The 72,089-nt window shown below is 40.5% G+C and overlaps 1 protein-coding gene across 1 annotated transcript; it reads right to left on the bottom strand.

Annotated features, from left to right (window-relative positions):
• Positions 1 to 22,540: 22,540 nt before the first annotated feature.
• On the bottom strand, positions 22,541 to 66,544 carry DKK2 (dickkopf Wnt signaling pathway inhibitor 2). Its single transcript, XM_086747061.1, has 4 exons — positions 65,830 to 66,544; positions 24,302 to 24,452; positions 23,488 to 23,637; positions 22,541 to 22,960 (listed from the first exon to the last, which is right to left on the bottom strand). The coding sequence occupies exons 1-4, from the start codon at positions 66,085 to 66,087 to the stop codon at positions 22,710 to 22,712; spliced, it is 810 nt and encodes a 269-aa protein (XP_086603187.1). The 5' UTR covers positions 66,088 to 66,544; the 3' UTR covers positions 22,541 to 22,709.
• Between the last annotated feature and the right edge of the window lie 5,545 nt (positions 66,545 to 72,089).

Genomic DNA, 72,089 nt, shown 5'->3' with positions numbered 1-72,089 from the left:
GGGGGTGGGCTATAGTGGCAGCTGCTGTAAGAAGCTGCTAGAAGTTTCCCCTTTGTCCGGTGGACTCGGCCGGGCCTAGGGCAGACCCACTGCTGGCCAGGGCTGAGCCAGTTGGTCACAGAATGTTCCCTGTTCATGCCTCTGTGATAACGTATTTAAGAAGGGGAAAAACAAAAAAAAAAAAAAAAAGGAAAAGAAGATATGAAGAAGCTGAAGTGGGGGCAGAGAGGGGGAGGTGCGAGCCTTGTGGGCCTCACCCTCTGGCCTCCCACTGGGCGCCTGAGTGGGGCCGACTCAGCCTAGCCCGGCTGCAAGAAGTGGAGAGGAGATGAGAAGTGAATGAGATGTGAAGAGAGCCTGAGAGGCATCTGCCTGCCTGTTGTGAAGAACTTTTTGTGAGAGCAACAGCTGCAGAGGCCAAGGTCAGTGAAGAAGGAGGGGGAGGAGTAATGTCGCTCCTGGCTAAGATAACCCTGCAGCCTGTGGTGCAGCCCACGGTGGAGCAGGTTGTCCCCCTGCAGCCCATGGAGGTCCATGGAGGAGCAGAGATCCGCCTGCAGCCCATGGAGGACCCCACGCCACGGCAGGTGGATGCCTGAAGGAGGCTGTGACCCATGGAGGGCCCGTGCTGGGGCAGCCATTCCAGAGGGACTGCACCCTGTGGATAAACGACACACACTGGAGCAGTTTCACAAAGAACTGTAGCCCTTGGGAGGGACCCAATGCTGGAGTACAGGAGGAATGTGAGGAGTTCTTCCCCTGAGGAGAAAGGAGCAGTGTAAAGTAACGTGTGATGAACTGACCGTAACCCCCATTCCCTCTTCCCCACTGTGCTGCTCAAGGCAGGGGGAAGAAGGTAGAGATAATGTTAAGCCCAGGAAGAGGGAGGGGTGGGGGAAAGTTATCTTGTTCTCTTTCCTGCTTTGGTGTTTTTTAATAATAAATGAATAGTTTTCCCCAAGTCAAGTCAGTTTTGCCCATAACAGTAACTTTAAGGATCTCTCTGTCTTTATCTCAAACCTTTTTTTCTTATATTATGTCTCCCTATTCCCTTAGAGGGTGGGGGGAGTGAGAGAGAGACTGCGTAGTCTGGTCCTGAGAGAGGACAGATGATTGATTTTGATGTACTGAGGAAGCTTAGCACACATGGTGTATGCTGCACTCCTTGCATGTTGCAGGTTACCTGTGCAATGAGCAATGGTGCTGGTCTGTACATAAGCAGTAGTGATTTGTTTAGGGTTGAGTTTGACAGCCAAAACCCAGTCGATCACCAGTCCGCCTCCAGCTTCAAGCTTAATTTTTTGTCCATTTGGTAGTGCTACACAGTTATCAAACAACAAGTAATGAATGGGTCAGAAAAGCATTTCCAAGCTGCATGTGTAAGCAGATGAAGAAGAGAGTTTCTGGCTGACACCCATGATCAATTATACAATGCAAAGTATCTATGTTGAAAACCCAACAAATTGCAGATTGCTTCAGTGAAGTGAAGTAGATCTGTGACAATGACAGTGCAGGAGCAGAGAAAAATAAATTCTAGATTGATTTTATATTATGCAAGTTACTGGGAGAAAAAACTATACTTGAGCTGGATAGGGATCTTTCATCTGTTATGTTACTATATATAAGACTTTTTTTTTCCCTTTGCATACTGCAAATGTATTTTGTATCATGACATAATACATTTGTGTTGCTGTGGAAACACAATAATGTTATTTTCGTTGTCCTAGGAAACAGAAACAACACCTGATAGTGACTGTCATACCAGTATGGATGGATGATTGTTTTCTCTTCTGTCTGACAAAAGTCTTCCATTCTCTACCATAACTGAAATAGCAGAGGTTCTTGTGATTATTATCAATATCTTTAAGTATTCATTCACACAAAATGGGACAGGCACTCCATGCATGAAAATATTCAGTCTCTGCAGTAAGGGCTTTTCAGTCTATGGCACTGGTCCAGCAAGTCACTTTTGCCCTTGCCTAACATCAAACTTGTGAGAAGTCCCACTGAAATCAGCGGGACTGCTCATGTGCTTAACGTTAACTACATGCGTAAGTGCTTTGCTGGACCAATGCCGAACTAAATGTAAATGACTGGCCCGTGGTTCAGAGTGAGCATTTGAGAACTTGAGAAAGTTTGTGGCTATTGATTTTGGTTTTAAAATAGGAGAGGATGTATTATCCATCTGGGAGATTCCATGTTTACAGCAACTCAGTCGCGAAGGAAAGTTTTATTATTTGGGGGAATAAAAAGAGTTAAACTTGAGGGGCAGTTGTACACAGGGGAACTGAATGCCTTATATCCTACGAACGTGCGTGTGTTTGTGGGGTTGTTGTGGTTGTATTCTGGGTGTTTCAGCAAATATTCAGCTTTTATCTCTTCTGCTGCTCTTCTGTGAAAAGGGAAGCCATAGGTTAACATTATTATTACTACATTAATTATCAATGAATCTTGGTGTGTAATTTCTAGCTTTTTGACCACATGCACAGTTACAGACAGAGCTTTGATTTTTGTCTGATATCTCCATAAAATCTGTTTTCACAGAATCCTATGGCTGCATAATTATCTTTATTTTATAAAGAAAGCTATATTAATTTTATAATATTGCATGCAAATGTCAAATATGTAAATATAACTTCTCAGTAAAATCAGGTTCATGCTGTTACACAGTTACAAAAAAATGTCTTTTTTTAGACCATATAATGGTCTAAATGGACCATATGTCCATAGATACTTACTTATGTTCATTCTATTATGACCATATTTGAATGCTAGTGGCAAAAACAAAAGCCAAGTATTTCAGCATGTAAGAATACCTTTTGTTTATTTTTATGTGTGGACCAAAGTTCCTGGAAGAAAAAGTTGATAGGTTCAAGCATGAGTCCAGCATAATGATAGGTTTTGACTCCCTGTAGATTGTTCAGTGCTGGAAGAAAAAATACCCTGGAATCCTGCTGGCCTTTTTCCCAAAGGGCCTGACCCCAGTTACTCCTAGTTACTGGCTCCATATAGCACTGTCAGTAAGAATAACTGCACTTTATTCTGTGCAAAGCTTTGCAATTTAGCCAAAGAGCAGTGTGTGTGTGTGAGATAGAAGCAGGCAGGGAGGGAGAGGGAGCAAAGAGCGGCTGGACTTGTACTTCAAGAAATGATTTCTTTTTCTTTCTGGAAGTCACTTCTTCCCTTTCTAGCATTCCTTTCTCCAAACCATTGTCATTCCTTGCTCATTCTAAGACAAGCCATGTGTGAAACAGAAGACAGACCACGCAGTGGAACAAGTGTAATTATTGGAAAAAATATTAGGTGTCTCTGAGAATAAATATTTTTCATTAGAAGTTATGTTTAGTGGGGCCTTCGTTCAGGTAAACAGGCTGACAGGGAAGAAAGGAGAAAATGGAGAAAGCAGTAATTGTTACATGCTTTATCTGGTGGAGGAAGGGCATAGTTGTCTAATTCTTCAGAGATGGCTTGGGTGTGGTGGACATTTCTGGCTTTGTCCTCGGTGGACGTGGAGTTGGGTGTCAATAGCACGCAGAGCAGCACATCTGCATTTTCTGGCGTGGGATAGTTTATTTCATTATTACATCCGTTTGAGGGGAGTAGAGAGAGAGTGAATCTGCTCCTTAGGGGAGGAAATCCAATGAAACACTTGTGCCAGAGTTGTTCTGTGCTCAGTGCACAATCTACATAACACTCAAACCATATAATTGAGAGCTGACGGCAGTTCTCTTCCATCTTAAATTATTATATGTAGGTTTCTTCAATAATATGTTTTAATTTTATGGTGTGAGAGTGAGAAAGTAATCTTCAGAGGAAAAGCAAAGGCATTCAGTAAAACCTGAGGATCTGCACGATGCTCTGCTACCTCCCTGGCTGTGCAAACTCTGTTCCAAGGACGTGGTGGAGGGGCTCCTGAGCCTCCGTGCTGATGCTTCCTGCAGAGCCAGGGGACTTGCCAGGGGATGATTCAGACCACCTGAATTAAGGGTTTAGCTCCTCCCAGGACTGTCAGGAGCCCAGCTTCCTAATGTAAGCACTTGGTTTAGATGCTTTGTAGGAAACATGGATTCCTCTGATATTTCTGAGCTGAAGGTTTATGTCTGAAACTGGTGACTCTACACGTGCCGTAAATTAGCTCAGTATCAGGTTTGATTCTGGATGACATTTCCTAGTGTGGACTGAGTGGTTTACTACCAAGCCTAAATTTATTGTTGGGCTTATGATGCATAGATGTAAGCAGAAATCCTGGCAGCACTGAATCTAAGAGCAAAATTATTTGGCTTCAGTCTATGCTTCAGTTACACAGAGATTAATTTAATGTCCTGTTAACTTCAAAGGGCTTGAGGGCAAACATCCCTAGAGAGTATTTACTCACTCTTCCCTGCTGACCTTCCTCTGTAACTTCTTTCTGATTTCTTTTCTCCCTCTCATAGCTTACGTGTCTACAGTGCTGTCCCACAGGATTCCTAGCACTTTCAATTTTTCAAGCACTAAGGAGCTCTCTTTGTGTCATTGAAACCTCTCCTTGAAATAACTTTCTTCTGTACAAAACTTTCCCAGTAAAACTGTTTTCAGCTGTGATATTATGCTCCTACCTCTTCAGGTTTTTTTCATGTTTATCTGGTGAGTAAGATGTGACTGTAGTTTAGATTTTAGTGTCTCGAATCATGTCTTTGTGAAATAATAGCTATAGTTACATTTCTCTGTTCCTTTTATTTCTTGTTTCTTTGATTTTCCATAAAAGCAGCCCCAAGTGTTGAATCACGATGAAAATGAACACACAGTCTACAAAGAAATAGTATCCTAAGAAAGGATTGATTCCTATTGCAATCAAATGAAATCTTTACTGTGGTTTCAGCACGAATCAAGATCCAAAGATTTTTATGATCTATAATCTTCATAATAGTCATAGATGTTGTTAAAACCACTGTTTGATATGATAAGTCCTAATCCTATGCATGACAGCTCTTTTTCTGCATTGTGTTCTTTTTTTAGACACTTGATAGGGAAAAAAAATGTTGACTAACCAAAACAAGTTCAAGAACAAAGACCCAAAAAGCATGAGAGGAACGAAGAAGAAATTTAGTCCGTAATAATGAGGTGAGATTAAAATATATAAGGATTCAGGTATGATGAAAGAATGATATGCCTATAGCCTACAGATTTTGAGGTGATGTAGTACAGAAAAGTGTAGATAAGAACAAGGAAGCAAAGCTAAAAAAAAGAAACATATTGGGTAATCTGCCTTACAGGAAGAATCATTGACTATATTGTAGAAAAAGGTAAAAGTACCCTGCCCTATTTAAATGCATACCAAAGAATCTATAGAAATATGTGAGGGATTAGCTGACTTGGAAAACTCTATCACAAAATTTGATTGTCCTTACAGATGTTGCCTATTTCTTTGAATAAGCAATAATGTAATATTGTCTTTTTTTCCACTGTCAATCCTTCAAGTTTTTGTGCAACATAAGCTACTGGTTGGTCTTGTCATTGCAATGCATCAATAAGGTTTCTTTTCTTCCTTGATAAATTTGTTTCAGTAAACAGATTCTCCAAATATTATTAAAAATGAGGAAATCATTAATGACCATGGGATCACCATTTGATTACTTTATATAATTTCCATTTATGTGTAAAGTTTTCTTCTCTTAATCTTAGTGCTTCTTGAAAACAACATAACTGTCCCAACAGAACAATGTGTGTTCCTTTCAATGATCAATACTACTATTGTAATAATTTCAACCAAACACTATGTAAGATAGTGCATAAAAGTTCTGACCATTTATTTTGAAGTAATTTAGTACACTCTGGCTGTTCTCATCTGGCAAAACTCCTACTTGCTTTCAGTAGGGTTAGGATTTTATCCTCTGTAACATTTTGCTTTTGTTTTTCTTTTCAAGTGGATGACAAAGACAGTAACATTGAAAACAATGTAAGCATAAAGCTGAAAAAAAAAGTATCTTTTTTATGGATTATCAAAATGTGATACATAGTTTTGAGTTGCTGCTTGGGAGGTTTAGGTCAGAGAAGTTTGGCACTCATATTTTGTTCACTGAAATGTCTGTGCATCTATATCATACTTAAGTGCATGCTGATATTTTCTTTGGCTTCATGAAAAAGTGTGCTTCCTCTGTAGTTATGTATTTGTCCTTGAAGTAGTGAAAATGAACAATGCCTCTTGGGTAGCTGATTCTAACCAAACTATTATCTTAGTCCCTTGCAAGGTTTTTCCTCATTTCTGTTTCTTTCCACACTAACAAGCATTGTGGAACAAAATGGTGCTGAGGGTCTGATGGCCACATTTTAGGGTGTGGGGAGTTACTTTGAATAAGCTCTAATTTGCTTCTATAGAGTGACTGTCCATTAGCTGTTGGAGTACATCTTCCATCTTAGTTTCATCTTAAACGAGTCCAGGTTGTTCTCGAATGGGAGCTGAAGCACAGGTAACTGCTTCAAAAGCCCACCCCTGAGCCAGACCGTGTAATGCGCGTGTGTATGGAGACTATGCACACACACTCCTTTTTTCCTTAGAGAAGTACTTTCTGGTAGGATTTCTTTACTTCTGTCTTGTCTTTCTTTTCTCATAAAATTACTGTCATCTCACTGTCCCCATTGTTTTCTCTGCGCTGTCATACCTTCTCTTCCCTGCTTCTGCATAATTCCTTCACTGGTCTTCCCTCAAATAATGTGAGTTAGAGGCTTCTCCTTTATCATAAAGCAAAGAAGGAGGCATTTGTTTGTAACATATGGCAGAAGATACATGATATGTTACATCATTGTTGATCATGTAAACAAATATTTCTACTCTGTAAACTGGTCTTCGCAATTGCAGTTATTAGAAAAGCATCTGTTCCCATTTTCACATATTCACTGATTTTTTTTGTTATGATGAAGATCAAAATTAATGTGTACCAGAACTTGATTAGGTATCATACAGATGAAATACAACCAATTTACATGTACCAAAGTCTCACTGGCACTTGTTGAGGACCAGGTTTTATTATCATGATAAACAAGGTGGATGGGTTTGTTAGGTAAACAGATATGAATACAAGAGAGCCTAAAACTTTGCTACATATTTATTAAAATTAATGTAGTTTGAATAGTCTATGTTTTAACATACTTTATTAAACTATAGTATATTTTAGGTAATTTATATCATCTAAATGTGAGCACAATATGGAGCAAAAAGCAGATATGCAATAAAATTTAATGGTGGTAAGCAAAGGGACAAGTTAAAATGAAGGAAAGTGTCATGATTTGCACGTATGAAAGTGAAGTGATGTGATCAATGGTCAGAGTACATGAAGGACACCTTAGGGAAGAGCTTCTGCTGAAAGAAAATTTAAGCAAACCAATAGACCCCAGTGTCTCAAACCTGAGACTGTCAGGAGAGCTGCAGACTGTCTTCAAGTTTTCTCTGGCTGTCTCTGTCTTCTACAAGCTCTTTGGTGTCTTCTGTCCTTCCCACAAATTGGGAGCTAGTAAACAAAATATTATTTCACTCAAGGGAGAAGCAACCTGAGATATCTAAAAGGAAGAAGAGGGGAGCCTGAATGAATTAACAGTGATGAGCTGAAGGCACAATACTTGCAGATGAGTTTAACAGTGGGGCTACTTAACTGTGTAGATGTGTATTTATAGCAGTGCAGCTAGAGGCATGACCACCTGGGGATTTAATGGGTTTTACTCATACTTTGCACTGGCAATAGGTTGGTCTGGATCAAGTTCTTGTCTTGCAGGTAATACAGACTGTCATAGGTAACTCATTAGGGTGACAGTGACCAGGCTTGCTGATTGGGGAGAAAGTTCAGATTATGGTGAAGTGCACAAAGGCACAAATCTGCCAGCCTCCTACCTCAGGGTACCCATCTTCATGCTTTGTGGTACTTCGCTGTGCTCCACCTAATAGTCAGGAAGCAGCTAATAGCTTATCATTATAGCTAAAATTAATATAAGATGAGAATAAACAATACACTGTGGGACTCATTATTTGTCTTCCAGATGCAGGGGGTGAAGAAAATATGGGAGGTTACTGTTTGCCTTACAGTACTCTTATTCTGATGGCCACAGTCCAGGCTCTGACTAATGGTTTTGAAATGTTGAGGATAGAAGTTAAACAGGCATCTAGATCCCGGACCCCACTAGGGAACCCCTGATTAGCACGCGGAGGGTGAAAAGCAAGGGAAGCGCTGAAACTTGAAACCTAGCCAAGAGCATAAAACCCAAAGGGCTTGTGGCTGTTGCAGGTAGTAACAAAGGGACGGTGTCCATAGGAGGGTAGAAGAGACGGTTCAGGGAAGGGCAAGTCAAGAAACCAGAAGAGTGAGGAGGCAGATAGAGGGGTCTGGCATGAGAGGGTTTGCTGCACATTTTGGTCATGACTTAGGGAGGACACGGTGACAGAGTAATGGATCTGCACTGAGACTTGCCAATACAGGCACCTCGGTCATTGCTGCGTAGGACCGTGCAGAAGAATGATGGTTGGTGCAAATGGAAGCCCTGAAAAGCCAAAGTGCCTGTTCAGAAAGCTAATGGGTAAGAACATTACAAAACCTGGCAAACACTGCTGGGAGTTTGTTTTCTAGTTTTATTGAAGGAAGTGTCCCAGGTTTCCAGAATGCTGTGCTCTTCTATGCTGTCTAATTTCTCATTATGCATCTTTCTTTTTTTAACTTATAAACTGGACATAAACGAAGGATTTCTCCAACAGTCTGGCAAACTCTGGTGACTTTGGGGCAAAATCTCTGTAGCATTCTAGTGCTCTTTGACTCTACCCCACACAGCTTAAAAAGTAGTTTATTTTTAAGTTTCTGTAGTAGAAGTATATGCTGTTAAGCATATCCCTGGCACAGCTGAGATCATCTGAGGTTTTGCTATAATTACGTTACAAAGATTGTCTGGATCTTGGTGTAATTATTCAGTTTAAAACCACCATTGAGCAAAAACATGCAGATGTTCAGGACTTCTTCAAGTCAGAGTTGTATTCTGTTTTTTTTTTTTAGGTTTGTAAGAAACCAAGTTTTGTAGCTGTACTATCTGAGGAGTAAGGAGACATTCAAAGAGAAAAGGTAGTAAATATCAGAAATGGAAGCATCTTATTAGGCCATGAGTGAAGAATTATAACCTATGCTAGGAGTATAGGCAGCTCTTTCATTTAAGTCAAATGACTAATGATATGTATTTTCTACATGGTGAGACCATGGTACTTTCTGTCAGAGTTCAGCTCAAGAAAATCTCTCATCGCTGTCAAAAGTCCTTGGAGAGGAAGTTTCCTTGCTTCGCGTCTTGCAGAGGTTTTGCTTCTTGTGTTATTTATGAGACCAACCAAATCCAGGCACAGTTTGCTGGACATTATACAAACGGTAGGGTAAGAGACAGTCTTCCTGCCTTGAAGAGATGGTATACAAATAGACAAAATGAGAAGGGAAGAGGGGTAGTACATAGCTGTCAATGTTGTGATGATAAATGATATATTATTTCTCCCATTTTGGCAGTGGAATATTATTCAGGGATTAGAACTGCCAGTTGTCAAGGGCCGTTTAAGTCCAGTCAGAATTGAGAAAATATTTTTTATATCAGCAGTCCCTTCTTCAGCTTTTTCTACAGCTGCCCTGCTGGCTACTGTGCCTGGTTGTTGCTTCCTTGCAGTTTCTTTTGCAAAACTCACATGACTCAAGTCAGAGGAGATCACCCCCGTGGGACAGACATTGCTTTTGATGGTGGGTTGTCCAAGCCCCTGCACGGCGTGCTGCTGGGCAGGGGAACGGGTTGTGGCAGCCAGGACTCCCACCCTCTCCTTTCCTCTAGGCTGAACCTCAAGAAGCTGTTCTCACATCTTGAGTGAGAAAGCTTAAGGCTTTTAAGTGTACAGAATGTATTTTGCACTTGAGTTACAAATGTGGCATGGTATGCAGGATTTATAAGTGTTACAAAAGTAAATTGACTCTTTTTATATCCAGTGTATTAGAAGGTTATGAATAGGATTTAAATTGCAATTCTGAAAGTATGTCTGCTAACAATATGACAGGTGCATGTGTCATGACAGAAATGTAACAGTTACAGCAGTCATAAGAAAAATTTATTTAATGAAAATTGCTGAAAAGTTCAACTGAAAAGCCTGGAAAATTGCTAAAAACCAGCATCTCTGAAAATCTCTCTTTATTGTCCTCATTAGACATCTCAGTCAAATGACAAATCAAAAGTGCCCCCCATGTCAGGACTGGCAGCTTAGGGCTTCTGAATACAAATTCCTAAATTAAGTGTTTTATCTCTGCCAAGCACTTATAATTAAAAAGAATACTGGGAAGTTTGTTTATTTTTCTAGAATTGTAAATGAACTGTAGATTTTGTCCCTCTGTGTATCTCTAGTGCTTTTAGGATTGTTTTGAATGCAATTAAGATAATAGATGCACAGCTTGGCTTCAAAGAGTAAAGGATGCTTCCAGATAAACTCCGTTAAGAGTCCTTGACCTCACATTCCTAATACATAGACTTGTGCTAAGTCTGCTAAGTGCCCTTAAAAAATGAAAGTTTTGTAAACTTAGGAATAGGTAGAGGATAAGATGTAAAATCTCAATCTTTTGTTCCTGTCCAAGCGTATCTGGGTCCAGCATTTCTACCAGAGCTCCAGACTTGGTCAGTAAATACCAGCAAACAAAGCTGGTGTGCAGATACAGAAACTTACCCTGAGCAGAAATCTTCCCCCTTCAGGGGAACTAGAGATGTGATAGTTTGATGAGACTTCTCTGGTTTTAATGGTTTGGTATTGACTAGTAAAGGAAAGACTGATAGCGTTAGGAAGAAGGGAGGGAAGAAGAAGGGAAGTTCTTCTACTTGGAAAAAAAAAAAAGAAAGTATGACAGTCATATACAAAAGATGTTTCTGTGTCTAACTCACCTTTTTGAAGAATGACATAATTTTACGGTCAAAAGCTATATAGTGTTCACTTAATTTATGGGTATTAGTTTCCTTTAGATCTATAGATTAAATCTAAAGTTTTCATATAATATAATGAGTTCCTGTATTACAAAACTTATTTTGGCTTATTTCCTTTTCCTGAGTTGGTAGATGAATGGCTCTTAATAACCACACAAATCAATTTGGTATGCAGGGCATCAAATAAGGTGTCATGGCATTGGTCAGCATGGCCTGATGTACCCAAACTCAGTGGGCTCATACAAGATCACATCCGTACAGGTCTGTCAGTGTCAGAGTTATCCCTTTGTCTGAGCAAGGAGACACAGATCCATAACCTCTTTTAAATGTGGCAGGTGCTTGCTCTTCTCCCTCCAGGAGAAACTTACAGCTCTGCAGCACACCACTCAGCTTATCCATCATGTCTCCTTGAGGGCTGCCTTCTGTTGGCTATGAACAAAATCTCTCTGCCTTTCCATGTGGGACACACCATGCTTCTGGGGGCCTAGTCAGGATTTTTTATAAAACTGCAGTTTTGCGCGGCCTCTTTCTTTCCCAAGGAGACCCCTCCTTGTGCGTCATGCTGTGGCCAGGCTGTGTCACTTTGCTCAGTGTGATGTGGCTCAAGCTGATGTCTATGGCCCAACTCATGTGGCCACACCAGTGTGCAAGCAGTTCCTCGGAGAGGCACCTGTCAGAAGGAAAGAAAAAATGCACCTCTCCAGCTTATTTCCACCTCGGGCCTCATTACAACAAAACAAAAATTGCCAGTTGGACCAAAGTTGAGCTGGGCTGGAAACTCTACTTCTCTGGGAAGAGGTCCAAGACCACCAACCATTGTGTGCACAGAGCATTTTACCATCACATCATCAGGACAAGCTGTAATCCCCTTGGTCATGGCTGGACGTGGACCAGGGTGCTTCAGGTGAAAGGTCATGGGTTTAAAATTGGCTTGACAAAGTGCCCTGTTCTTCTCCCCTTCCTAATTAATAGTCCTGTCTAGACCCTTCTCATAACCAACTCCTCCACCTCCTCAGCTGGCCAAGGCCTGCACCTGTTCTCACTCCCCCTAGCAGGCTGTTTTTAATTCACAGCCCCGAAGTCTCCTTTCCATCGGTCCAGGGTTAGGTCGCTGCATTTTCCAGGCAATAGATAAAAAAAATAAGATTGACAAATTGTTTTAGCATATGACTGTCATGGATCATTTATTAAAAAAAAAAAGAAAGAAAACTAACTGGAAGGTTCATCTACTGCTTGTTTGCCTTGCCCATCTGGGAAATGGAATTTAAATTACCACATTGCTTTAGGAGCAGTTTGTAATCCTAGTGTAGTGAAGTCATATGTTTTTCATGGGATGGAAAGAGCAGATAATAAGAGATTCTGCAGTTAGCATGATATCAAAGTTGATGGCAAGATACATTTTAGGGTATAGTTGTCATAGATGGAAACATACAACCACAGAAACAGCAGTTCTGCCTTCCTGGGAGAAGACGCTGCAGCACTGCCATCAGCTTGCTTGCATTTGCAGGCTGTGTATCTTCCCAGATACCCCCAGGTAGATTCACATTCTTGCTGAAAAGATGGAATAACTTCCCGGAGCCTGTAACATGCTCACCTTTACGCAGAGTAAAAGGTTTTTTCACTCTTGGTTTAGTGTCATATTTTTCTAGCCTCTTTTTGATTTGCAAACTCCTAATTTTTTTCCAGCGTACTGACAACAGGCATGCTTTCTAGCTTAAGCTCTCTGAACACAGGGGTTTCACAGACCACAAGCTGAAAACTGGTGTAGTGGGAGGCAGGATGGTGCTGTGTTTTCATTTTGCTCTCGGAATCATTAACAGAATAATCTCATCTGATGTTTGTGTTTCCAATTATATATGATAGTAAAAATAGTAAAGATAATACCTTTAGCTGTGAACTAGGATGCTCTTGTGCCAAGTGCTATACAAATACAGAACAAAAAGTTAGTCCCAGCACCAGATTTTAGAGTTCAAGTACAGAGAGGTAGCTGCAGACTGGTGGCGGGGGAGTGGGTAAAGCAAACCAATAAGGGCCGTGCTGGTAGTTCAGCTGCTGTCAAAGATGCTTGTGGGTGTCCTGGTTGTTTACAGGGAGTCTCTTCTAGAAATGAAGGGTTAATGAGAGTGAAACTCTGATTGAACATGTAATGAGCAGTCAATGAAGGGAGTGTCATCAGCTAGGGAGCCAGAGCCAGAGGTTCTTGGGAGGGCGTCGGAGGTGTCCCCTAGGGGCCAAGGCAGCTGTGTACTCTGTGTTAGAGGTACGAAGAACAGAGGACAAGTACCAGATGCAACGAGAGGCAGTTTGTTGATTAGAGGGGTACAAAAAACTGCACTGTGCTAGGGTTAACTATAGGGAGCTTAAATCGTGGGTAATTACCCTGCTTGATCCTTGGCTTTAAATCTTCAAATATTGATCTTAGACAGTATTTGACCCACTCTTCTCTTCTTACTGTCTTCTACGCTGCTTAAACCCCTCCCTTCGGTACCTGCTGGGTACAATTCATCTGCTCTGTCCTTACCCATCTGAAAGCTATAGTTCTGGTGTGGAGTCAGTGTCAAAGCGCTGTCTGTACTCAGTGGAGAAACAGAGGCAAGCAGCGGATAGTCGTCTACAGAAGCAGGCTCTTACGTGGGGTCGGTGAATTATTTCCTCAGCGTCTCTTGTCTATATGACTAATTTTGTAGTGATTGTGTTGACTAAATCCCTTATTAACTTCCTATACATTTTTTAAGCATTAACATTAACAACTTAAAAAATGTAGTGAACTTCCAGTTCCCAGGGATACTCAAAACTACTGTTTCTGGAGATAACATATTTTCTGACCCTTGTACAGAACAGAAGAAGGAAAGTTACACTCTATTTCCTATTGCCAATGTTACCTTCCTAAGAACTGGAAACCGTTTCTGTGATGGGAGCTTAGATAGGGAGGGCTGGAGTCAACAGTTGTTGCTAAGGAATTTTTCTAAATATCAAGGTTGCAGTATTGGTTTTTGCAAGAAAAGGTGCAGCAGTGCTAATGAATACTTTGTTAGTATAAAATGTGTTTGTATCTGGAACTGGCCAAACATAAAAATCCATGATAAAAAAATATTTTCTACCCCTAAATGGAAGCAGTGAAAGAAACTAATTTTAAAAAAATCTTTTGCACAGGTTTTCCCACTAGCTCTAGTTCTTATGAGCTTTAAACTGCAGCATTTATTTGAGTGTCTCCACAGGTACTAATTTAAATGTCAACAAAGCTGATATGAGCATTTAACTGCTGATCACTTTAGCAGTTACTGTGCTTGTCCCAAAATCCCAAACAGTCTCACCAATTTTTCTAGATGCCAAAGCCTCAGATGTCCCAGTACAGCTGTCAAAAAACTCCTGCTACCTCTCTTCGGCTGTTCTATAATGCTAACATGTGCTTTTAGCAAAAAGGACCGTGACACAGACTGTTAAGAAGATTGAAATGTGAGTGGCTTTCAGTGTAGAAGTACCTTAACGAGAAGAAATTAGTAGGTATTAGATGTCTCCTTCATCCACAGAAAAAAAATTAAAAATCCAAATAAAAACAAATGAGGATGAGCCACGTGTATTTAAATCCGGAACAAACCACCTCCTCTCTTTGCGACTTCAAATTGAGATTATTTGAGGGAAACATTATTTGACACCATGTGCAAGTCATGCTTTAGGAAAATGTTCTTGGTTGTGTTTAAAAGGGCTAAGTGGGTAAAATACAATCTTTTACTATGCACGGGAATATTATGTTGACCTACTCTTTCTTTCTGATGTGAAGAATTATAAATTATTGCATCAGGTTATCTTCTGTCAGCCTTTCATTAATTTATAGCAGTTCATCATCTTCACAGTAATGTTCTTTCTAAAATAGCCAGTAAACCCTTGACCCTCAAACTAATCCTCCTTATTCTCCTCTGTGAATCTTTTTTCCTGCAACTGTTTTTCATTCCTGCAATGTTCTTACTGCTGATCTCTGAAGTATTTCCAGCTCTGCAGTGAGTGTTTTCTGGGTTTGCTTTTATTATTCAGGGAAGGTGATCTGTGCCATGTAGTGACACAAGGACATTAAATAACATTAGTGAAGTGCTGCACCTCAGCTGCTCCTACTGACTTCTACAGGACTTTCTGCTTATTGGATCATTGGTAAATCAGCCTCTATTTACTCAAAGTGTTTATGTTTCAGAGAAGTATTTCAGGAAATACTCAGACTGTACTGAAAGAAATGGAATTTTAACATTTATTTCAACCTGTTTCAACGTTCATCTCATGTTTCCTTGACAGTTTGTCTACTCAATTTGTTCATGCTTAGTAGATAGTAGAAACAGCAGTTCAGTTTTTCTTTCTTTTACATTTCATGCAGTTACTTTGATTTAAGTTCTGCAATTAGACAGATAGAAGTGGAATATTCCTGAAAGATTCTGCAAATTCTAGTAACTTATTTTTTTAAAAAGGCAATTAAAATCCTCCTACTTTCCTGTGTGGTTTCTAGGACATGTAAAATTACTCTGACAACATTTGCCAGAAAAGAAGCTCATTAACTACATGTTTGGTTATGTACAAATAAACTTTTTGTTCAGATGGAGAAGACAACAATAAGGAATTTTACCCTTTTTAAAGGTAAGATTGAACTTAAGTAATTCCATCTTTTAAAAAAATGTTTGCATGCAAAGCACGATTTCTTCGTATGAGTGTCTTCCTGTTTGCTTACTCAGAGTTGTTTCACCAATTATGGTAACGACACTCAATACAGAAATTATGTGGCTACAACTCTTTTTTATGGCATTGTGATAGAAATTGCCTATTTATAACCACTTATTTTCAAGCAGTAATTATCACAAGACACCCGGAGTTAAATCTTATTTCTGTAAATGCTGGAAGGTATACGGCAGTGCAGTGTGCACAGTGATGATGATTTTACAGTCATGGTGTCACTCCAGCATTCAGTTGAGTTGTACTAAAGCTTTTATCTGTTTTTTAGCTGGAATTATTAAGACAGTTTCTGAACAACACAAGTCCTAAATGATTGCACTGTGTCTTGGATAACGTCTGGTCCTCAGCATTAAACTTTAGACAGCAAATGTCTTAATTTGACTTCTTCTGCTTCTTGAAGATATACGTATTCTGTAAATTGCACATGGTAAGTAATTGCAATTGTATAACCATGCACTTCTACAAGAGCTTTTCATAAGTGAATCTCAAAATGTTTGGAAGTTGGTACCTGAATAAACACAAAGAATTCTGGATTCTGCTCTGAGGAAGAATCTTTTTCTGAAGATTAATTGGATTAGTTAATGATCATTGGATTCATTAATGCAATGCATTACAGAATTCCTGGCAAATTCCTTCCGGAACCATATCATTCATTACTTTGTATGTCTCTATATACCTTTATGGCTCCATTAAAAATTACTGCTATTAAGGAAAGACACGATATCTGTGAGACCTACTCTTATGACTGTACTGAATTATTGAATGCTTAATTAACAGTTAATTTTTTTTTAAGTATGCAAGCCTATTGAGTGAATATTGATGAATAACATACTCTCAGAAATAAAGAATAGCTTATGAGGAACAGAAAACAGGAATACACATGCCGTGGCAATCACACAGGTGTACATTTCTGATTTGTTGGCTACTCTTTAGCCAGCTTTGATAACAGCAGTAGAGAATGACAGTTTTGCTAAGACTCAAAGACTAAGATTTGTGTCAGGAAGAATTTTGTATTAATTATGTATTTTTCCTCTTCTTTTTCTAAACAGCTTTTTCCTAAAGGAAAAAAAAAAAAAATAAATAAAAAGCCAGTGCTTCTTAAAATTTTAATTTCCTTTAAAAGATTATTTCCTCTGCTTCAGGAAGTTGGCATGCAGCAAACCACTTCTAAATCAAGCTGCAAGCCGGTACTGTGAAAAACAAAGAGTTTATTGGTACCAGACATTTGTAAATAAGTAATTGACACTCACGCTATAACAAGAAGCAATTCCAAAAAAAACAGGGAGCTGCCAGAATAAACAAGTTTTCAATGAGCTCCATCCGATGCTGTATATCCATCAAGGTCAGTCTCATCAGTGGTGGTCAAAATAATAGCTCTGGGACCAGCTGGAGTGCTGCAACGCAGCATCTGTCTCCTGCTTTTGTCCCTTCCTTCCAGTGGGATTCCTAGGCATGGGCAGGCTGCAAGCTATAGCAATGTTGTATGAACAATGTGCCTGAGGGTTGGTGCCATATCTGAATCCTCTGGAATTACTGAGATAGGGATACGCAGAGGACCAAGGTGAGAGGCATACTGCTGCCAGGGGACATAGGCTCAACACTTCAGCTTTTGAGGGACCAGAATCACTCCATCAGGCCTCTCTGCTTTGGGTCAGTGCTGTGGGGAAGCAGCTCAGGAACACACAGAGCACCGTTTGCCTTTCCTTCATTCTTGGTCATGGGGTGTGATACACAAACATTCACCTTTTTTTTTTTTTTTTCAGTAGCATCTAATGAAATTTCAATGTAGATTTCCCCCCCTGCCTGCCATTTCAAGCTTCTGGCTGGCGCTCTCCAGTCAACCCTCCCCACCACCACCATTTTCTCTGCTTTCTCCTTACCTCCTGCTCTGCTGCCTTAAGCAGGTCTGTAAAAAGCTGGCAGAGCAGTAAGGTAAGAGGGACCTGCAGCAGACATTTGCCATATTTAAGCAACTGACTATAGCCATAAAAAGTTGAATGCAAAACATAAAATGGGTGTAGGGTCTGTGTTGAACTGTAAGCCCTCTTTGGTAGCAGTGGGCATGGTAAAAACTGTATTAGATAATAAGGCACTTGAGCAGAAAGTTTCTGCTCATCTCAGTGAAATATTATGATTCCCTTTCTCAGGGACTACAGGTGAGGTTGGTTGCGGAGGGTGTTTGGTGCCCTTGACCCCCGCCACCCCCAAACTGTGGACAGTTATTGTCAGAACACTCGATTGACAATCCAAAGAGCTAGGGGTTTTTTTATTTTTGTGTAAATGCCATCTTATTATCTATATAAATGTCTTAGCAATTAAGTTTTTGAAAGTTAGAGGATAAATCTCAAGACTCCTAAAAGCCTTGGCTTAGAGTATCTGCTGTAGGCATTTGCTGGCTTTGACCTTCAGGATATCTTTAAACGACTTTCTCAGAAGGAAACTGTATGAGACAAAAAATACAAGTTTTCTTTGATAGCATTTACCTTTCCTATTGGGGATGATGATGCAGGGCTCTGAAGCAAAAGCAGAGAGGGCGAGTGAGAAGGAACAGTTTAGGAATGTCTCTTCTCAGCCTCTGCCTGAGACAGTTCATGGTGTTTGCTGAGGTTGTTGTTGTCGAGAGAAGCAGGAAAATCAGAATATGCAGAAGATGGCTTGAATTCCAGTTAATTGTGGTTTAGGTGTCAGGGTGCTGGATGTATACTTTTAAAAGTGTTGTGTTATACAAGTGCATAAATCTATTTTAATTGCTTACATTAAAAATGTTTCAGATCATAAATACTGTAGGTGGCAAACAACGCAAGATAAAGCAAATAGTACAGTAATACACACACTCCCCCCTACATTTATATTCTATATCAAATATAGGCTATTATAGAGTAGAAATCCATGTTTTTAGGAAAGTTAATAAGTATTTCCAACAAGATGTTGCATTGCTGAGGCTATTCTAGGCTAATAGGAAGAATATTTGAATTGTTCAGCAATAATCCCTTCAGTATTTGGGTCGTGACAGCAGATTTCTGAAATGTTACTGAGCCAAAGTCACTCTTAATTCCCTTGATGAGTGATACAGTGAGTGAGAGCAATTATCCCTAAATTTAGCTGTTCTTTTGTTCTCAAACTGATGTATATTTCCCCAAATTATTAACTGAATGGCTTCTAAACAATTAAACTTCATTCTTGTGAAACTGTTTGCATGCTATTCAGTTCAGTTATGTTGTGGTGTGCAACGAACTGCCTGTGCCTATTGTTTTTGTTCCCAGATTAAATCTCTGAAGGCTTTGGAAGCCTCAAGTTCTGTTCAAGTCATTGGACCCTGAAGATGCTCACAACTTTATTATGTTGTTGTTAAAAGTATTTGTTAGAATTTTCAAAGACCTATCCACCAAATATCGCAAATAACAATAGCAAAACCTTTTCATTTTGTACAAACACTGGAGCCCATTCCATCCTCCAAATGTACATCTGTTCGAACAAAGGGTTACCAGAAAAAGTAACATTGCTTAATAACCACAACCAGTATTTTGCAACATTTCTTGAGCCCTGCAGGTGTTTTCCTGGGATCAGAACGTGGCTGGTTTTAGTAGCAATATTTTAAGTTGTGTTATATGGATTGTTTCATGTTATTAGAGCTGAATGCTGTTATCTGCCATTTCAGAATTGCTAGTTACAGATAGTGCAGCAGTGCATTGCACACGGTAACCTATAGCAAAATGCCAGGTAATTGGAATGTCAGCTTTCCCCACTGTGAGTGTCTCTGGGATGTATCACTATCCAGCGAATGTGTGTGGGCACCTTTCCTATTTAACCTGGTTAAACAGGACATTTATTATGCATCCAGGCGCATTATTTTCAAAACTTATTCTTGAATGTTTAGGTGTAAACCGTCCCAAGATGAGCATATAGATAGCTAAACATCAGCCAGCAATGTGTGCTTGCGGCCCAGGAAGCCAACTGCATGCTGGGCTGCATCAAGAGGAGCATGGCCAGCAGGTCGAGGGAGGCGATTCTGCCTCTCTGCTTGACACTTGTGAGACCCCATCTGCAATACTGCATCCAGCTCTGGAGCCCCCAACATTAGAAGGATATAGACCTGTTGGAGCGAGTCCAGAGGAGGGCCACGAAGATGAGCAGAGGGCTGGAGCACCTCTCCTATAAGGACAGGCTGAGAGAGTTGGGGCTGTTCAGCCTGGAGAAGAGGAGGCTCCAGGGAGACCTTATAGCAGCCTTCCAGTACCTAAAGGGGGCCTACAGGAAAGATGGGGAGAAACTTTTTAGCAAGGCCCATAGTGAAAGGATAAGAAGTAACGGTTTTAAAGTAAAATGGGGTATGTTCAGACTAGATATAAGGAAGAAATTTTTTACAATGAGGGTGGTGAAACATTACAACAGGTTGCCCAGAGAGCTGGTAGACGCCCCATCCCTGGAAACGTTCAAGGCCAGGTTGGATGAGGCTCTGAGCAACCTGATCTGGTTGAAGATGTCCCTGCTCCTTGCAGGGGGGTTGGACTAGATGACCTTTAAATGTCCCTTCCAACCCAAACCATTCTGTGATTCTATAAACCAGTTTTGTAGAAATGATGCATGTGGATTTTAACATGACCTTCATATATTTTACTGAAACTCAGCTTACATAGTGCTTTGAGACACAAGTACAATCAGATGGTTTTTTTCTTTTACAGCTAAAATATGGTTTGTTGTTTGTTTTTTGGTTTTTTTTTCCCCAATAGATTTGCATAGTAGTTCCAGAAAGAACTACTCTTAAGCAGCAGGTAAGGAAAAGAATATGGGTAAAATATATTGGAAGGAATGAGAAAAGACAATTAATATATTTAATCTTATTATACATTTTTCTACATTAAAAGTCAACAGGCTGCAAATATATTCTGCTACAAAGCTTTGTGTAAGAAATATCTCTATAAGAAAATACATCTCATTAAACATTTCCTGTAAATAAATTATCCCAAATAACTATGTTTCGCAAGAGGAAAAGGCAGGGGTAGGCCAATGATAAGAGCAGCTAAAAATTGCCAAGAGACCATTTCTGCAACACCCCCCTGCTCATGCTGGGTATAATTTTATTTTATATGTGGTCACAAAGAGAGGAATAGAGCTCATCTGCTGAGTATGTGCTGTGTCACTGTAAATAACACTTGCTAATTTAGTTCCTGTACTTTTTTAATATCTTGAAATTATGTTATTTCTAAGCCTTTTTCCTGTTTCAGTTACACTGGAAAAACTCTGAAATAAGCAGAGTTGCAATAATAGGACAGGAAGATAAAACTCTGACTGAGACTATTAGAAAACAGAAGACCCTGTCTCTGAGCAGTGCCTTTAGGTCAATAAAAACAAACTCCAGAAGCGAGAGAGGTGTATGAAATACTCTTCTTATTTAGACTCTTATGAAAGATAAAGGCTACATAGCTGAGGTGTGTGGAACTCTGAGTCAGGTGGTGTAGTTAAGCTATAGCTTTAAAAACAAACAGTGCTGGAAAAAGGTGTCAGGTATGGGTGACATGGTCTTCAGAGTTAAACTACATACTGGTCTACCCACGTTGTTCAGAACTGATTAAACAGAAAAGTCCCTTGTATTACAAAACATGAAGATGGGTAATTATAAATGGGTAATTACAACTTAGCAGTAGGTCAATTATAGAATCAGAAATATCAGTCTCTTTACCAATGTATATACAAAGGAATACTTGCAAATAGGTAAAATGAAAAAGTTTGAAAAGACTTGGGAGACAAGTCAAAGGACAGAGACTGTTCTTTTTTTAACCAGTACACAAACAATGTAGAGTTGTCAGCTGTTTCCACAGTCCATGTATTTCCATAATTCCTGGCAGAACAGTCCAGACTGAGAGGACATCAAGTTCAGGCTGTGTGCACACTGGAGGCTGGTATGCTGTGACATTGGGTGGTGTTTAACAAGTCATTTTTGGTCGTATCATCTTCTGACATCCTTTTCTGCAGGACAGGAGGTGCTCACAAGAGCCAACTCCTTTTTCTAAGGAACAAACCCATTATACTTCTGCAGAGTGCCATCAGTAGCCTGTTGCTACTAATGAAACATAAAAATTTGAGTTTGTAGCAGTATGCTCTAAACACCTCAAAAATATCTACATCATCTGTTATAACAGCAACAGTGAAACAACTTCATAGCTCTTTGTGTTAGGCACTTCAACACTCTGCTATTTCTTTTGGAAATGTCTATAATGCAAGTATGCTTAGGCAAGGAAAGTACATTTAGGACTAATACTACTGCCTGTAAATAATTCTGGATTTAGCATGCACGTATTTGCTTCATCTGTTCAACCCAAAGTATACTAGCAGTAAACTGAGGCAAATACAAGCGATTAAGTGCCATACTATGACACGGAATTACATAAAGCATTTCAATTTACCCAGTTTACCTACGTATTGGAAACAAAACCCTCTTTAAATTCTTCCTCTTAGAGAAACTGCTGCTCTCTTGAAATTGAGAGATGGCAAGTTTTCACTTCTTTCATGGGGGCCTGCAAAACATAGCACTCTTGTCCTGCAGGAGTGCCTTCTTTGCTGAAGTGTCAGCCCTGAATGACAAGGGCGTGTGGACATTCACAGTAACTTTATTTCCATTTCTCACACCTGCAATGTGGGCAATAATGTGTTGACGTATGAGTCTTCCTGGCATGCACTGCTTCCTACAGGAGCACAATGTATACAACTTATTTAGCAGCCATTACCATGCTGAAAAACCACTCTAGCCCTAACACTGAACCCCTGAAACATCATGGGACAACACAGCAAGGTAAGTGACATTAATTTGTTTGCATATTAGCATTTCTCACAAACTGTAGAAATTATTTACAGAAGAGCTGCACAGTAGGAGAACTCCAGCTGCATTTGTGTATACTACCAGCTCAAAAAGAAATGCATTTGGTGTGGTTTCTACTCCTATCCTAACTGTTACTTTAGCCATTCTGCTTTCATTTGCAGTCCTTATTTCCCACCATGCCATAAGGCATTAAATGCATAAAACCACAGTCACTTAATACTATCTTCCCAATCCTCATTCAGATTTTCTGGCACACGTGAAGTCTTGATTTAGAAGAGGAGGTTGCATCTTTCCATACTTTGCAAGACAGCCCCTTGGCACAGTCACATCGTTGGAAAATCTCCAGTCCGTGGGACCCTTTCTTGCGCTGTTTGGTGCACACCTCCCCCTGATGCAACACAGGCTTGCAAATTTTGGTCCAGAAATGGCGAGCACAGCAGTGTCCCTCAATACAGTCTGATGACCGTAGACAGGGATCGCCTTCGTGTCCTAAAAAAGAGCAAGCAAACTATTTTACCTTGTGGGAAAATGTGAGAGTACAGATTCAGCATAGACTGATGCAAATGAAGCTCAGAAAAAGGACACACTATATTCCATCTGTGGCTAATTTGAAGGATGTGGGAAGATATGAATTAGGAAGGTTCAAGGGGGTAATTAATGAGACTTGCCATAAGACTTAGTAAGGAGAAATTCAGCTACATACAGTATTGTAAGCAGAATTACAAGTGCTTAATTACATGCCTGTTACAAGAGGAACATATGTGCAATCTTGCACAAATGCAAAATGGATTGTCAGTCCACCTCTGATACAGGGAGGAAAGCAGACACTGTTTCGATCACGGGAACTGTTAGTTGATGTTACATCATTTTTTGAGCCATGCTGTCAATTCTCATGATAGACATTCACTCCCTGTAAAATTACTGCCTATTTCTGGTTTGCATTGCTGTATCTTAACAGTAATAACATGATTTACAACATGAAGGAACAAAGCAGTATAGTGCAAATGTGATCTTACCTTTTATGTGTGACAGCTTGGAGCGTGACCTCCCTAGGTTTTGCCATCCCAAATCCTTGCCAGCATAATGACCATTCTTCTTGTTGCGTGGCCCTTCTAGAGCAGGGATGTGAGGTGTAAGGATGCTTTCGGTTACTGGTATGCAAATACCTGTGAGGAAAAGACAGTCAAAGATTTGAACAGGAGGAAAAGCAACATACACAGACCAGGGTCAGCACCAGGATCATGAAAGTGCTGGGGCTTGGTCTCAGTGATATTCAGCTCTAATCACACCCCTGTCCCTGATCCCCAACCCTGAACTTCACCACAGCTCTACTGCATTCACTGTCAGACAGTCTCACTGTCACTCTGTCTTTATGGTTCAGGACCTAGAGAATGCCTCATAGACATCTCTCTCTCCAGTCTCCAGAGGAGAGTATGGCGATGCAAACAGGATGGTTATAACCCTCCCAGGCAGCATAGATCAAGGATTCACTAAGTCTCTTTTGCTTCCTTAAAAGTATGGGTTCTGTGCAGTCTTCCAGTGAATCAAACCACACTGTGGTTTTAGCACTGTGATTTTAGTCAGCAGTGGCATCATTTTGGGGTTTCCTCACCCCAAAATGGGAAAAAGTCTGGTAGTACACAAGCCTTAAACATAGAAATACTGTTAAAGAAAATTGAGTGGTATGAAGTAGAAAATGAAGTTTTCTTAGTTTAGGAAAAGAAGCACAGTCACCCAGGAAAACAATACTGTTACTGGGAACACTCAGAGGAGATAGATACTATCAAAATGCTGATTCTGTGGACGAAAACCAAGAAAGGACTGCTGTACCATTGTTGCAGCGGTTCCCAGGGCAGCACATGCCGTCTCTGTGGCAACGCTTCTTCTTCCTCCGGCACACCATGCACGCAGACGTTGCCTGATGAGGACTGTGGCAGTATCGCCCAACTTCGCATTCCTTATCATTGGTGCAAGGATAGGCCTGGTGGTAAAAGAAAGGCTTACAGTGAAGCATTTCTTTGTACAAGGCATTAATGCAGCACATTTAAAAAAAGGAAAAAAAACCCAACCACTGAACCGCCCCAAACAAATAAAGAAACGACAGTTGAGATACCATTCACGTGTGCCAGGAGATGCAGGTAGGGATGCTTCACTGCAGCCATATAGCAATCTTTCAGCTCACACTGCTGGTGAAGATGCATTTGCTTAAAGAGTCAGAGAGATACCACCAGCTCCATGGTGGTTTAATCTTTTATTGCCTCAAAGATACGTTGGCAGAAGAGAACTCATATTTTTGTGGGTTCAGGCCTCTGATTCATAGGCAAGAGCTTAAAACTTCACAGTGAAGAATAAACAGAGCCATAAAACTCCTCTCATTCAGTAAAAATCCTGAAACACACCCTTCAATAGGTAACATTTTAATTTAAACTCCAAGGAGGCATTTTCCTGTAATAGTTGTCAAACACAGTGACAGATAATAAGTTCACTGGTCTCACAGCGAACATCTACACCGCACTGGTACAAGCTCCTTTGCAATTGCACCACCGCGCACTGGCCCACACCAGTTGGACTCCTTGGAAGTGAACAAACATCGCTGGTCAGCATTTCACTTTGATAACCTCAACTTCACTTACGGGCTTAGTATACTTCTTAAACTTGCCACCTGCTAAACAACACCCTATGGTAAGCAGCATTGTAGAGCACAAACTCTCTTGCATATATAATTCCCTGCAAGAAGAGACGCACATATGCAATTCTCCTATATTCATCAAAATCAGCATTATCTTCCAGGAAAATTTACTTTCAAAAAAAAAAAAAAATAAGGTGTGAAAGCACAATATTCTCCCATAAAGAGAAAGAAAGAAAAGTTTATTCCCACAAAAGGAAAAGACATGTTTTAAGGAGACATAACAACACACACTGCCACATTCCAGGATCCTTTCTGCTGACTCCCACACAGCTACAACTATGCTCTCTGTCTGCATCTAATTTTACTGCCTATTAAATTAATCATAGATTTTTTTCATTCTTCAAATTATACTTGAGGAATTTCTTTAGATAAAAAGATGAGAATACATCTTGGGCACTTTCTGGAAAACAATGTTTATACTTCCTCAACTAATTTTCTCCAGCATTTTTAAGAAATCAAAGTATTGCTTTGATTGCAAGAATGACTCTTGCAATTAATTATTCACCACAAACAAAAAGCTCAACTGACTAATTTTCAATGTAGGCTGATTACTTTTCTAATAATATTTTAAATCAAGGCTTGATTATATTGTTCCCAGAAAAGAAAAACTTGGATGATGTTGAGGATTTGCACTGAAAATTGTTCTTTTAGATGGAGAACTTCTTGTTTCTCTGTCTTTGTGCTGTTCTGTTGAGAATTGCAGAAGAAACAAGAGGTCTGATAATAATACCAAGCAAGTTTCTCTAGTGCTGTTAGTAGGAGGGGGACCCATGCCATTTCCCATGTGATTTTGTTAGTCATTTTCTTTGTCAAAATTTACTTTACAGTACCAAAAGTGCTGGCTGGATATTTCCCAAGTGCTGCTGCCCCATTACTTCTGCCCTCTGAATATGTGTCTTTGAAGAATGATTCCAGACCACAGCTGCCTGGAGTAACCTGACGTATGTGTTAGTCTTTCTCCCTTAAGAATGAACATTTCCTCTTGAGTTCCTTGTTGAGAAGATGAACATCAAAAAAGGCCAGATCTTTTAGCCAGGAGTAGCAATAAGGGAAAAATGCAAGCACTCACCTGTTTGGTTCTCTTAAGGCATAACTGGATTCTACATATTCTAGCAAAGCGGAACTAAAGTGCTCTCCCCTCAATCTCATCAATCCTTTCCCTCATTTTTTCCAGAAAGAAATCATTAACCCTGACTTACAATTTATGATACAGCTATCATAAAAGTAAGGCTTCCCTGACTTAAATGAGACTTTACTAAACTAAGGATCTTCCAGTGCAGAAAAGCAATTTTATATAGACCTGTGCATGGTTATACCGACTTTGGAAAATACTAACACTGCTAGCTGAGGGAAATGCAAATAAAAAACAGATGGACTAGCTAAAACCTGGAGATGAAGGCATTTTAGACCTTTGTCTGTCATCAAGACCTTCATAACTGCATCTTTTTTTCCGATATGGGCATGTGGTATACACCTGCAACTTGTCAGCAAGAAGCCTACTTGCAGTTTTCTTTTGGTTCCTTAAACAGCTTTTAAAAAAAGAGTTCCCTGATCCTGAACGGTGCTAATGAATGCTCTCACATACCATATCTAGCAACTGTTTTACTTTTGGCTTTTAGGCTGAGTGGCATGTAAAAGGTATTTTAAGATATGCATCTAATTGCCAACTCTCAGCTCTGTCTTTAAGAATGGTAAAAGTAACAAAAGACAATTTTGACATTAAAAATTGCCACGGAAAGTGACATAACTCAGTCTTCAGTCCCACTCTAGACCCCCGTCCTAAATAAAGATGAAAATTTTGAGATGAAAAAATGAGGCAAAACATTGACCTACCTAAGACAAATGACTGTAGCACATCAAAAAATAATTTTATGTTACATCTAGCTCAGACAACAACTGGCAAGTCCGTTCAAAACCCCAAAAGACCCAGCTATACGAAAAACCCTCTTGCAAATGCCTGATGCCATCAATTGCCTTGATCTTTCTTCCAAAGCCACCATCCTTTTGATATCCTAGCTATCAATCACAGGGAGCTTGAAACAAAAATGCTTGCGTCACCTTGTGTCTGTCTCCTAGTCACTAGACATTCATTGGAATAACTCCTGCTCCCAGCAGAGTAATTTCTATCGCTGCACAGCATTCAGTAATAAAACACACCAAAAAAAAAGCCCCAAAATAATATAGTGTGTACATAGCCTTGGCTGAACAGGAAGGAAAATGTGTTCATAATTGTCCCATTGTTGGCAGTAGCTGAGCCAACCTAGGTACAAATATGTATATACTTTATAAAATACAGGATTAAAAAAACATACTTGTAAAAATGTACATGTTAACAATTGTCTATGCGTGAGTCAAGGTTTTAAAAATCTCTTACACCACAGTGCCTTAAAACACAGTATTTACGTTTAGAGAATTGCAGAGAACATTTCCTATATACAATGCAAAGACACAGATCAGTCCCAGATGGAGAGGGAAAAAGCAAGCTGTAAACCAGCTCTACTTCCCCAGCAATGATAACTAATTCTACAAGGCACATCATTCCTTCACATTCTTCAACTATACATATAATTTTCTGGTCGTAAATCTCTATCTACTAAACACAGCTTTGATATTATGGGAAACCAGATGAAACAGAGATAAAATATGTAGCACTCCCTGAAGCTGCATTTAAACAATCTTATTTAAATTTTTTTTTAGCCCAGATTACAGGTGATCAAGTCACCCATTCATGACATAAACTAGATTTGCCTGTGACAGAGTTGCATTTTCAGTATGTGTTGTCTGATTAAGAGCATTGCTTGCTGAGATATTTTCTCCTCAGTCATTCCAATTACTTTTGTATCCTTGTATAAAAGATACTTTGAATGTGTGTTCAAAAAATATACAGCAAAAATATACTGGATTTTTTGAAATGTTGGAAGACTCAGGCTAGATATTTAAATGGGTGCTGCTTATGCTGTGCCAAGATGTCCCCTGCATCAATTCACCAAGACTAACCTTTGCCAGCCAGGTGATAGCAACATGTAAATGTTAAACTTTTATTTTTGGAGAGACAATATGAATCACCATTCCTGTCCTTCCTGAACTTACATTCAAAATGCCAACAGCACATTATAGAAGTACTCAAGATGTAGATGGTAGAGGAGAAAAGTTAGGGAGCTTTATGGTTGAACAAGTCCTTCCAGTAGGCTGAGGCTCTTCCTTTTGTATTAACTTCACAGTGAGGCTGAGGAAGGGACTGACAATCTAACTTTTGTGACTAAGTGGCTTTGCTTTGAGGAGCATGAAGGAATTAAGTTTATTTCTACCTTTGTCTTCCCCTTTTGGCAGAGATGATCTAATTTAGCACCTTTTCACAATGTTTCTTGATATTTTTGCTGGAGTCATTTGCTATCCTGCATATTTTATATGGTCACCCTGAACCACAGAGATTCATCACAGTAATAAGTGGTGGGACTGTTGTGCTATGCATTTGGTTAGTCCCAGTCTCTCTGTCTGGCACTATAAAATGTAATGGAGAAGAGCTCCAGAGGGAGAGTAAGACAGACGACGTAACGTGCTGAAGGGTGAGTGAGTAGACTGGTGGCAGACATGCTTTATTCAGCTTTAGGAGATAAGGGCTTGAATTTCAGCATGGCCTCCAGTAAATATTTGAAGACAATATTCCCAGCCAGTGTCTTAGTCACCAGGTTCTCATTTGCTCGTATTATGATCTTATTTGTTTTAATGCTGAAGCTACTCCACACTGTACTAGCTAACTACGTCAGAGAAAGGCAGGAAGAGCCACTGGCATTTTTACCTCTGCTGTGTCATCACTTACCCAGCACAAGCACAGTCCTAGACACTACTGGCTTCAGACCCACCTTCAACACTGAGAGGAACTGTGCCTAAATAAGTTACTTGATGGAACAGATATCAGTAGTGACTCCCTCAGAAGCAGTTAACTTTTTTCTTTTTAAACACATCATAAAGTCCAAGTGCAGAGTCAGTCCTGGCAGGAGATCATGGCTACTACCACTCCCAGCAGAAGAAACAGCATGGAGGTTATTCACTACTCTTTGACTGTGGATGCTGAGCAGCACTCAAGAAGACAACTAAAGTGTCATGTACCAGATAAATTACAATATCACGGTGGTTACCGTACTGGACACTTGGCCAGCTTCTGCACCACACAATCATCCCGTGATGCTACTGGGGACTGAGCTGAAGAACAGGAGAAAAGCCACAGCCAGTTGTACAGCCAGAAAGTAAGAGCACTGTAAAGCTACCAGGCCAGTCCTTCATCACTCTCTCTCACCTGGCAAAGAGGGAGCAGCTATTGGAAAGGTGAAACAAGTGGTTCAAGAAAATGGACATTTATCCCAGGAATGGTCTTGCTTCCTAGGTACCAGTGTGTTAGAAATCAAAGTTAGGCTACTACTCACAGTCTTGTACATACAGAATTGCTGGTTATTAATACCCTGTGCAAATACCTGTGTCACTAGGTTATACTATCATATCTAGAAGAAATGTCTTTTTCTGCAGTCAGAAGACTTCTCTTTTGTATCACAGATACATAATCTTTTAGATTCACAGCATGCCTGTGAGACAGCTTACCACAAATGAATTGGTACTGCTACAGTCTATTACTCACTTGTTACTTAAGGAAAAAAGCTTATTTTCTCTATTTCAATTAATTATACTTTTATAAATTTTTAAATCATGACTGTAAAGGAGGTGGAAGCTGACCCCTCTACAGCCAGCGTGCTAACTAGATGATCAAAAATGGCCTGAACTATAGTCAAGAGGACAGAGTTTCCACCCTCCACATAAGAGATGAATAATAGAGCTTGTTTGCCCTTTAGTCCTGGGACTGTGCATATTGCTTAATATTCCACAGCCATCAGGCACGATGAAGCAACCAACTGGTTCAATCATGGTGAGAGCCTCTCCTTCCCATCCTGCTTTGGACAGGACAGAACTATCTTTCTGAGCAAGGACTTGATCCCCATAGAGCAAACATATGAAATAGCCACAGGGGTGCCAGGTCTGCTTTTGCTTTTCTCTCTCTCTGAAGAATTAGTTAATCCAAAGTAAAAGCATGCCAATAAATTAGGAAATGCAAACATATGCTTTAACCAAATAGCCTGTTGTCAAGATGAATTACAAAGAATGTAAGTCATTGTTTGGCTCCTTGGTTGGGCTTGATTCTGAGTTGGGACCTCAAGTTTGGTTTGGCTTTTAGCAGATCAACATTGGTGGGACAGTTGCATGCAACATGTGGCCTGTAGAGCTAGATGAATACACCACACGTGGAATTTGTCCCACTTGCCTCACTGGAGACAGAAAGAAGACTCTCTCTGTGAAAGTCAAGCAGAAGACCCAACACGATCTTACAGGATACAAACCTATGTGACAATGGAAATAAGAGCTCTTCATTCAGAACCACATGTGATAAAGCAAAATGGAAGGGGGGAAGTAAAAGCTTTTTAACAAATGAACAAACAAACCAAATAAAGTCCCAACTCTTCATGGGTTGTCTTTTTTTTTTTCCTGCAAGGCAACTAAACTACTTTCTGTTAGCTTCTCAAGTGTATTCAGGCAAATCCGTGTCTAACTGACGAACTTCAGCCTAGCTTTCTCCTGGCTGCTAAGCAAACATGTACATTAAGATGTGGATGGGAAATGACTGTCATTTACTACTATTTTGTTTTTAATCTCAAATGAGAAAAGAGTTTATCAGCAGCCATCTGGAGCAATGCAGTTTTCCCACAGCACTGCTGATGTTGCTTTTTTCTATTCTTAGCTCAACACAAGCATAGATGATAGCGAGGGATCTCACTGTGCACATGCAGGAAGCCATGGTTAATTTATCCCACGGAGGAAATCATGCTGTGCTCTCAGACAGCTCCAGACATGGATCCTGTCTCAGACTGATCTCACCAGAAACTCTCAACTCTCCATGACTGCTGTGGCACAGACCATTCCTGAAAGCAAAACTCACAGTAGTTGCAATGAAACAGATTTACTTGGTTCAGTTGCCATGACAAGTTTAACAATTCAATTTTTCTCACCGAGCCTCCTCCTTGTTAAAATAATATATCTCTGACCCAGTTCTCTGCCAGACCCAGAGAGAAAAGCACCATCTTCTGCCTCTAGATTAAGCATAGGCACTTTCTTCTAGCAATAACTTATTTTTAGCTCTTCAGCTTAAAACAACACTGATGTTCATGAGGTCTGGTTCACAGAGTGCTACATTGTGGCTATGTATACTGCAACCTCCAGAGATCGTTCCTTCAAACTGTGTGGCTAATGGCCCCAGAAGCCTGCATTATTAAGACAATAAATATTCATGTTTCAAAGTAATACTCAATCCATTGCTAGACCACCAGGGGAAGAACATTTCTAAAATGTGCAGCAGTCCAGCTCTCATGATTTGCTAGAGCCAAAAAAACCTGAGATCTTAACGACCAAAAAACAAACCTCACTGAGGTCCCTCCGAACCGGCAAGGTTGCAGGACTCACATGGGTCCTTACTCAGGCTTTCCTCATCCCAACAAAAATGTCATGGAAAACAACTTCCATTCTGGAAGCAGTAGGCAGTTGTGCTGTGAGCTGTGCTTAGGGGGAGCGTGTAGCTGTACCTGGCGGAAAGAGAGTCAAACACCTTAAAATAAACACGGGAGCTGTGTGCATGCAGAGCTAGCCAGTGTGAGTGATGCCTCTTCCAGTGTGGAGAAAAAACCTCTAAAGACTTTTCCTGTATGAAATCTCACTCATACTGTGACCCTATATGATCTCCCAGCCCCCACAGTGGGTTTCAATGAGCATTTTAGGTCTACAGCAGATCCTCTTACTCAGCATCTAACAATTCAACACCTTTTCTTACAGAACTACCTACATTTTGTGTCCTACTGGGAGGAGGTAGTGTCTGTTTAAAGCTGGCCTTGGCTTCAGGAGGATATACAGATAAGGTAATCTGAAAGACAGCAAGTCGATCAATTAAATTCCTGGGTAGCTACTATTACCTGAATTAAATTTGCCTTAATTTAGTGTATTTTACATGTGTTATGAAAGTATAAACTCAAAGGTTTAAGGCACTTAAAGTAATCCACAAGTTTATTCAACTTGATTCACCTTCCTTATATAGGTAAAACCTGGAATGAGTTATGTTTCCAAATGACTTAAGGGGCAGCACACTATGCCCAAAATACGCACAGATGTATGTTGTTTATACCACAGAAAAGCATAAGACTATCACCGGGACACAGCATATACACCGTAGTTCCCAAGGCAGCACAGCTATGAGTCTTCCTGTTCTATCACACCTTTAAGGCAAAGTAGCAACCTCAGATCCATACTGGTGTCGCTCTGCTGAATCCTGCCATTTCAAAGGAAGCATGCCATGTTTCCTGCCCTGGGCACACTGTGCATACACAGGTGCCCAAGTTTTCCCTCCCTACCTCGTATCGTGACCATGGGATTACACAGCAGTGCTTCCTTCTCAACATTTGGAGAGACCATGAGACTCCTATGCTGCTTGATTTTGAAAGAGGCTGCTCCATAGAACTGGTACCTTAGAGAAGACGCGATTAAAGAAGGTTCAAAAGTTTGGGGAACAGTCAGTTTGACCCCAAATTTTATGGACTTTGTCTCAGTGTGTATGAGTCATATCATCTGGTGAATTACCAGCAGCAGCGTTACAACAGAGAGCATCAAAACAACGTTAGGTAATCTTTGAAGTCAACAATGTAGTACTAAATCAACGTGACAGGAAGCCTCTAGGTCTTGATTTTTATGTCATTTTCGAATGCATCACCAAAGACTGCTCGAAGAATAAAGGTTTGTTAACACGCACTTTGTTCTATGTCCAGCCTTTTCAGCAGACTGTTCTTGCCCTTTTATCTCTGCCTTTTCCCCACCCCTTTTCTGATGGTTTTGCTTTTTAGTTTTGTCTCTAATTGGCTATTTATCATCTGTTCCAAAGTAAAATTATTCTGGCTTTTTGATGAACATGTTTACTGCTATGGATGAACAGTGGGTTGCCAAAGACAATTTTCCCTCTGAATCTATTAACTCTAGAAGTATGGAGTTTTTTATTAATCTAAGAATACTGTCCAGATGGAAACAGCTAGCAGATCCTATGGCTCACAAAGCATGAAGCATTTAAACCACAGGTAGATACTCAGATATTGTGACTGGGAGTACAGTAACACTGCTGGGAACTGGCAGTAAGTTATTGTTCTATCACTTGGGTCTGAACATCCACAAATCAAGGCGTACTTTCAAGGTAGAGCTTTTATTTGGAACCATCCCTGCAAGCATGTATTCACAGCAAGAAAAACGAGATGACAGCTTTACCTTCTGTAGTATAGCTACTAAGGAAGTAAACGTCCTTTACTTTTAAACATTCACAAAATCTAGAAAAAACAAGGGGGGAACCCTGTCTTACTGAAGTCAGTGCAAAAACTCCCTTTGTCTGCTACAGCGCCTGGAGAGAGAATGCTTCCACGTTATAAACATTTGTGCAGCATCTGCAGTCCTCACCCTGGAAATGACTCTTAGATATTCCTTGCAGAATACACTTTGCAATGCAGAATACAAAGCATTTAAGACACTGATTTTTAAAACGCAGTTTCTCTGGCCCTTGTGTTTAAAAGGACAGCCCTGAAAACATGAGTTTGTGTCAGCTGGAGAGACTGCCAGATGCTGTATGTCTGAGAAGGATGAACCGCAGTCTCCACCTCAGCAGACGGCTGACTGCAATCTAACATTGTTACTGAATGTCAGCATTACTGTTTGTCTCCCTGATGGTCATTTATGTGAGAACACCTGGCCCATATGCCTCTTTCAATCCCCAGTTCTTGCTCTATACATCAGAAACCACCACTGTCATCTGATATTCAAAACACCTTCCCTCTTTTCCTGCTCTACATGAGCCCCTCTGCAACATGATGGCTGTGACTGCTCTGTTGCGAGGGGAACCGAAAGGGACCAAGTCCTTTGAACTCCAAAGCACCTACAGAGAATTGAAATTTGACATAAAAAATCAGTCAGCCCAGCTTTAATATCAGAACAAACAAACACTGCCGGGGCACCTGCACCAGCTCCCACTCTCCAGTCTCATGCTCCACAGAATTCTAAGATGTGGCCGCAGAAGTTAATAAGTTTTAAGGACGGGGGGAGGGGGGACGGGCAGAACCCACAAAAAAAAAAAAAAAAAAACATGGATGATATTTCTTCAGTTCTTACATTTGTTCTGCATAAGTGAGACTGAGAAACAGGACGAGTCAATAATGTAAGTTGGGGCTTTCCCCTTCATAACAACAGGAAGAATTACAATACGAGAGCACGGCTCCTCATCCTGACTCGTTCTAGGAGCAGTTATGCTTATATGAGAAGCCAGCAGTGTTCCAGCAGTGGGACTATCTGCAGAAGAGCAGCTGTCCTGGGAAGGGGCTTAGTCACAACCCTTGAGGGCACAGGCAACCTCTGTGAAGAGGTTAGATTCATATTGCTGTTCAGCTGGTTACTCAGTGAAAGTAAAAGGAAAAAATATAATACTAGACTATTAAGGCAAATTATCACACTTCACTCAAAGGAGGCCAAAAATGGCAGAAAAGGAAGGATTCTCTAATAGCATCATTCAAAAAAAATCATTGTACTCTTATTATATGATTAAGTTAGAGCTGCCTACCCAAATTCAGCCTGTAGTAAATAACATAGCAATCAAGGTTTCAACACTATTTACCCTTTTTTCCCCTTTTCTTTTAAAAGGCTCCTGGTTAATTTTGCACAAACAGGAAAACAGGAACAACACAGCAAGGCAAGAATAACTTGTGAGTAAAACCAGATGAACACTAACATATTTACATAGTATAATGACTTCACTATTAATTCAAACAAACCCAGGCCCCAATTCTCAGAAGAGAGCTGAGTGCATGCAGTCCAGGAGGCAACAACAGGGTGGCTTCAGACTACATTTGTGTCTGCAGCAGTTAGTAGGGACTGCTCTTAGTTTCAGTCTGCAATAGCCACTGAGGGACCGTCTTTCATTCCAGACGTTGTACTCTGACTACACCCTCTTCTCAATCTTATGGGCCCCTTTCCATTTTCAAGGAAGACTTCCCTCAAGTGCTAGGGACCATAACAGAAGACAGGACAATAGGGTTTCCGAAAACACCTAATTCATAGAAGAAACACCCAGTGTCGTAGAAATGAGAGAAAAAGGAGAGTAAAAAAAACCCACAACTGACTCAGGAATAGTGGACTCAGATCCACTACCTATGACGGACAGTCATTTCTTGATAAAGGCACAAAAAAAAAAAATGGCCAAATAAACAGGAATAATTCTATGCACTTTCTCTATCAAGTCAAAATGGACGTTGTCCTATTCTAGTCGTCATCAGCATGCAATTACCTAGGATTCTAGCATTTACCATTGAATTAATACAAATCTGTTCTCCACCCTCAAAATAAGCTGTTCTGCAGCTGAGAATTTTATTTATTCTTTTCCCTGCTACACTTTACCGTATCTTCCGGACTTATGTTTTCAGGCACCCTCTTCTTGTCTGAAAATAGTCTTCTTTATGTGGAGTTACGGAATCTGTTCTTTGTTCCTAGATGTCTTGGATGTTGATCAACAAAAAGTCATTAAAAAGTTTAATCCTCTATGCTTGGCACTACATCAGTCTGAGAGCAGTTTCTTTGTAACAGCTTTTGGAATAAATATCCACTAAAGATTTTTTTTTCCTTATACTGGTCACCCACAATTTATAGTGGGTGGCCCTTTCGTTTATCCCATTAATGTATTTCCACTTCTAAAGCTAAGCCAGATGCAGCAACGTGATACTGCTTTTTAGTTCACGTAACATTATTGTAATGAAAACTTCTGTGTATATCTGATACTTGTTAGGAAAGTCAAAGAAACAGGAACCCTGGTAATATTGCACCACCTTCTTGACAACTTTTATTCTGCATGATTTGGTTTCTCCAGGGTATTGCATGCTTTGTTAGCAAGCATTTTTCACATTTAGATGCCTCAGAGTGCAAACACAGAGTCAACCCATATCTGAACTCCTCTTGTTGGTATTATTCGCATTATAACCATGCCTAAAGGCAGTGTCTAGGTGCTATGCTTTCTTATAATTCTGCATGATCAGTTCTTTAACTGCTAGATAGTCAATATAAGCAAGACCAAACAAGAGCAGAAAAGATTTTAAGAGTTTTGGTTGGTTGGTTTTGTTTGCCCTTTTTTATCCCCCCTTCTTCTTCTTTCTTTTTTCTTTTAAACAGATGGACCCAAGGTAGTGGAGATGAAATGGCTTGGCTATGCCAAGGCCACATAAGAAGTCTACAGTGCACAAGTAATTTTCTTCCACCTTCATCCATTTAACTGTATGATTCTTTCCTTTTTCTGAACTTGTACTCTTCCTTTCAGGTGTGCTAAATATAAGTGATCATGTCTTTAACAATTATCCTCTATACAGGGATACAAACGCAAATCAAGGTGGCCACATTTACCAGTCAAGTATTAAAAAATGTAGTTTTACTTTCTAGTCATACTCATGGAAGTACATTTTACATAAATAGACTGATGCCTAAAGCATATTTTATAGATGAACTTACTCAGCCTATTTAGCAGCTACCAAACAGCTCTTGGAGCACAGATATGTGCAGAGCTCTTCTTAATCTCCATGCTGAAACCAACCATTGACAATGGCTCTGTGATTAAAGCAAAGGAAGATTTCCTTCCTTACCTTTCCGTTAGAGTGTTTGCTGGAAGATGTAAAGGAGATGTGATTTATTGTTTTCCCTGTATTTCACATGCCACTCCAGGGGGAAAAAAAAAAAAAAGAAAGGAAGTTTTAATTAGGCAGATAAAAACATTTATAACTAAGTCTTGGGTAGTTCAACTAGAAGCAGTGGAATTATTCAAATGCTTGATGCTATCTATATGTTTATGCTTGTGAGAACATAAGCATATTTGTAATAGTTTACTGTAAACAAAGCATGATTCACTTCTTAGGCAACAGATTATTTTCCTAGTTACATCGCAAGGAGGCAGAAAAGCAGACTAGACTCACATGAATAAGAAGTACTTCATCACAGAAAAATAACGAAGTAACACTAGATGGCTTTCCTCAGTCATGAGAAGGGTATTTCCCAAGTCAACCAATTCCTTTTCATTTTCCTGCTCTTCAAATTTTCCAGGAGACAGGATGGCACAGAATACTTCCCACTCAAAACAAGCAAGATGGTACGTTTCCCTAGCAAGTTGCCCTTTGCACCATGTCTTTAGCACTGTGCTCTGCAGAGCACTCAGGCTTGAGGATTTCTCCCCACCTGCACTGAACCAAAAGTTACGTCAATGGTGGTTACAAACCTACTCTGCTGAAAGCTGCAAAAAACCACTAGACAGCTCTTTGTGTATCCGAGTGTCTAAGTTCACTTCAGTGAATGTTTTGTGACAACATGCAGAAAAAGGCAGAAAATGCGCCCTTTCCCACAGACCACAGAGTCCTGAAGCAGGCACAGTTGCCACTGACTTTAGAAGTTTCTCCCAAGTAGGAAAATCAGCACATAATGTAAGCATCACTGTTAAAATGTTAGAGCGTCTCCTAAATTAGGCGCATTGCCTTGAAAACAAGTCAAAGAATCATATGGGATAGGAGCAAACAGCTCTTTGCCTACTAAGAGGATGTCTCAAAACTGAAGCACTAGGACACAGCCTTGCAGCTAACTGCTCCCTCATTAATTCAGGACTTTAGCTTCCTGGGAGTCATGCAAAAATGCTCGCCAGAATACAGTGGAGAGGAGTTAAACATCAGGTTTTGCTGTCATATCATAAGTCAGTCTCTTGCTGGCTTTCCTACACACATAGGAAGGGAAGAGAAGAGAGAGTACAAGACATCTGTAGTGCTTTGCTCTACAACTTCAAATTTTGACTCCTGTCCAGATGAGTATGAATAGAAAAGGATGCAAAGGCTAAAGAAGGAGGAATGACTCCCACCACCCCAGTGCCTGCAGGGGAAGGAAAAGTTGCTATGGAGTCCCAGTTGCTGCTGTGGGAAGCTGCTGCTCTGAACGCTCCTGTAAAGCCCACTTCAAAGCCTGGACTCTCTGAGGCTATGCTAGAGGTATGCTGTTACAAAATAATAATTTTTTGGATATATGTAGGCATGGTGCATAGCAAACACTGGTTTTATTCCTGAAAACCCATACTTGGTCCCCTTGGTGCACTGTTCTCATTTTAATCAACAGAACCTCATTTAAATATAACACTTCAGGACTTGGACCAAAGGCAAGACATCGCTCTACCTTAAAGGGTTAACAATTACAATATATACTGGAGAGAAGTAAGCTTTGTCACTAAAGGAAAAAGATACATTTTCATCAGTATAATTACAACGATCAGTCAAATTTTTTGATTTGAAGGTGTCAGGCTATCTTGAGCTGCAACAGTAGTGCATATGAATTATTCAATACTTAGTTTAAGTTTTAGATAGTACACAGTGTACTTTTTAAAAATATTCCTCTAGTTTAAGTACTTTTACCCAGGTTTATTCAACAGACAATATTTTTTTCTCAATTAAACCAATGCATCATGCTGAAGCCTAAAGGCTGAATGTGTAAAAGAGCATTGGGATTAACTGATACCAGTTTTGATTCTGAGAGAAGTCCCTCAGTAAGCTGCATCATAAAAGTACTGCTCATCAGTTAGGCATCTATATACTTCAGAATATTAACTGAATATGCAAATAAAACTACATTGCTATTTTGATATTTTCCTAGAACATTCTGAGAGAACATAATCACTCTGCTCCAAAACATCCCTCTCCAAATCTTTCCTAATTTTTCCTCATGTTGCACTAAGAAAATTTACCATGCTTGGTTGTGAGATCTGTAAATATAAAGGAAGAAGCACATGCTAATGCAGTTAGCTCATTTTTCTTTAAACAGAGGACAAAGTCTATTTACACATACCTCTTCACAATCATTGAGCTCACTATTTCTGTCCTGTCTTTCTCAGCCTGGAGAAGAGAAGGCTCCGGGAAGACCTTATAGTGGTCTTCCAGTACCTAAAGGGGGCCTACAGGAAAGAGGGACAGAAACTTTTTAGCAGGGCCTCTTGTGATAGGTCATGGGGTAATGGCTTTAAACTAGAAGGAGGTAGATTTAGACTAGATATAAGGAAAAAAAAAAAATTTACAGTGTGTGTGGAACAGGTTGGAACAAGTTGCCCAGAGAGTTGGTAGATGCCCCATCCCTGGAAACATTCAAGGCCAGGCTGGAGGGGGCTCTGAGCAACCTGATCTGGTTGGAGATGTCCCTGCTCCTTGCAGGGGGGTTGGACTAGATGGTCTTTAAAGGTCCCTTCCAACCTGAAATATTCTATGATTTTTAAGTCCTTGTTATAAAACCAAGTGAAGGGAAATTGAAGGCACTGATAAATGTCAGCATTAGCAGCAGTACTGCAGTCTGTCACACCAAGAAAACCCAGACTTTGTAGAGTGATGGCCAGTAGGGACTGCATGCTAAGGGCAAAATAAAAATGCCTGGATTCTCCCCAGCACCTCTTCCAGCTATTGATACAAACCTTTGCCGACCCTCTTTCCTCATTTCTTTTCAGTGTCAGCTTCTTTTTACTCTTAGCTGAGCCACAGTTGTTTACCATATACCAAAAAATTCAAGCTAATTATCTTAATGTCTCCAAGGCAAAGTACATCTGGTTTGGAAAAGAGAGTTTGTCTTAGGCCTATCCTTCATGTAAATACACACACACACATCTGAATGGAAAAAAGCCTGTGTGTTACAGATTTGCTGAGGAACGTGCAGTAGTACCCTTATCATTCCTATCGGGTGTAAGTCAAGAAAGACTTTGGAAAAGTTCAAAAGAAAAGCAGCAAACTGTTGTTTTAATGAGACCCCATTAGGCAGAACTCTGTTCATGATTCTCCCGGATCATTGTTTTCATTAGCAAGCTACATGAATAACAGCAAAGATATTTGTACAAAGCTCATTGCTCGAGTGCAGGCTCCTTCTCTGCCAGAGTGCTGTCTTTTAGATGTTCAATCCAGCACTGCTGTTATCTGCTCTGTGAGAAAAAAAAAAAAAAAGATACAAACGAATGGAAATTTTGTGGCTGGCCAACAAAGGGGCTTTCCCAGCCAAAATCAGAACACAGGTTTTAATTTATTTAGGAAATCAAAAGGCTAAAAAGTCATGATCTTCAATCTCTCCCTAATGCGAGTAGTCCTCACTGTGATACATAATCCCATGGTTTTGCTGGGCTTCACAATGGATTTACTCATTAAAGACAGCACAAGAGTGAAGATTTGGAGAGCAGGTCATTAATACATGACAGCATAAAATATTATGCAATCTATATTATGTTTTAGCTGGAAGCATTCACTTTAATTTATTTTAGAGGAACTTGGACAAACTCTTGAAAAGAGGCATAAAAAGAGGATGGTTTGTTTGAGAAAAGCTAAGACTGTGTGTGTCAATTTTTCTGAAACATCACATTCACTCATTTATGTATAGAGTAATGTCATGGTCTGACAATGTCCTCAAAAATCCATTTTGTACATCTGAAATGAAACTCTTTCAAAGCTTAAATAATCTGCCTTTGTAGACTAACCAAGTCTATAAATATTTAAGTCATTAGGCACATTTGCAAATCTAAAAATACTTTAAAAACCATTACTGCATTCAGAAAAAGCAGTTGTAGAGCACTGCATAAATCTACTTTTTCTGCTTCCTCTGAGCAAAGCCTGTTCCAATTTCAGAGTTAAGACTCTAGTTAAATACTACAGAACAAACACATCTGAGAGAATAAACCAGATTACTTTTTGATCCTAAGCCTTTCTCCATTGGCAATTATGGCTAACATAGCGCTTACACTTAGGCTGCTCCATACAGCCACCAAACCTGCACTAGAAAATGACCTAAGTACCTACAAAGTGTCCACGGCCCTATCGATTCTGATGGGATTACTGTTCGAAGGTTTTGGTCCAAATGAGGGAATGCAGATCTGTGCTTTGAATATCAGGCTTCTTGTGGAAAAACAGAAAAGACCAGCAGGTTTGTAGTGAAGCCCCAGCTGAGAAGGGTGGTGGATCTCTACCATCTACGGTCAGCTCTAACTTCAGTGCAGGGTGTTGCTCTTCCATGGGTCTCTGCTGGATACCTTCCCATGAATCACACAGGAAGGCTGGACTACAAATCCTTTAGTTCTCCAGATTCCACCTAAGTTTTGCCCCCAAAAAAGGGGGCCTAAAATGACTGGTAAAACTTTTACCATTTTTTGAAAAGAGTTAAACGTATCTTTGCTCCTAAACAAGGGTGCCTGCCAGTAAGGGAGCTCTGGAGCTGCTCCAGAGCATGGTTCCAGGACACAAGGCTTGAGGCATGGGGCTTGCACTGGCACGTGGCACCTCCTGAGCATGCATGCAGCAAACACTGCTAATAACACCTAATTTCCCCAAAAGTGCACAGCTGTGGGGCAAAGTACAGGGACCCTTCTTTTGCTACCTTTCCATTAACTGCTGAATCTTATTTTCAAAATTCAGGAACTAATATACTTCAGAAAACAAGTGTTATTTCAAAAGACCCCACCACTTTTTACCGAAGAATTTGCAAGAGGCAGTACTACGGAAAGGCTACCAACAGTCTGATGTGGACTCTTGGAGGAGAACAAACAAGTAGCACAAGCAGGAAAAAACTTTAAATGAAAAAAAAAGTGCTTTTTTATAAGAGCCTTGGAAAGAAGATATTGGCAAAAGGAAAAACTGCAACAAAAAATGCTAAGAAGCAGATCTGAGTACCATTTAGAGACTGGTCTGTGTCTATAACCAGAGCTAGTGACTATCATAAGACAGGCTATCACAGATTCTATATGAATTCTACCATGTTCAGGATTTCAAAAGAAGGAGACACATGTATGCTTTTGTGCTTGAAAAATGTACATACTAAAACCTATACAGACATGCACTGATTATTTAATTTTTAAAATTCCTTTACTTATCTAGATACATGTCACATCAATCATAGAAACACAGAACGATTTGGGTTGGAAGGCACCTTCAAAGGTCACCTAGTCCAACCCCCCTGCAAGAAGCAGGGACATCTCCAACCAGATCAGGTTGCTCAGAGCCCCCTCCAGGCTGACGTTGAATGTTTCCAGGGATGGAGCATCCACCACCTCTCTGGGCAACCTGTGCCAGTGCTTCACCACCCTCATTGTAAAAAATGACTTCTTTATATCTAGTCTAAATCTACTCTCTTCTAGTTTAAAACCACTACCCCTTGTCCTATCACAAAAAGCCCTACTAAGAAGTTAGTCCCCATCTTTCTTATAAGCCCCCTTTAAGTACTGAAAGCCTGTGATAAGGTCTCCCCAGAGCCTTCTCTTCTCCAGGCTGAGCAACTCCAACTCTCTCAGTCTTTCCTCGTAGAAGAGGTGCGCCAGCCCTCTGATCATCTTTGTGGTCCTCCTCCGGACCTGCTCCAGCAGGTCCATGTCTTTCCTGTGCTGAGGGCCCCATAGCTAGACACAGTACTCCAGGTGGGGTCTCATGAGAGCAGAGGGGTAGAATCACTTCCCTCAACCTGCTGGCCATGCTTTTGATGCAGCCCAGGATACAACTGGCATTCTGGGCTGTGAGTGCACGTTGACGGCTCATGTCCAGCTTTTCATCCACCAGTACCTCTAAGTCTTTCTTGGCAGGGCTGCACTCAATCCCTTCATCCCCCAGCCTGTACTGATATCAGGGTTTGCCCTGAACCAGGTGTAGGATAGAACCCATGTGCATGTATAGCAGAGATACAACATGGGACCATGCTGGTATATGACAAATAATAACAGAATATAACGAACTACATCATCTGCAAGTGTTGTTATAAAAATGTTATATATAATTTTTTTTTCTACTGAAAGGCAGCAAAAGAACCTCAGTTACTGACAAGACCTGCATTGTTTTAAGCAAAGTAGAAATTCCAGTGTAAATGCCAGAAGGGTTCGAATCTAGCTCTGTAGTGGATTTACAAAGAGCTGAATGAGGTCCAAAGTCTTTTAGGATATGTTAGCAAATCAAATTGAAAACACAGCTATTCCAACAAGGGATCTGTATGTACTTACATACTGCGCGTTGGTATACCTGCCATGTAAGAATTGGGTTTAGTTAACGTAGTTAGGAAACTCTTCATTTAAGTTTTATTTGCTTCTCCCTTTTGAAAACAGCTTACTATTTTCTTTTTTCTTTTATGGGCCACCAAATTACATGTGACCAAATGTACCTATTTAGTGAAAATGGGTTCCATTAGTATGTAATCTTATCCTTGCATTGTTTTCTTCTGAAGAAAAATAATGGAGAACAGGTGGTGATGCTTAGCATCAGGCTCCTGTTTCTAGAATTACAATCTACTGGGAGCCACCAGCAATCTCTGAAAGCTGCCATAAGCGCTCAGGAACTAGTATGATCCAGAGCACACTCAATACATTAAAGCGTCTTTTTGAAAATTTAAGTAGGTGTGACAGGAGAAATCTGGCTGAATGGCACAGGGATTCTAACGTGTCCCTGCAAAGGGTCATGATTTCCTTCTGCATCCTACAATAAATAACTCAAGCTGGCTTCCATTTCGACAGCAGAAATTAGACATTTAAAAAATTCAAATAGGTACCATATGCACTATAAACCTTTGTGGTTTAGCATTCAAATGTAGTCACATTCACGTTGTTGGAAAATATGGGATTTAAGTTCTCCTAGAAGAACATTAAAACACTGTTCCTTTACACTTATTTATTCTCTTCTCAGTGCCACAAAAACCCAGCGGTGTCGATATATATATCCTTGATGTAGTTTGAAAATCTACTGATGTCACACTGCACAAATAGTTTTACCCAGTGAGTCACAACACCACATGTTGGATAGACATTTCCTTGTTTTATCATCCCATCCTTACCTTACATAGTAGGAAAATGTTTAGAAATAGTTCTAACCAACAACCACGTTTCCCAATGCTTTCTCATGGTGAACATGAGACAGAAACAGCACTAGCTAGCCTATGTACAAGCATACAAGCTTTATAGCTGTGTTTTAAAATTTAGTTCCAAAGCTGAGGCGTAGGGCAAAGACAACACATAATTGCGTGACAATTTCAGCTGACATACAATTTTACAAAACCAGACATCGAAGGCTGGCTGATATGCCTAACTACTGTTCTGTGTTAGATATGCCAAGATACACACTTACCTGAGGAAATAGTTAATGCAGTTTTGTTTTGTGGCATTGTAGTTCAAGCATGATAGGAAATAAAAGAAGACAAAGTTATTCGCAGGATCAGATTTGGTGGAAATTGGCACTCTCCCTTTGATTTCCACAGGAATATGTCAAGTTACACCAAGCAGATTCTACTTCACATTCCACATTTCTTGCATAGTTATACAAAAGCAATGTTACATTTATTACTGTGGTTATCTATTTTGGGAGACCTTAGTCAAAGCAGTCCCTGCAAGTTGAAATCAGTTGACACTAGGCTAACTTCAACAGGGCTTGGGGAAGAGTGTATATATTTTATCCATCTTCCATCTCACCTGTGTTAGCTTTCCTCTAAAACAGGAGGCATTGTGATGAGTCGCAATTCTACAGAAATCATATTCTGATTCAACAGTGCTCAGTAAATTCTTTTACTGCTTCTAGATTTCCTAGAAAATCTTAATGCAGAGAGAATGCCCTGTTCTCCAACAAGTCCCATGTAAGTGTCTCTCCACTTTTAGCTCCGTGGCGATGACAAAAGAAAATTAAAAGGTGCCCATTGCTTTGAAGATAGTACAGAAGGAACTCCACCTTACAGAAGCAAGACAAGCTCAGCCCACAAAACTGGGAGGGATGGCAAGAGAGAAAGAAAATGGCAAAGAAGAAATAGGAGAAAGAGAATGGCAAATATTATTTTTTCTTCTTGGCATCGTGCTAACAACAAAGTTTTTCCAAGATGAAAGAAACAACTGTTGTCACATGGTTTTTTAAGCTAAGGAACACTATTTTTTGCGCTACAAAAACTCTTAGTCTTGATTAGTCTTTCCACCTGAAATCAGGTTGCTGAGGTAAGGGATTGTTTTAAATTATCCCATCAGATCCATCTAGAACTGGTTGGTTTCTGAATTTCCTTAATATTTATCACTCCTGTTAATCCAGCTAAAGTAGCTGAAATATCTTCTAGCATGTGCATCACCAGCAAAATTCTTGGCCAAAAGAATTTTGGTGATGAATGAACCAGAAGAAATGCACAGCCTAATCCCAAGAAAGGTTTAATCTCCAACTGTTAAAAGCATTCTCATCCTGTTTGTGAACTGACCAAATTTAAACACTGGAAAACAATGCACATGAAACTGCAGTATGCCATTTTTAAAGAAATGTATTTCACTATAATTTTACTTTAATTCCAAACTTCAAAATTATCTTCAAAAGATATTTAGAAAAGGAAATTTACTATACTTTGAGCAGTGAATAAGACTAGATAATGAAAATTAGAATTGTGAAAAATTTAGTTTTGAAGAGACCTAATTTCTAGAAGGTTTTTTCCCTAACAAGAACCGAAGGTTTTGTGGCTTTATCAAAACTTCTCTAGAAAAAAGTTTTTTATGACATTTTTTTCCTTTTGCTGGTATTAGAGATTGCAAAAGCAGTTCTAATAACATCAGAGTGTTGGTAAAAATCAGAAAATAAATTATAACTCTCCTGTTTAATCCACATACCATAAATAGTCTTAGTATATATATATATACGTATGTGTGCAGATACGTAAGTCAGATATAATGTAAAAAATAATATATATGTCCAAATTAGGATACACTATTACAGTGAGAAAGTCAGAGACATTCTGCTTACTATACCATACCTAAAATTATGTCCTTGGCTAAAATCCTGAAAGGATTTTAAAGGTAGAAATGCTTTAGCTACCTTCTGAAAATCTTTTTCCACAGCCTGACTGATCACTTGCTAAGCCAATTACAGCACAAATTCATCTTAGCCTGGAGCACAAAGATTTTGGGTTTAGCTCTTACAAATATCACAAACTTACAAGTATTGCATTGCTGAAATTTCCTTTAAATTCAGCGGACTTGCACAGGTGGAACAAAATCAGTGCAGTTCAGGGAGAAAGAGGTTTTCCAAGATATAATAGTTTAGAGGGATTTTTCTTTTCAGAAAAAGAACATTGCATTTAAAATATTCATGGCTGCTTGAAGAGACAGCAGAGTTATAACACTGTGTTTTAGTAGGATAACTGGCCATTCAGTCCCTACACTAGTTTCCTTTCCTCCATGCTTGAATAACATACTACTACTACTACTACTAAACTTAGCTCTGTGGTAGAAACAATTTTTTTTTCCCTCATAAAAGAATATAAAGGCAATAATGATGAATTTAACCAAGGGACAACTATGTTAGAACAAAAGATAAACAGGGAACTGAATGCTTGATTTTCCTGAAAGTCTCATTTTGTGCTCTATTTTTGTTGCCTTCCAGACATAATGATTTTACCATCTTTCTTCAAAGAACAGAAAGCCTCATTTTCAAAATGATGTGTTGCTAGATGAATCTGCCCTGAATTCTATCATTCTGAACTCACTGGGAGATGGTACATGTACATGAATTGTATATATTACATGAGGGATAGTGTTCATGGTGCCGTGATTTCAACAGTTCGCTGATAAACAAACTTTACTTTTTGGCCAGATTGCACTTCTCCATAAGCAAAACACTAGTACGCTGTGGCAATACACGCCGTTGACAAACTGCATTGCCCTGCATTTGACACAGTTGCTCACCCTTCTCGGTTTGTAAAATCTGGATCCAATTTTCAAATGAAAGATCACTTTGCTGAACATTTATTTTTCCTGTGGAATTACTTTACCAATGTTTGGTGAATATGCTCTTTTCAACCTTGGGGGTTATTTATTTAGATTTTTATTCTCTTCAAAATGTTGGTGGAAAATGTTTGTCTGCTGGAGGAGCACCACATGCTTCTGATCTGAAGGTTGACTGACTTCTACTGCCTAAAAAACAACGAGTCAGCAAGTACAAATACAGACAGGAGGTTAAATGATCGTTAAGTATCTAAATGAACTGGGAATTACAGCCCCAGTTTCAAAAGTCTGTCAGATGAAATGAGTTCCAGTCTGAATTGGAGTCCTGGGAACTTAGATTTCTATACGCTCAAGAGTTTACTAAACTGAAGAATATAATATCACAAAGAGATGGATGAGCGAGGGTGAAAGCCAAGAAGGATGAAAAATAAATGCAGCAGTAACCTGCTGATTCAAGAGCAAATGCAGGTTCCCAAAGCAAACAGTTTTCCTATCTGCAATAAATTGTGCTATTCTTCTGCTTAGAATCTGTACAAATTGCGAACACAGCACATTTTTTTTTCATTGAAGGATTAAAAAGAAAAAAGCAGTTTTTTATTCCAAGAATTTTTATAGGAAAATGGAGCAGTCTCAGTGAAATCTTGCTGTTTCCATTGCATTTTTTTCTATTTCCTCTTAAGCACTAAAAGCACTCACTAAGTTCTGATGCTTCCAGGAATTCTGGAACCAGAATATTTTGTCAAAAAATGGAGTTCCAAAAGTAGAAATATGTTAGGTATGCATATTTTTAAAACAAACATTTCCAAGGCAAGTTTAGAAAAACTACTGTTTAAAGGAACATTGATTTAAACAGTATCATTTTCAACCTGGCTACTTCCTATTAAAATTTAGGGGACAAAAGAAATTCCAAGGAAAAAGTAGGCCCCCTCCGGAAGGGAACTGGTGTCCTGGTTACCCAGGATATGGAGAAGGCTGAGGTACTCAATGACTTTTTTGCCTCAGTCTTCACCGATAAGAGCTCTTGTCCCACCACCCAAGCTGTAGAAGGCACAAGCAGGGACTGCGAGGATGAAGAACCACCCACTGTACTCGAAGAGCAGGTTCAGGATCATCTGAGGAACTTTAAGGTGCACAAGTCCATGGGACCTGATGAGATCCATCCGCGGGTCCTGAGGGAAGTGGTGGATGAAGTTGCCAAGCCACTGGCCATCATATTTGAGAAATCGTGGCAGTCTGGTGAGGTCCCTGATGACTGGAAGAGAGGGAACATAACCCCAATTTTTAAAAAGGGAAATAAGGAAGACCCGGGCAACTACAGGCCCGGTCAGCCTCACCTCTGTGCCTGGCAAGGTCATGGAGCAGATTCTCCTGGAAACCATGCTAAGGCACATGGAGAGCAAGGAGGTGGTTGGTGACAGCCAACATGGCTTCACCAAGGGCAGATCATGCCTGACCAATTTGGTGGCCTTCTATGATGGGGTGATGGCATCGGTGGACAAGGGACGAGCAAAGGATATCATCTACCTGGACTTGTGCAAAGCTTTTGACACTGTCCCGCACGACATCCTTCTCTCTAAACTAGAGAGACATGGGTTTGATGGATGGACCACTTGGTGGATAAGGAGTTGGCTGGATGGCCACACTCGGAGAGTGGTGGTTAATGGCTCGATGTCCAAGTGGAGACTGGTCATGAGTCGCGTCCCTCAAGGGTCCATGTCAGGCCCCGCCCTGTTCAACATCTTTGTCGGTGACATGGACAGTGGGATAGAGTGCACCCTCAGCAAGTTCACCGATGACACCAAGCTGTGTGGTGCCGTCGACACGCTGGAAGGGAGGGATGCCATCCAGAGGGACCTTGACAGGCTGGAGAGGTGGGCCCATGCCAACTTCATGAAGTTCAACCAGACCAAGTGCAAGGTCCTGCACCTGGGTCGTGGCAATCCCAGGCACAAATACAGGCTGGGCGGGGAATGGATTGAGAGCAGCCCTGAGGAGAAGGACTTGGGAGTGCTGGTGGATGAGAAGCTTAACATGAGCCGGCAACGCGCCCTTGCGGCCCAGAAGGCCAACCGCATCCTGGGCTGCATCAAGAGAAGCGTGGCCAGCAGGTCGAGGGAGGTGATTCTCCCCCTCTACTCTGCCCTGGTGAGACCCCACCTGGAGTACTGTGTCCAGTTCTGGAGCCCCCAGCACAAGAAGGACATGGACCTGTTGGAGAAGGTCCAGAGGAGGGCCACGAAGATGATAAAAGGGTGGGAGCACCTCTCGTATGAGGACAGGCTGAGAGAGTTGGGGCTGTTCAGCCTGGAGAAGAGAAGGCTCTAGGGAGACCTGATAGCAGTCTTCCAGTACCTCAAGGGGGCCTACAAGAAAGATGGGGAGAGGCTGTTCAGTAGGGCCTGTTGTGATAGGACAAGGAGTAATGGTTTTAAAATAGTGGGGGGTAGATTTAGATTGGAAGTTAGGAAAAAAATTTTTCCTATGAGGGCTGTAGAACACTGGAACAGGTTGCCCAGAGAGATGGTGGATGCCCCATCTCTGGAAACGTTCAAGGCCAGGCTGGATGAGGCTCTGAGCAACCTGATCTGGTTGGGGATGTCCCTGCTCCTTGCAGGGGGGTTGGACTAGATGACCTTTGAAGGTCCCTTCCAACTCTAACCATTCTATGATTCTATGATTCTATGACATTTAATACCATTCTGTATTAATTTCATCTATGTCTGTCTTCTCTTAAAATACTCTACTTCCCATTATGTAAATGTTTGGATTTCAGTTATCATCTTCCTAATATTTTGAGTTCCTTAACATATCATATAGTTGTTTCAGACAGGAGCAATTCCACATAATGGGGAAATTCAGATGGCATACAATGACAAATTTTTGGAATCAATGCCATAAAACATTAGCATAACTGATGACTCAAGCAGACCAAACATTAGACTAAATTTCACTCACATGTGAATCAAAGGAGGTTTTTAAAACTAACAATATTCAGTAAATCAGAGCTGGTAACTGGAGACTGCAGGTAGGGGGAGCAGCAGAGACAGCACAATTATTTTTAGACTGTGCAAATTCCCACTTTTGCCTGATGCTGAGGGACATCTGGTGAAAACCAGGGAAAGACACCCTCCCATCACTTTTAATACCGTGACTTTTATTTAGGCTCCCTAATATCTCTAGTCAAATAGATTTCAAAGATAAAGTAAGAGATTCTTGGGTTTCACTGTAGTACTGAGTTGCTTTCTCCTCAGCTGTCTGCATCTCTTTGTAGATGGAGCCAACCAACCTGTACTTCCTTGGCATGAGAGTAGTTTCCATCAAAACCATAGCAACTTTGGAAACATAAGACTTTTCAGAAAGCTGTCAGGTCATTCTAACAGCAGAAGTGATAAATATAATTTGCACTAGAAAAGTGTTCCATTAATGCATCACTGGAATATAGAGTGTATTTAAAGGAGAAAAATCTCACTTTTGCCTTCCCAAGTTGCATGTTTTCATCAGCTTAGAAAACTCTTCAGCAAGAGGCAGGAGGAAGTATTGACTGCTTCTGCCATGAGTTTGCAAGGAAGTGACACTGTGCTGTCGGGTCCAAGTTTACTGACCTTGTCTATGGCGAACTCTGCCTTTAAAGATAAATGTGTATAAAGAAGGGCTGAGAGATATGAGCAGGGAAAAGGTGGATTCTGAAGGCAGATTTAAGTTAATTCACTGAGTTATACAGAATTTACCATAGAAGCTCACTACAAAATTACAGGATGCATTAATGAAGTTTCTATAAAGTATGAAGATACTCAGTCTTATGTATAGCAATAATTTGGGCGAGAAGAATTTACTCATGAGCAAAAAAGAGCTTGAGGAAATAACAAAAGAAAGCAAAAAGAGCTCCCAAACACAAAAACCTTCATTCTGACTTGAAAACCTGACCCTTTTGTGACAGTATTTACTTCCGTAGCTGAATAAACATTAGCAAAACTCTTTAAAAAGTCTCCCCTGACTTGTGCATGCTACATACTTTGTAAATCTGTCCTAAGCCTCTTTGTCTATTTCTTCATTTTTCCATTTTCTTTTCATTATAGTCATGTTTTCCATTCACGCAGCAATCTCTTTGGAATACTTAACATGTAGTCTAGAAGTCTCTCTGGATAACAAACTCACACTGAAGTTCGTGGGAGTATTCATGCTGATTTCAGTAGGCATCAGAGAGGATATGAAAATCAGTACCCACCGTCATAGACCCAAAGATTGAGTCCAGTAAAGTATTTGCCTGCCTAATATTTATATATGCAAACCCTAACTGAGGTAAACAAGACAACATGATTGCTTACATCGAACCACATATGCTTAAGTTTCCTGATAAATTGAGGTAATAAAGTGGGTTATTTATGATACTGATAAAATATAACAATGTTGATTTATGATGTTGACAAAAATAATAAATTATTGATGAACGACATAAGCACGTAACAGTTACCATAATGTATCAGAGCAAAGTGGTAAGGCCAGGGTCCTGCTAGTTGCAAATACTCCAAGGAGTAAGAAAATAGGCAAGTACAGAAGGATTTCTCCCAGATACATTCTCCCAGCTTCAGCCAACAGCAGCTTAGTCACATCTGAAGCTGGAAGTTTTACCACTGTGTTTAGTACCTACCAGTGCAAACTCTCATGTCTCCGTCTGTCTCATCTCCGTTTGAGCAGTTCCATATGGCTCCCACAGCGTCATGTAGCCATGAGCTATACAGTATGAAAAAGTAGTCCCTGGCTGTCTGATAATTTCACACTATCTGCTCTTGGCTCTTTTCTTCTAGGGCAAATACCGAATGATTGCTCCCCACTCACCTCTTCCTCATCCGTCATTATTTTATATCTCTCTGTCCTGTTCTCCCATAGGCATCCCTTTTCCAAACCAGGTCATTGTGCCCTATTTAATTTCTTTTGCGTTACAGCAATTCTGCTGCTTTGTTCATCCCTGCTGTCCTCCTGCTCCATCTAATCCTGACTGCTTCTGTATCCATTTAACAGTTATTCAGCATCATGAACTTAGAAGTACTGTAAAAATGCCATTTGTTTTGTTCTCAGTTCCTGATATTCTCCTTTGTTTTTTTTTTTAATAATAATTTTTGTCTCTCTCTGCTTCTGCTTCACCATTAACTAATAGCTAAAGTGACTTTAATTTAGAAGTTATCACTGTATATACCCAACTGCCATCACATTATGCCATGTACATTGCTTTATACCTCTAGAAATTGAATTTTACCTATGGGTTTTGTTTCTTAGATGCTCAGTATACTGACATTTACTGCAACTCTTTGTGGTCCATTTAAGTTCTTACTGTTCTGAATGCATTTCATTAAAAACTTCTGTGCCTCACTAATCCCCCGTTTTCCAGACAATTTACCAATAAGTTGAACAGACTCCATCTCCAAAAGATCTGTGTGAAACCTTGCTTATAGCCTCCCCACTTTGTGAAAGCTGGCCATTTAGTTCTGCTTGGTTTTTCCTGTCTACTGATCACTTATGAAATGAGTTATCCCTTGGCAATTCAGTGTCCTTAAAGTTTCTGTATGTAAGCTCTAGCTCCGTTCACACAAGTATTTGAAGAGCAGTGGTAAATTACTTGCCAGAAATGGTGGTGTTTCATTTTGATCTGTCATTAGCCTACTTAGAGAGGGCTGTTTTGCACCATTAAATAATCATATTTACAAATACAATTAAGGCTGAGTATTAAGAGAGTGTTTTGTGAGGCAGGCTGGGAGGAAGACGGAAGCCTCAGCCTCACACGTGTTATCAGGACAGCAAAGCATTAGAGGTTTTTTGTTCTGGAAAATATTCAGGTGAAACATACTGTGAAAATAATTTAGAAGAAGCAAATGTTCACAAAATGTCTTCTAGTAGCTACTGTTTAAACTAATTTCCTGCCAATAGGGTCATTTAGGACAGAAGGGGATCAAAAGTAAAAGCAGTGTGAAATTTTACTACCAAGTGGTCAAAGCATACAAGCCGAAAGACTTCCAGTGAAGTCAACAGCACCAGGAGCAGCTGAGCTCCCCGTCCTGCAGTAACACAGACATGTGTTGTACTACCGACACCGCACAAACCATGTTCATGGCTGGTCTTGTCTGCTCATGCTATTTCAGCAGCATGGATCACCCTGGCTGAAATTCAGCCCTTGAAGCCCTCCACATGGTATCTCATAGACACTGGTCTGCGCTTCGTGTCAACAGGTAAAACTTAAATTTAAAGTGCTACATCATAAAAGTCTTACATTTAAAAAAAAAAAACAACACAAAACAAAACAACAAAACCAAAACCCCAAACAACCCTCCCACCCCCCCACAAACTCTAGAATTTGAGATCCGAATACTGACCAACAGCCAGAATGAGCACTGGAAGTCAAACCAGGGAAAGAGAGGAAAATCAAATCCAGAAACTGAGTGTCAGTCTCCGTTGTGCAATCTGTTTTCACAGAATCAGCTAAGACTGAATTAGTGAATTCCACTTCAGCTTTTGCTCTTGCCGACACTGTATCCACGGTATCTGGGAAATGACTTAGACACATCTCCAGAGAACAGCATGGGTCCGGTGCTTCCAAAAGGCCGAAAATCAATATGTTCATGTCTCAGATACATGTGCCAGGGTAGCTGTCCCAGCTGCACAACACATGATGTGTCAACTGCTTTACATAGGGTGGGTCAGGAAGAGGCTCATTAAGGAGAAATGCTACATCTCTGCTTGCAACATCTCTCCATCCTTGACCGGTTTTACACCAAAAAAAAAAATTACTGCTTTAAGAAAAGGGTTACTCTGCATGGAGATCGAAACCCATACAGACGGGCCAGAAGAACTGTGTCTGGTACATTAGATACAGATCTATCACTGATCTTTCATATAATTATTTCATCATTGAGGGAACAGCGTCAATTATTCTGATTTAACTTTTTCTGTAATAATAATTATAACAAATTATGCTGATGACCAAATTCAGCCTATCTTACCTAGGCAATGAAAGACAAGAGAGCTCCTTGTCCCTCAGCATGCTTTGCAGTGAGGAAGTCTCAGCCAGACAATTTCCTCTAAGCTGAATTTCAATCCTGCACAGAAAAGGCCACAATCCCGCTGCTCCCTAAAGGCATGCAGAAACTGATTCCCACTGGAAACATTCAGAGAGTGGGGTACATAAGTAACCTTCAAATCCACCCTATCTGTAAACAGGGCCTAACCTTTCAGATGGCTCTCTGCGCAGAAGCGCATGGCACCTCTTCAATAAGATGGGCAATGAGACAGCACATTTTGCAGAGCAAGGAGTCCAAGTGTGGCATTTCTGGGCAGCATGAACTTGTGCCTGTGGATAGATTTTTTTGGTGCATGTGCTGAGAAACAGTGCTGGAGGGGAGTGAGTTACCTCACTTCTTTGGGTACTGAATTGTCACCACCACTACCGACGTTCCCCTCAGTGGACCTGAAAGCTGTTCCTGAACAAGTGAAGACATCATCACATGGCTGCTCTAAAGGAGAACGTATTTTCTCTCGTTTTCCCCATCCTTGGTTCTTCCATTCTGACCCTTCGGCTGTAAAGCAGACTTCAGTCCCACTGAATTCAAGAGTGACAACTGCACCCCAGACCTGGAACTCATACACTGCTATCATACCTGCTCATACAATGTATGCACTGGCTTCTATTAATCTAAAACCTTTAAGACAGTGCAGTGCTATCCTACTCTTCATCTGTTTGTTACTACTGAAAGCGGATTTTGTGAGTAACTCATTGAGATAAGAGCCTGAAAGTGGATACCCCCTCCAGTGTCGAATGGTATAGTGGCTAGCCGAGTCTGCCTGTGGCAACTGCCTGTTCAGAAAAAAAATGAAAAATTTTCACATTGCTAATCCCTGTAACACAGACAATCTGCAGCCCATTTATTATTCCTTTTTGGCTTTATTTTTAACAGGCCCTTAAAACATATTTTTCCTTAAAATGACAACATTCTTTTTTGCCCTCTTTGTTCGTGGGGCTTTGTGTGCTCATAAACAGTTTAAGAGTTCCCCTCACACCTGCGGTGCACATGTGTGCCTGTAATAAAGCTTCTCTTATCTGTCCTTAAATGATAACTTAAGAGGACAGTGTTTAAGAAAAGGCACCATCCTTGCGACTAATGAACGAACCTAAATCCAAATCCCAAACCTACAGCTTGGGGAATGAGGGAACCTGACCCTCAAAGCTCATTATAAATCTGCTTTCCCAGGGACTGAGGAGTGTCTCTAGTTTTGCTGTCCAGTACCTTAAACCCTCCATAACCTGAGTTAATTGAAGTGCACCAATAACAGACATTGCATTTCAAATGAACATCTTCTACCTGTCAGGCATCTCCATGCATGAAGCTCTTTTAAACATTTTACAAATGTATTTTAATAATGCCATCCAAAAACCTCATCAAGGACCAAATATGTGCTTCCCAGTTTGGAAAATCAGGAAAGCAAGCGGGGAAAAGCTAAACATGAAACTTTCAAACTCATTCTTCCAACCACCCAATAATCAGCCCCCTTCTGTGCCCCAGCCAGTTGTTTCTTCTACACTTCCAGTGAAATCTAAAGATAAAAACAGCTCTTGTATTTTCAATAATAATAATAATAATAATAATAATAATAATAATAAATTTTAATTTATTGTCTCTACCACTGTTGTTGTTGAGATAATACTTAAACCAATATTTTCATATGCATATAGACAAACACATAGGCTAAGAAAGTCTGAGTTCCTACCTCTGAAATCCTGAGAAAATTTTGCATTATCTAGCACATTTTACATATTTGTCCAATACTAAAACTTAGAACCTCTTATTCCCCACGTAATAAAAGTTGCATCTTCTTTCCCCTTTTAGTCACTTCTCCAGAGAAATGAAGGGATAGAGTCTTCCTTATCCTCCCTGCTGGCCCTGAAGTGGGAGCAGAGAGGCTGAGGGGAAGGCAAGCAGAGCTGCGACTCCTTTCCAGCTGGCAAACCCTGCTCTAAGACACAAGGAAGCAGCCTGTACCATCTCAAGGTTTTGCTCCATCCTTCCTTGACCTCCCTGGACTCCGTGTTGCTTATTTGGAACATCGTGCCAAAAATGCTTCTCAATTAGCATAATCTGAGCTATGCTAAAGCTATGCTGCTACTCAATACCAACTTGCTCAGAAAATGCCTCCTGGAGACTTGTTTACACAGCAGGGAGTGGATCAGCACGCATTAGACTGCAGTGTCGTTACTTCTCTTTTCGGCTGCCTCGTGCTAGTTATACTCAACTTGTGCTGACACCACTGGCCAGGCCCTGGCCCTGGCACCAGAGCTGAGGTCTCAGTGGAAGGAAAACCCTAAGCTGGCCTACCCACAGGACAGTTTCGGATCAGCAAGACTTTCCCAGTCTCTTTCAGCTTAAGCACTGGTACAAAGTCTGAGAGAAATTTCCCTCCACAGAGAAAACCTTAATCTTCTGGTTAGACAACACCACATACTATAATTTGATACTTAATAAATTGTCACGAAGCCATAATACAAGTATTTACTTGGTCACTTATCCTTTTAGCAATAAAAAACAATTGACTGAAGTTCAATTGCAATTTGTTGCAGCTGCTGTGGCAAGGACCCCCTCAGAAAGTAATATCCAGAGGATTCTTCTTGTTAAAAAGCCATTTCCTTGGCGAGGAGTGGGTTGTCTGGAAGATAGTAACAAGGACAAAACCAAGCACAGAAGTTTACAAGCATTCCTGAAGAGCATTTTAAAAACCCTATATTTATTCAAACAATTACAAAACCATTTTATGCAGCTAAGCAGTTTAGCTCCCCCACCAAAATATAAAGTAGACTTCTAAGCCAGCTTTTGATAGGCAGTTTTCCTCATTACCCCAAAGATGACACAGGAGGCAGCATCAACACTTGGCTCCACCCTGGAGAAGATGTGGAGAGAGGATGGTAACCTCCTGGTTTCTTGGTCCTTCCATGGCTCCCAGGATTTCCACGCTTCAGTTCTGACCCACATTCACTTTCTCTCCCCACCACAAGAGTTGGTTGAACTACCTGGTTACAAAAAATGTACACTTCAAATTTAGCTTTGTTGGGAGTAACAGGAACTGAGAGGGTCTGGAAGAACAACTTCCAGTCTCACTGGGCAACTCCATAGTATTCAACTCACACATTATGGCACGTGGTTGTTATGTGGGTCAAATGGTACCATTATTACTACCTGAGTGGACAATGAACAGAAATTTAAGAATGACAAGTCTGGTAAAACTTTCAGGCTATGCTAAATACATGAAACAATCTTCACATTTACTTTGTGGGTCCCATCATACCAAGGAGTTAATGAGATAATCCCCCTACAAAGAGAAGACTAATGGTCTCAGGCTGTTTATCTCCCTAAACGCTCATTAATTTATCATCAGATAACACATCAGCCATGCCACCTTCTCTAGTCTGCCAAATGGTCACCCTGTTCCATAATGCAAACACAGGATAGTAGACAGTTTTTTCTTCCCTTCTGCTTCTTCCATTATGATTATCCCTTCATGTTACTCACCATGCGGTCTCTCTCTATGTGAAAGCTATATGTTAACTATTTAACCACAATTTGTAACTCTTTGGTAAGGAATGCCATTGTCCTGTCTACCCTAAAAGAGGAAATGGCCATTTAACATTTCCTCTCTCCTTCCCTCCTGCCTGAACAACAGCAAGGGAGATGATGTTTGAAAAAGAAAGTAACTATCCACCCAGTACTCCTCCTACCAAAGAGGAGAAGTAGGACACTCACAGCTCAGTCTCTATGTCCTGGACAACCTAATGCCCACAAGATAGACAGAAACACAAACTTTTCTTTTTTAAGATAGAAAACAGGATCCTGAGTCTCTCAGGAAATTCACAATGAACTAGATGGGAGGCAGGCTCTGCTCTCTCTTTTTCAAGCCAAAAGAGAAGAAACAAAGAAATATGGCAAGTTCTGCAGTCTGTACTAGCCCTGCCAGGTCAGGCCAACAGAAGCTTCATTTGGCCATTTTTCACTCAGCTGCTACTGAAGACACATTGTGAAGAAGAACTGTCTGCCAAGACCAAGGCTCCCTAACACCATCTCTTGCTTGCAGCTCTATGTCATATTGGACAGAGGGTTGGTTTTTTTTTCTTTTAAACCCATGTTCTATAAAAGCTTACCCTGAACAGAGGCCATATAAGCCAAAGCACCTCGGTGTCCACATGAACACACCCAAGGTAAGAAAATCAGAAAGCACTCAGGCACACCGATAAACCTGGCTGGCAGTAAGAGCAGGTGGCAGGTGGGGTCTTCCTTAGAATTTGCAGCATTGGGAAACCCAAAATCTATTTTCAGTAGTGACTTCAGAAAACAACCTAAGCTATCTGAGCTGACCTGAGACCCAGGTCCCAGTTAAACACAGCACCTAGATTTCTATGGCTTCTTTTGAGTTGGCATGAATACTTGACAGTGGCCATCCAGAGTACCCTGGCTGTACTTCATGAAACACTACAGTTTTGCTGTTATATATATATATATATATATATATAAGGAGGGGAGAAAGTCAAATGAAAGCAAAAAGGTTAAATACAAGATGGTAGCACATCTGTCAGTATCCTTTTTCTTTTTTTTTGACACAGTCTAAATCTTTCTGTTACTTCTGAAAATGAATTGAACTAAGTTAATGCCAACTAGATTAGTTAGGCTCAGCATTTTGCATTTCTGTTAGTGGTTTTACATATAGTTATCTCCCCTGCTTCCAGAGACCTTGTTTTACAGCAAAATGTCCAGCTTTAGGATCTTTGCAAGCTGTCAAGAAGAGGTGCATCATTTTCTGTAGGAATACATAGCAAAAGAAACGATTCTGGAAACTACCCTGCTCTATGCAAAAGGAAAAGTAAAGGAGATTTTTCCCCATCAGATGCATTACTTTCCTTGATGCCGTTCTAGTTCAGAATGAGATTCCAAGATTAAAAATTTCCTGCTGCAAGATAAACATATTCTGTTTGCAATTCCTTTTAAAAGATCTCTGCTTTAGGCATTTCAGACTTGCAGGGAAGAGATCACACTGACAGCAAGTCACTGCTTCACTCAGTGCAAGCTGCCAAAATGCATAGAACTGAACCCTGTCCTCTCATTCAGTGGACCAATAAATATGCTTTTAAAAGCATGCACCACTTGGTTCACACTTACATGATGCACAGAGAATGAGGCAGAGGGCTTGGAGAGTGGAGCAACACCTCATTCCCGAGCATATGCAGAACAGTCCACCTTTGCTTGCTGCTAAAAATGCTAAACCAGTGCCATTTGCACTACATATGTGCAACATGCATGCTCCAAGATTCATTACTGGGCATATGAAAATTCAATCATATCAAAGCTTAGCTTTAAGACAGTCCCAAGAGGCTGAACCCTGTGCTTATGCACTTTGAGGTGGAAAAAAACAACAACGCTTGAACTCTTTTTCTTTTTTCTGTAGCATTTTTCCAGTCTTTTAGTAAGAACAATATAGCGGCTAAATGAGTGAACTCCATGTTCTCACTGTGTGTTTATATCCATCCATTTTCATAACTCAAGGGCTGTTTGTGTGAACAAAAATGTATAAATTATAGATGGATTTAGGGCCAATCCCAAGAAAACTGTAATTAAAATGAACAAAACTCATTACTTATTTGAAAACGGCTGTGTGTTTGTAATTTAGTATGACCATATGTATCCTTTTATGCTATCTCTCTCTCTCTAGTACTTCTTTCTGTAGCTCATTCTAGAGTAAAGGATTCTGCAATGAGATGGAAGTATCACAAATTCACCTATTTTCACATTTCATTGCAATCTGGAAATTGCTTTGTGTTCATTAAATTTTTCATTAAAAGAAATCTGGCCTTCAAGCAAAAAAGGAAAAATTATACCGAAGAAAAGTGACAGTCTGGGGACATATACGGTCATTGCACCTCTTATACTTGAAGATGAATGTTCATGTTCTCCAGTGAAAATAAAGTCTTTTGCGGGCAGAATTAATTTTTAAAAAGTAACAAAACAAACCTTCTGATCTTCTTGGCTTTTGTATGGGCCTTTCACATCCATGGATATGAGGTTTATAGAAGCTGGTTTCAACATAAAGGTACCAGAAACACAGCCTAGAACATAGCACTGAAAGACAATCCCCAGTTTTCTAAAAAAAAGAAAAAAAAATCTAAACACACTTGGAGTTTTATCAATGCAAGAAAAGGAGAGAGGAGGCTTCTGGTTTTCTTCCCCATTGCTCTAGTGTCATACAAACTTCAGCTCCTCAAATCTATCATAAATGTCTGACAGCTGCAGTGCTGACACCTACACGAAGCTCCCCGGCACCGCGGTGCGACATGGTGACAAGACACATGCCAATGATGGGCCAAGTGGGGGCTGCTGGCTTCCAAGCCTGGGCCATTGCACCCTGACTCTTGCCAGCCATGACCAGTGTCTGCATGTGGGGGTAGCACAAGCTTGTCAGGACTTTAGCAAGCCTAAGCAAGAAGGGAAGGTCTCTGCTTTCAAGGCATTCTCCAAATTAACATTTTTTACATACATATAAAACTTGTTTGGATATACTTAAAAACATTCTCAGATACAGAAAAGCTGAAGAGGAAAGCAACGGTCAAAAAATAGAAGCAGGAGCTTCATGGGACTCCTCCTTTGCAGAGTCAAATTCCTCCTAAATGACATTTCCAGGATGAGGCATTTGTATGTACAACTGTAAAAGGACCAAAGGCTCAACCGACAAACCGTGAGATATGAAGTGCTTGCAAGATACATCCTGTGCTGAGATAATTAAAATAAAAATTAAACTTATGCTATATTTGCATCTGCAAATCATCAGTTAATCAAACATAATGAGTTAATCAGACTCGTTTTTCTGAGGGCAAAATGTAATCATGCTTCATCATCTTTTGTGTCGTCCTTAGATCTGACAGGCTTTCCAGAGAGAAACTAAGCCTTCCTAAGTGATTGCACACCCAATAGCACAGCAGAGTCCTGAAAGTTTTCTAGACATGGTTGCAACATCAATAGGAAATTGTTGTAGTAAAGCCACTTCATAGGAGCTTTTGCTCTATATTAAGAAGTCAAATAATAATAACAAATTGAAGAGGACATCAAGTACGACCTAGGAAGGAGATAATACTCTGCATCCCATTCTTGCAATCAAGGACAAGCCGGCTGGTTATTTAGCAAGACTGCTGCCAGTAAACCAGTATGTCTCCCAGATTCCTAACAGCAAAAACAAGAGCAAAGAATACATTCTCTTGGTGACCTCTGCAGATTTAGCAATGCTGTACTTATTTTTTAATACAAAAATAAGAAGCCGTTGCTGGATGTAATTTCTAGGTATTGCAATTAATTTATTTTTAATCCCATGGAGAAATAATTTATACTGTCTTGGTTGCTAGCTATTCAAGATATTGTGGTTACATTTTTGGTGTCTTTGGTACATTTTATTGTAACATTCTCAAGGCACTGCAGTCAATTACTGCATCTCATGCTGTTTTACTTGCTCCAAAGCATCATCCAAGCATTTTCTAGCAAATCCTTGTGGGTAACTATGTCCCATTCAAGAAACACATGTATGTCCATGCGCTGATAGGTATGAAGTCAGTGTCAACTTAGTCATTTGGATTAATGCCTTTTTGGTTTGGCTTCTGTAGTCTCAAGCCTCTTAGTTCAAGCTGTGACAGAGTTGGTTTTTTTTAAATACATTTTTAAAATTAAACTGAGTACATTTGGAGTACAAAGGCTTAGCTGATATTGATCTATCATGCCTCTGAAGTGTTAAAACTTGTCCCAGTTTTTCACTCACTCCTCTCTCCCTTTTCCAGACCTCATTATCTCTTCTTCAGCCCCATAGTTGTGCTGGTCCCCTCTCTTGGCCATCCCAGTTCTTCCCTTCGTTGTTGCTGCCACTCCTGTCACACACATGGGGGAAGCAGGAGGGATAGTCCCAGCGGGAAGCACAAGCCCAACGAGCTATGCAGCAGCAAAGGGAATAAGAGACACGACTAGCTGGGGAAAAGAGCTGAAAGAATGGCTTGTGGCCAGGTCTTGGAAAGGGCAGAAGATAATGGCACCCTATAAAGAAGGAAAGTGGCTTGAAATGAAGTTTGAAAGGTCTCAGCCTACCAGATCATTAAAGGCAGTTGAGTGTTAAGGAGTGCAAACCCCAGCACTGATGGAGAGGACAAGCCTCAGAGGAGAGTGGGGCTATGACCCAGAGGCAAGAAAGTAAAAAAGATGGTGAAGTGAATTTAAGAGGCTACAGAGCCATCATCCAGGAATCTATGGAATGGCTATGCCTTTCGATCATAGCTATGAAACACAGTATTTTCCTTTCAAGTTGATCCCTATAACTGAGCGGGAGCACTCACACAGGAAAGTTTCCCCTAACACAGTGGAAGCTTTATCTAACATGCAGAAAAATTAATCCACCAACATTGCTAATCTGGCCTTTTCAATTTATTACTCTATTCACTGTATTGTATCTATTCAGAGGGATGACATGTACAAAACAATTTCCTAGAGAGGCTACAGTACTGAGGTGTTAGCTGTTCCTAGAAGCCGTTTCTCTAAATCACGTTTTGAAAGGAAATTGATAGCAGACAGTATATATTACTGAGCCTTCAAAAAGTAATGTTGTCTAACATGTGCTGTACGGTCCTATTTCTGAGCAGATTTTTCCCTTGTGCAAGTGCTGTAGGCTCTTTGTGATTCTCTGTGAAACTGGGAAAACGTTAACAGTTTGCAGAAAGGGGAAAACAAGAGTGACAGTGAAGAACAGTGAAGACAGTGAAATCTCACCGATTTAGCACGTCAGTGCTTCTCATTCTCTGCTGATCCAAGGCAGTAAAGGGAATAAGAACAGAAAATAAATAATATTCCTCAGAAAGACATAAAAATGTAAGTCTCACTAAAATCCACATTTGCCCTGCCAGTCCCTCCAGCAAGCTGCATAGCTTGCTTTGCTCATGTGAGTATTTCATTAATTTAAACTGGAACTTTGCCTGACAAACAAGAGCTGGATCTTCCTTTTCTGGGCAGCAGCACTGTAACTACCAGCTGAAATACATCAACACTCCAGATAAGCCATGAACTATTGTATCTGTTGATTTACTGCTGATTAAAGACTCCCAAGTTGCTCCTAGTCCTGAGACTTAACATAATTGGAAATGTTACATTAACATATTAAAGAAACATTCTGAATATGTGTTAGTCTACCAAGCTGAATAAGTAAATACGTTGCTAGCTGATGGTCCTTTCATCAGTTTTGGTGAGAGTTCTCTGATTTCCACTATGTGTATCTGCAGAGTTGAACACACAGCTCAGAGCTGTCACAACTGCAATAGCAAAATTAAAATAGTTTTTCTTTAAGCTGCATCTCGTTGGTCCTTCTAAAACTACTTCCCAGTTTAAACAAGACTCTCAACTCACCATTTAATGTTATCAAGATATAAAAGGTACTGCTACTTTTGACACATTATAAATTCCACTATTGCAACAGATGTTTTTAGAAAGAAAAGCATAGGCCTGTTCTTCTAGCAAATGGCATGCAAAACATCAGCACAAAGTCCCAGAATCTAAAGAAATCAAGTACTAACCTAATAGAAGAGTACTTTTAAAAAATTATGAAAATATCATGTCTTAATTGGTTGAGATGCATGACACCACTGTTAAAAAGCATAGTGGCTTACCAGCTCTGCAACTGGAAGTATCGTCAAAAATAAAGCATTATCACAAAAGTAACTTCCTTTTATTTTTTTTTCTTTTATTCTTTTACTGCAATTCTGTGTTAATTGTGCCGCTCCAGGCAGATGGCTGAAAGTAACATCTACAATTATTGGTAGCAAATCTGAGTCTTTTTCAAGGACTACATTGGCGTGAGACCGTACAGGAGCAAGACAGGGATGGAGTCCCAGGGAAAGAGGGTGAAATCAGCACCAACAGCCCTTAATGGGAGGTCAGGCTTTGCTCCCTAGGAGACAAAGTCACTGATTCTCCAGGGATCTTTGTTTTTGCTACAAACAGGACATCTTAAAGTGTGTGCTACCTCTTCTACCATTACAGATACTTACAGCATTATCACTGACTTGAAGTACACCTTGTGAGTTCATGCCAATAACTAGACATCCCTGGCAAACAATCCAGGGTGGCAAGTAAGGGTAAATCTTGCAAACGCAACCGGTGGGCACTGCAACTTGTTTTCCAGGAACTGAGTGAATGATAATCAATCATTCTCAACACTGCGCTGAATACAGATCGAAGTGCTAAGGATGTTGTACATAGGCGAAGGTGGCAAGACTTCCCCAAAAGGCAATAATTGTACATCGTGTCTGGCACGGTATAGTGCAGCCCTACAAGTACCCGCATGAAAACTCATAAGGCTGAGATAACACTCAGTGGGAAAATAGGTCCTATATACTGGCTTTTTGGGAATACACAGGAAAAAAAGAAAACCCAAGGAGGACATATAAGAAAGGGCATCATTCTCCTGTATTTCCTCAAGGTGATTTAACATAGTAATTATTACAATGTGCACTAGGAAAGAGCACAGTACTTTAGTAATATGAAACTTCAGCACAGCATCTGTTACTAAACTTTGCTCAGAGGTAAGGAGAGGCAACCCAATTCTGGGTAAATTATAAAACAATTGAGTGGCTGGGGAAAGAATGCTTGGAGGAGTTTAAAAACAAATTTCTCACACACCAAAACCAAAACTGCCACCACTGTTATTACGCCTGCACACAAAACCAAATGATAACATTCAATTATTAGGAAGCTGATGTGAAACATTTTAGCAAATTCAGTGGATTGCTTGAATGTGCAGCCTCTGTGCTGCTTAAGGAAAATGTAGGCAAGATACAGACCCTTCAGGCATTGAGTATTTTGCCTTTTTAGTGTTGAATGTTCGCAGCTCCCTTGCTGGTACACTGTTTGTTGCTTATGAAAAGCAGCTGTATTTGGAGGTACTACTAATAGTATAAAATGTATATTTCCTGAAAAAGTCTACCTCCTTCAGCACTGCAACGTGCAACATTCATATCATCCAAGTTGAGACTTGACAGGGAAGTTGGGGACTGATGGCTTAAAATGCTGCTTTATAGTTTACCAAAAAGATAGTTGAGCAAAAGTAATTTTATATCAGACTTCCAAGTTTCTGAGTAGGGCAGAGAGGAAAGAAGATTGCATAAGCAAGTCAGAGTCTTTTTTTCATAAAGTTTCTATAACCTTTTCTTCCTTCCTTACACTGAAACTTCATACTTGGGGCTGTTACTCCCTACTTATCTCAACTGGACGTAACCAAACAAAACTTCCACAATCACTGGAGCGTATTTTGGACAAGAAACCTGAAATTTATTTTCTGTCACATTAAGCAAATGAGTGTGCCTTAAACTATACCACTGGGACACCATGGGTTTTTTATTGTAACCATGGAGAAAGACATCAGAGATCAACTTGCTAGGTGTGGTTTTTAAAAACAAGCTTGTTTCACTACTGTAAACACAATTTTCACTTCATGCTTAAATTTTCCTCACCTATTCAAACTCAATTCATTTAGCATCTGTATTTCCATCAGTTATTAATCCTACAGAAAAAATAAATTAAAGGTTTAAAACCTTCCAACTCCCGCTTACAAAGTTCTTAGCACCAATTATGAGATTATATTGTCCCAGCCAACCCCAATGAAATAAATTAATTAATTTAACACAGGAAAGCTCTGAAAACAATACGAGGGGAGGACTCGCAATTATTTGTATATCACACGCAGACGGACAGACACTCGAGCGATGAAGCGACGTCCTACCTCTCCTTGCCGGTGATAGTGCTTGGGAGGTTTTCTCATCTGCTCTAGCATTTTGCCCTTCTTACTGCTAGCAAGCGTCAGTCCCTGGTGGATGCCTGCAGATCTGTTGGTTGTCTGAGTTGGAGCCTCCCCCATCAGGGTGGACTTGATGGAGTTCACCTTGGAGCTGGAGCTGTCTAGCTGGGAGCTCTCCACGATCAGGACCGCGGCTAGTAAGAGGAGACAGCAGGAGCACTTATTCCACATCAGCACGATCATCTCCCCTCCCCCCAAAAGGACTATCTTTTTTTTCCTTCTTCTTTTTTTTTTTTTAAGGCAAAGAAAATGAAAGAGAGAGGAAAAAAGTTTTTAAAAATATCTCCCGAAGTTGTTAGCAAAGCAATGGATTTCAATGCCACACACTCAAGGAACTGCTGTTCTGCGATAGACGGGAGAAAAATAATAATAATAAAAAAGAATCCCCTAGGAAAAACCGTGTCAAGTCTCTAGGCAACTATCGGGTCTGTGAAGTGATGGCTTTTTCCTCCAGGTCCTGGAGAAGTCCGGACAATTCTTTAGGAGCTGAGAGCAGTAAGCTGCGAGGCAACGGCAGCCGGGCAGCTCCCCGCCAGCGCAGCCACCAGCACGTTCGCTTCAGCTCCAGAGGAAGAGCGAGTGAGTTACTTCCCCCACTCCTCCTCTGCTGCTGCACAAGCCAGCAGAGAGGAAACTCAAACCAGACCCAATCCAAGCAGCACCGGCAAAAGCTGGGCTTAGTTTTCTTTCACTCTCTCTCCCCCTCTCTCTTTACTCTTTATTCCCCTCCTCCTTTTTCTCTTCTTTGCCTCAGCCTCTGCAGCCAGCAGGAGGGAAAGCGCCCGCTTCCCTCCTCCTCCTCCTTCTCCTCCTCCTCCTCCTCCTTCAGCCCGGCCCGTGAGGGGCGAGGGGCTCCGGGCACAGGGCAGGGCAGGGCAGGGCAGGGGGACCCTTCTGTCCCGGGCTGCCCCTCTATCCCTCCCCCCCTCGCCCCCCATTATTCCAGCCGCCGGCAGCGGGTGGTCCCTTCCCTCCGCCCCCGGCCCAGCCGCGCAGCCACTGTCGCCCCCTCCGTGTCCCCCGTCCCCCCCACAACCCCCAGCTCCCACCCCTCTGGGAGCCGCTCTCGCCCCAGCCAGGCCGGTTGCCCCTCTTTCCGGCCGGGCTCTGCCCGGTGCACACGGCCACGCACCTCCAGGCACTAAGGGTGCACTGCAGGGCTCCGAAATGGGACACTCCTGGGTGCCACAGTGCCACCAGCACCCCCAGATCTTTATCTGATGTCCATCTTCTCCCTGCCCTTGGCATGAGCGCGCATCCGGTGGCTGTGAGACAGCCAGGTGCTACTCCTGCACCCACAGGCTCCATCTCCCTGCCGCAGCACCAAAACGATGCATTTCGGGGAAAAAAAAAAAAAAAAAAAGGACGGTAAACAGGAACACGGAGCGCAAAATGAGCAGAACTGGGGTAACGCCAGCTCTTTAACTTTTCTTTGTCACCTGCTAAAGGTTTAGCGCAGAGAGCATCACCGTGGGGCACTGGCGTGCTGCAGCGGAGCAACTGCGAGTCCCTGTCTTTCCCCTGCACATGGGAAAGTGGGGCGGAGGGAACGAAAGGTGACGAGAGAGCAGCTCTCTCGCTATCTCACATGTTCATGTATGAACATTACCATGTCTGAGAACGGTACAGAGAATTTTCACGTTTTCTCCTGACAGGTCCCCTCCTCTAAGCTATCAATCCTTTCCAGTTACTCTACCTCTTTATAAAGCAGAAGAGCTGAAGAAGAAAAATGCACCTGAAATTTCCTTTCTTCTAAATTAACAGTTGTGCAAAAGGAAGTTACTAAGGCAAGGAATACCAGGGAGGAGCAGAGCACTCTTTCGGCCCCCAGCACTCCTGCTCCCTCCCAGAGAGCAGAAGCTTTCCTTGGGGGCTTCGGAGCTCTCTGCAGGAGGACTGCCTGCACCACACCACCGTGGGTAAGTTTTTTAAAATATAGTCTATCCACATGTGACTGCTAGCAGTGTGTCCTAATGTTGGGGCTTGTATTCTGTTAAACAGAGGATCTTATAAAGAGCAGATTAATTTACATCTTTTTCCACGGGGAAAAAATCCCATCTCACAGGGTAGATTTTTTTCCCTTCTTCTTCTTCTTCTTTTCTTTTTTTTTTTTTTTAATCTATGTTATCTAATGCTCTCTTACTTTAGGGGATTATTACTGATTTTCTTTTTTTTTTTAGTAACAATTGAAATGACATATCAATCTCCAAGACTAGATTTTAGGCTGTTCTACAGCACATGGCATTTGCTCTGGCTTGAGCTTCAGATGAGCTCATGTTTACTGGTTTTGAAGTTGGAAACAGTTTTATTAGCACCTAATTTCAAAAAAAATTAGGTTAAGGGAAAAAAATCCCAAACCCCAAAACAAAAAAAAAAACCCCAAATCATATATTTGCCTTCTTCACAGCATTTCCTTTTTCCATCTTTATGGAGCCTTAAATAAATTAAAATTACACTTCTGTCTTCATCCCTAATAGTTCCTGAAGACATTTGTAAGGAAATGTTTCTAAAAGATCAGAAAGCAATCTGCAATTGCACAAGCAACTGATAAAAGCCAGTCCTTTTTGATTGTTTTTGACACCCAGCCCTCCTGGTGTTTCACCCCTCCCAAACCCAAAAGCAAATAGCTATCAGGGCCAGAGGAAAAGCTATAACAGATAATTTCATAGAAAACTGGCAGCAAGCCATATAAACACCACACACACACACACACACACGTGCGTGCACAAAACGAGTAAAATCACAGCCACAGAGAAACACGCAGTCCACTCAGAAGTACATAGGCAGTGTGTGTACACACGTGCATAGGCAGCCTCACGCACCAACAGAGGAGGGCTGACGTCCACCGACCCGATCCTCACGTGGGATCAAGCTGAGATGAAGAAACACAAACTGGTAACAGTTCCCTGATTTCTCATAACAAGTCAATCCTGCGTTTCCTCTTCCTGTTACCGTGGACTGCCCTGGTCATATTTTGTCTTTTTGCTGGGGATAAATACACTGCAGAGAAGACTTAAGTTACAATTCACATCTCTTTTCCTGGTATACTCCGTATATGCCATCACAGAGCCTTAGCCCTGATCTGTCCTGATTCATGGATGGTACCAAATTTGTAAAAATATAAAATCAGCAGGTTTTGCAAGATTACTACAGAAATAGGACAAGAAAAATGTCATTTTCTCACCCCTAAGGCATTGAATAAAATTATAGATGAATCTGGACTATTCATCAAAATATATAGGAGGCTGTGTTAACACTTTAAACAGCCGCCTTCTCCAAACACTTTACACAACTCAGAATTCATCGTATATTGGTCTGGGCTCTGGATCTATTAACTGGCTTCTTTGTTATCTTTGGTGACAGCAATAGCAACCCACCTCAAATTTTAACTTTTTTTTTGTAGATGTTATCTCTTGTGTGCACTCAATAAATACCTCCACCCACTTGTCTTTTTCTTCACTGAAGGCTAGAAGATGGAGTATTGTGTTAATATTTGGCTGTGACAGATACTCTTTATTAAAAAAACCCATAAAAAATAGCCACCTGTGTTTCTCTTACACAGGAAGGAACAGAAATTTATAAGTCATTGGTGGAGTACTCTCTACCAGAGTTGCTTTGAAAAAGGAAGGATTACAAAGAGATCAAAATAAACTGATGAGACACGCAAAGAGAATCCATGACAATAAAAAACACAATATGATGACCTCATGTGAGTATCATTCAGCTCTTCTTGAAATAAATGGATGTGTGTGGTAGTGAAGAGAGGCACACAGCACCTGAAGGACCAGACTGTAAGTAGACTCTAAATTAATTAAATATATCTCTATGAATATATTATTAAAATTATTACTTAAATTAGTAAATGTAAAAAGAAAGCCACATAACAAAGTCCCTATATATTCATAACATTTAGAAGAAAACTAGGGAGGAATGCTCAAAGCTTTTCAGATATTTAAGAATAGGTGTCTAAACTCCTTTTTTCAAATCCATCTGGATTCAGCTGAGTATGAAGTTCATCAGCCAGCTGGATTCAACTAAGTTTCCACACATTAATTTAAATTTAGTGGGAACAGAAGTGGGTATCTTTTCAACAGGGCAAGACCTACCTGGTAACTCACTGCTCTGAAGGGAACACAGTTTGCAGCGTCTCTGAGGAAATAGAAACAGGTTTTGCTCTGCTACCCTACAAATGGTTCCCTCCAGAGGAAGCAACAACCCACCTCACTGCAGGGCAAACTGCTGCCAGACCAACGTGCTGCTCAAGACCAAAGAAATAAGTAGTAGATGAACAGAATGCTAAACCTGTGTTGGAGAGGAGCTTTTTTTTTTTTTTTCTTAACAAAAGTATGCTATAGAGATATGCTTGAGAAACAAGCTATTTGGTATTTTGGGGTTTTTTTTCACTTTTAACTAGCATTCAGGCCATGCCTTGTGTACTTCAAACACAGACTTCCAGACCTACATGTGGATTTCCTATGCTCCTCATTGCAGCAAATCTTACATCCTTTAAAGACACATATTTGCTTCACAATATCAACTCAAAGAAGATGGTACAGAGGCAAAAATACCAAGAAGAATCTCTGTTTTTGGAATATATGACTATGCCACTACAACCTGGATTTTGAAACACACTAAGAACATCTAAAACTCTTAAGTGCCCTGAGGGATCTAAGAGAGGAACCAGCTACAAAAATCAGTGGTTGTTAAGTGCATGAAGTGCACTCAGAAGAGGCTCTCACACTACTGAGGATCAGGCAGAGTTTACCACTAAGTTAATCCCTAAGTCTGGGTGCTTAGTTTGGAGAAGCTAAGGTCCACATACTTTCTGTGTGTGTGTGGTTAGTGAAACATTTCAAAGCAATACAGTCTTTTGGTCAATATGATGTTTTGCAGCTAACCATACAAAGCAATGGAACAAGTATTACCCCAAAAGCCACAGTCAGGGGCAAATGCCACATAACACAAGACGGTCACTAGAAATCTTATCAAGTACCACATTGCAGAGAGCGAACCTGCTCCTGAGTTTTGCATACATAACCAAAAATCTTCCTGGGAACCTCCAGAGGTGGCACTTATGCCCTAACTAGGGAGGCAGATTGTCTGAAACCCCCCCCTGCTCAGCTTTAACTGCTAATCCCTCCTGCAGATTTCCAGTAGGCAGAAGGAGAGATGGTGCTGGTTACAACCCATGCACGCAAAGCTCAACAGTCAAGAGGGCAAATGTTCATTAAGCACCAGTGAGACCTCCAGCTGCAAACACCCAGAACTACATCAGTGAGACACAAGTTCTCAGCTCTCATTTAATGTTTAAATTACATATATTTCAACAAATAAATATGCATTTATATCACTTTGAGTCTAAATTAAAATGCTTTGTGTAAGAAAAGTAGGTTTTTCTTTTGTCTTATTTGCACCCATAAAGAGGAGACACAGCACAGAGTAACAGTAACACTTGTATTTATTTCTAGATCAGATATTCGTACCATGAATGTTAGAGGTTTAAATGTTCCAACCACATATTTCTGTTTTGCAAATGCTTTGGTGTTTCTGTCAATTACACTTGTTTATAAATTTAATTAAAAAAAATAAGTGACCTAAAACAAAGGTTCTTGTAGAGTTTTTTCAGTTTCACTTCTTAACCTTGCCGAAATAAAAAAAAAATGGCAGAAAAATGAAATTGAATTTGTTAGTATTTTCATTTTTAAAATCAACATTTTAATTGCTTTTCTACTACCTCTTTGTATTTCTATGTTAACTCCCCCCTCATATTCATTGCATGGAGTTCCAGTAAATTCATTGTAGCCCTTTTTTCACTTTTCTTAGAGAAGGGATTTTTATGGGGGCAGGAAAGGCATGGAAAAGTAACTTTTTTCCTTTTTTGCTCTTGCTTTTTTTTTTTTTCCCTGTTGTCTCTGAAACTTTCTTAAAGAGGAAATGTTTGGAAAAGCCAGAGTCTAGCAGAAATCAAGACAAAAGCAAGAAATAAAGGAACATAAGAAATTAAAACATTCAATTTAATGACAAAAAAAGGAAGTACAATGAAAATCGGGAGATTCTTTATCTGACCTCCTCCAAAGGGCCAAATTACATACTGTAAATGCAAAATATTGTGGGCCAGGTTACAATCCTGTGTCTTTTACAGCATCTATATTTTAAGCCACTTGACTTCAGTTGAACCATTTTTG

This window comes from Chlamydotis macqueenii, chromosome 4 (assembly GCF_036417535.1).
Source record: "Chlamydotis macqueenii isolate bChlMac1 chromosome 4, bChlMac1.mat, whole genome shotgun sequence".
In the NCBI taxonomy this organism is placed as follows: Eukaryota; Metazoa; Chordata; class Aves; order Otidiformes; family Otididae; genus Chlamydotis; species Chlamydotis macqueenii.
This window is presented reverse-complemented; position numbering and strand designations above follow the sequence as displayed.

Excerpts from the sequence above, each read along its gene's own strand:
- DKK2 (XM_086747061.1), bottom strand. The coding sequence starts at position 66,087 with ATGATCGTGCTGATGTGGAATAAGTGCTCCTGCTGTCTCCTCTTACTA. Across the intron at positions 24,453-65,829 it reads ACTATCACCGGCAAGGAGAG|GCCTATCCTTGCACCAATGA; the intron begins GTAGGACGTCGC and ends TTTTACCACCAG. Across the intron at positions 22,961-23,487 it reads CAAGCTGTCACACATAAAAG|GACACGAAGGCGATCCCTGT; the intron begins GTAAGATCACAT and ends GCTCTTTTTTAG.